Genomic DNA, 72,089 nt, shown 5'->3' with positions numbered 1-72,089 from the left:
AGAGGTCCTTCGAGGTACACCCTGTCCTCCGGTAACTCTTGGAACTGGGTCAGCCACTGTGATGTTCCTGATGCCAGGTCAGTGGTGACCGGTTCTTGTCATGCCAAAATCACCTGAGGAGAAGCCAGTTCAGGGCCTATGGATGGACAGTAGAGACCAAGAAGGCATCCCAACCAGTCTCTGACATCAGGATCTGTAGATGTTGCTTGCATGGACTGTGGGCCATCCATCTCCAGGTCTGGTTAAATCGTCAAGGGAGAGGCCACTGAGAAAACCATGCTCAAGACATGGATGGATTACAGTGTTCTAGATTGAAGGAAATCATGTGAGGTCTTGCTGCAGAAAACCTTGAAATGTCAATGCCATTCCTTTTGTGAGCTTCTGTCGTAGTCTGTTTTATATCTGCCAAGACTGTGTATAAAACATCTAAGAAAGAAAAAGACAAAACAAAACAAACAACCATAAGCTCTCCCAAAACAAACAAACAAACACACCAAGTACTACCTCATTAATAATGATAGGCTAAACATTCTGTAGAAGTAGACCAGGTCTTGTTGAAATGGACTGTCGCATCTTGGTATTAGGCCTGCTGAACATTAAGTTCAAAATTGTCAATCAGTTACAAAGACATGAAGTTTTTCATGGCACGATGAGAAGGCTTACTAGCAATCTGATGAATACTCACTGTGATGACAGAATGATTATTGCCATTGCAACCACAAACCATCACTTTCTGGCACTACAAGCCTGTGAGCACTGCCACCAAATACCACAACATCCTGACCACAAACCAGAGATCACTACCACCACCACGACCAACACAAATGAGTAATCATAGCCACCACAAGTCATTAATCACCGTTGCCACAAGTGAGCATTCTGTGCAACAGAACACAAGCTATCACTGTCACCACAAACCAGAGATCGTCGGCATCCATTCATCTTGAGAGACGGTGGTTAAACACTATGCAAGAAGTTTGCATCACCTTGAGTGGCTGAACAGTCCCACTCTTGAATGACAATCTCTGGAGCACATGAAGCTGAGGCTGTCCTTGCCTTCCTCCTGGCTCTCTTATCAGCCTGCTGTTCGTTTCTTGCCGCTTCAGCCCTCCTGATGCCCTCCCTGACAGTGACTCTCCACAGCTGACGATTGTCAGCTGCACCTTCCCAGGTGTTGGTGTCGGTCTAAATTATCTTCATGTTGCGTTTGCACATGTCCTTGAAGCGAAGATGTGGTCTTCCTATGGGGTGAGACACCTCGCATAGCTCTCCATATAGCATGTCCTTCGGGATGCGACCTGGCTCCATTTGACGCACATGACTTCTCTCGAACTAGGTGACACAAAACTTATTTTTTATACCCCCACCCACACATAGTGTGTAGGGGGGGTATATAGGAATCACTCTGAGGTCGGGTGGCCGATCGGTCGGTCGGTCGGTCGGTCCGTTGCAAAATCTTGTGGGTCGAACTCCTCTCTCATTTTTTGAGCAATTGACCCCAAATTTGGCATGTGTGACCGCTATCAAAGGTAGATGTGCAAGACACCTTTTTCGGTAGTATCGCATAATGCGTTGCCATGGAAACGGCATATTTTCATAAAAACTTGTGGATCCGAACTACTCTCTCATTTTTTGAGCAATTGACCCCAAATTTAGCATGTGTGACTGCTATCAAAGGGAGATGTGCAAGACACCTTTTTCATTAGTATTGCATAATGAGTTGCCATGGCAACGGCAAATTTTAAAAAAATCTAGCAAAATGTTGTGGATCGAACTCCTCTCTCATTTTTTGAGCAATTGACCCCAAATTTGGCATGTGTGACTGCTATCAAAGGTAGATGTGCAAGACACCTTTTTCATTATTATTGCATAATGCGTTGCCATGGCAACGGCATATTTTCATAAAAACTTGTGGATTGAACAACTTTCTCATTTTTTGAGCAATAAACTTCAAATTTTGCATGTGTGACCACTATCACAGGCAGATGTGCAAGAGACCTTTTTCATGAGTATTTCATAATGCGTTGCCATGGCAACGGAAGATTTTCATATAAATCTTACAAAATGTTGTGGATTGCTCTAATCTCTTAGTTTTGTAGCAATTCAGTTTGAAGTTGGGATATGCGATCAATGTAATATATATTTGTGCAAAACACATTTTGATGTGTGTGGTGATGAATCTGTTGCCATGGCAACAGAATTTTTTTTTTACCAATCATACAAAAATGTGTGGATTAGCCTAACTCCTTCACTTTTCAAGCATTTGGCTTAAAAATTGGCACATGTGACCACTATTGTATGTAGATGTGCATACTTACTCTTTCGTCTTTTTTTTTCTATGTGTTGCCATGGTAACAGCATAGTTTGAATGAAAGTCATACGAAAATATTGTGGATTCAGTTAACTCCCTCAGTCTTAGAGCATTTGACTTGAAATTTGGCACACATGACCACTATAGTATATAGATGTGCAAACTTAATCTTTCGTCAGTGATGAACAATGCGTTGCCATGGTAACAGCTTTTTTTAACCAAAAAACATACAAAAATATTGTGGATTCAGCTAACTTTCTATAGTCTTCAAGCGTTTAGCTAGAAATTTGGCACACATTACCACTGTGGTACGTAGATGTGCAAAGGTAATCTTTCGTCAGTGGTGATCAATACGTTGCCATGGTAACGGCATATTTTGAATGAAAATCATAAAAAATATTGTGGATTCAGTTAAATCCCTCACTTTTTGAGCATTTGGCTTGAAATTTGGCACATGCAACCACTATAGCATATAGATGTGCAAACTTAATCTTTCGTCAGTGGTGAACAATGGGTTGCCATGGTAACAGCAGCTTTTCACTAAAATGCATACAAAAATATTGTGAATTCAGGTAACTACCTCAGTCTTTGAGCATTAAGCTTGAAATTTGGCACATGTGACCACTATAGTACGTAGATGAGCATACATAGTCTTTGGTCATTGTTGATCAATGTGTTGCCATGGTAACAGTATATTTTGAATGAAAACCATGCAAAAATATTTTGGATTCAGTTAACTCCCTCAGTCTTTGAGCATTTGGCTTGAAATTTGGCACAGATGACCACTATAGCATATAGATGTTCAAACTTAATCTGTCATTATTGTTGAACAATGCGTTGCCATGGTAACAACATTTTTTCACCAAAAAGCATGTGGATTCCGCCAACTCCCTCAGTCTTTGAGCATTTAGCTTGAAATTTGGCACACCTGACCACTATGGTATGTAGATGTGCAAACTTAACCTTTCGTCATTGTTGATCATTGCGTTGCCATGGTAATGGCATATTTTGAATGAAAATCATAAAAAAATATTGTGGATTTAGTTAAATCCCTCACTTTTTGAGCATTTGGCTTGAAATTTGGCACATGCAACCATTGTAGTACAGAGATATGCAAACTTTGTATTTCATCATTGTTGAACAATGTGTTGCCATGGTAACAGTGCATTTTGAATGAAAATCATACAAACATTTCGATTAGATCCTACTTTAACTTTCTATGTTTACAGCATTTTGGCTTCATATTTGGCACATGTTACCTCTACATTACCTAGATGTGCAAAAACTCTTTTGTCAGTGTTGAAAATGTGTTGCCATGGTAACAGTATATTTTGAATGAAAATGATACACTGATATTGTGAATTCAACTAAGCCCCTCATCCTGTTAGCATTTGGCTTGAAATTTGGCACATGTGATGGCTATGATTAGTTGTGCAAAACTTCATTTTTTTGTTAATATCCAACGTTGTGTTGTGCCATGGTTATACAATTTTTAATAAAAACCATAGAAATCGTCAGTTTATTTATCTTGCTCACTCAGTTTTTGAGCACTAGACTTGAGATGTGGGACATTTGACTAACAGTGAGCAATACATTTATTTACTGTTGGACAGTGCATTGCCTTGGTAATTTTTTTTTTTTCATTAAAAAGTAAAAATAAAATCCTGGTTGAGCTAATTTCCTCAATTGTGGGTGGGGGTATATTAATCACAATGAGTGATAGTTCTAGTTGTTCTTGTTTTTGTTGTAAATAGCTGTCCCTACAACTTAAACAATATAAATCGGTATATACTCATGGCATTTGTTATCCCAAAGACCACACATAGGCCTACATGAAAACAATTTGTCTTTTTAGTGAGTACTGTAAGTGTACTATCAAAATACACTAATAGGAAAATATCTTTAAAATCTCCCGAATACAAAATGTATTATCTGGTGTAAACACATCAATTACTTCGGCAATCCATCTTTCATTTGCTCGAAATCCCATTCTGTGGCAAACTGACGGAAAAGGGCCGATGTGAACTGGGGGCCATTGTCGGTAATGACTTGGCATGGGCTGCCATACCGCGTGAAGTGGCCTTTCAATTTGTGGATAACCGTTGCACTGCTTGTATCCTTCAAGTGGTCAACTTCAAAGAAGTTGCTGTGGTAACCTACCGTAACGAGGTATTCCTTTCCGTTCCATGTGAACAGATCTGCTGCGACTCTTTCCCACGGTCTCGTGGGCAACTCGTGGCTCATAAGCGATTCTTTTTGCTGGCACACATCATAATTGCGACACACATCACATGTGGCTATGAACTGCTTTATTTCGCTACTCATTCCAGGCCAAAACAAAGATTCACATGCGCGTCGGAGGCATCCCTCAATGCCCAGATGAGAAGAGTGTATCCTCTCTTTCATTTCTCTGCGAAGACTTATCGGGATGATCACCCGCTCTCCTTTAAAGATCAAACCATCTTGCACTGCGAGCTCATCCCTATAGCTATAATAAGGCGTCAACAACTCATGTACTTTGTCTCGCTCACTAGGCCATCCTTGAATAATGATGCGTTTCAGCATCTGCAGTGTGTCATCTGTTTCCATCTCCTCGCGAATTCGTTGGAGGCGCTCATCGCGGATAGGAAGTCGCGACACCGAGTTGATCTCCTCGAAGGCATGAACGCTACTTGTCGCCTTGCTGATGGCTCGAGATAATGTGTCAGCGAGATACATCAGCTTCCCTTGCTGGTAGCTGATATCGAAATCGTAGCTCTGCAGACATAGAAGCATTCCCTGTAAACACTTTGGCGCTTTCACTAGAGGCTTTTTCACTATCATTTCTAGTGGCTTGTGGTCACTAACAACATTGGTGAACCGACCAAACGTGTACTGGTGGAACTGCTCCATTGAAAACACTACAGCTAGCATTTCCTTTTCAATTGAAGCATAACGCGTTTCCGTGTCAGTGAGGGCTCTACTCACGTATGCGATTGGATGGCCATTTTGGAGCAGTGCTGCTCCTAAGCCCTTGTTGCTTGCATCACACTGAATTGTGAGCTCCTCCTTGGGATCGTAAAATGCCAACAGTGGTGCTTCCGAGACCATCTGTTTGATCTGCAAAGCGTCAGCTTGCTCAGATGACCACTCCCAAGCTATTTCTGGCTTCATCAACTGTCTGATGGGCTCAAGGATGTCTGATAGGCTGGGTAGAAATTTGTTCAGGTAGTTGACGAATCCTACCAGTCTCTGTACCCCTTGGACGTCTGAAGGTGCTGGCATATTGATGACATTGGCAACCTTTTTGGGGTCAGGCTGCAACCCCTTGCTCGTGATGACATGACCTAGGAATGGTATGTCGGTTGCCCTGAAGACTGACTTGTCTTTATTGAGCTTTATGTTGTGCTCAACACACCGCTGTAGCAACTGCTCAAGTTTTGCATCATTGTCAGCCACAGCTTCTTCGTTGGTCTCTCCTCCCCCGTACACCAGAATGTCGTCTGCTACACAGATAACGCCAGGCAGTCCTTCAAGCGCCTGGTGCAGTCTCCGCTGGAAGATCTCCAAAGATACACTTGTGCCGAAAGGCAGTCGGCACCAGCGATAGCGACCAAAGGGCATGTTGAACGTGGTCAGGTTGCTCGAAGACTGGTCAAGCTTGATCTGCCAGAAGGCTGAACTCATGTCCAGCTTACTGAAAATTTTGGCTTGATTCAGGTCTGGCAGGATGTCCTCTATTACCGGGAGTGGATAGTGCTCCCGTTTCAATGCTCTGTTGAGTGGATGCGGGTCTATGCCGATATGGAGGTCTCCATTCTTCTTCTCTGCGACTACCAGTTGGCTGACCCAGCTGGTAGGATGGTGGGCAACTGCGATGATTCCTTGCTCCACCATGTGGTCAAGTTCGGCTCTAAACTTCTGTTTGGTTGCATGAGGTAAGCGTGAAAATGGTAAAACAGTTGGTTGCATGTCTTTGTCTACCTCTAGGTGTGCTTCCCCGGGCAGCTCGCCAAGCTCCCCATTGAACACTGTGTTGAAACGTTCCTCAGGCTTGGCACTCCTCGTGGTTGTTGCCGCATTTACACGATGGAAGCTCTCATTGTTGACTGTGATCAAGTTCATTCGCTGACTGGCCTTGCTACCAAGTAGTGGAGTGAAATCAGCATCTTCCACAATGAACTCTACTGAGTACTTGCAATTTGTCTTGGATTTAGCACCCTCAGACCGCAGATTCCCTCCGCATTAGTGGCAGATTCATTCCACATCTTCAATTTTTTTCGTGTTGGCTGGAGAGTGCAGTCTGTACCCTGCAAGTGCTTCTTGAGCAGGACGTTCATACTTGCCCCGCTATCCACCTGGAAGACCACAGGTGAATCGTTGATCAGCATCTGTGCATATACTTCATCTTTGGGCTGCACTGAATTGATCACAATAGTGCCGTTGTCAATGTATCCAGTGCTAGTGTCACTGTCTGCTTGCTCGTCTACCTTGTGGACTCTTTTCTTGTTGCATACTTTTGCAAAATGGTTGCTACCCCCGCAGGATTTGCATGTTTGTCCATAGGCAGGGCACTGCTGCTTATCTCTGGAGTGCTCCTTTCCACAATACTTGCAGCTCTTAGCTTCCCTGGTGGCATTCTTTTGACCACTCTTTGGCTTAGGAACGTGCACCAGTACCGCTTTGCTTTTGCGATTGATGCTTATTGCGTTTGCTGCCATACTGCTTGATTCTGTGGACTGTAGCAGCTGACTTGCCATTTCCACTGTCGCTGAGGGCTCGGAGATGGGACTCTGCTGTCTCAGCACTCTTACAAATGTCAATGCAACTACTAAGAGTGAGTTTCCTCTCTTGTAGGAGATGCTTTCTGGTTTGCGAGTCATTTATCCCTAAGACTCTTGTCTCTCAGTAGGGAATCAGCCATGCATTGGCAAAAATTACATGACTTTGCTAACGATCTCAAACTGGCAAGGAATGTTTCAAAGTTCTCACCTTGTTCCTGGCGTCTCTTGTTGAAGAGGTATCGTTCATATGTCTCATTTTTCTCTCCGATAACGTAGTCTTCAAAGGCAGCTATAATTGTTGTAAGTTTATTGCTCTGTTCCTCGCTAGCAAATACAAAGCTGTTGTAAATCTCAAGTCCAGCCGGCCCGATAGTGTGCACAAATAGCGCTGTTCGATACTCTGATGTCTGCTTATCCAACTGAGCTACGACACTGTAGTTCTGCCACATCTGCTTCCAGGTCTGCCACCCATCAATCACCCCTCGGTTGCCAGTGAGAGGGGCTGGCGGACGAATCCCACCCACTGGAGGTGGTGTGGCTGTTGCCCGATGCGCAGCGGCATGCTGTGGCACTGGAGAGGGCTGGCTTCCCGGGCCTCCCTGCTCGGCATCGCCGTCAGTTTGCTGATGAGCGGTTTCAGTCTCATCTGGCGTCGGCATGGCTAGGTTTAATACAACTGTCCGAAACGTGAATTTCTCTCACTGTTTACGTTTTTCCATAGTTGAAACTAACGCTATTGCTCTGCTGGGGCCTGATTCACCAAGGACTCGCTGGTTATGGTGTAAAAATGTGAAAATTCAGGCCCCACCGCTGCCGCCATGTAACAAGACTCGATTTTCAGGTATAACGAACACACGCACTTGTGTGCACTTTATTGGCTCCACTGTTATCACAGGTCATGGGTCAGGTCACGATACATATGCATGTCATTTACATATCATAACATTCATGGTATAAATGCTGAATTTCAGTTTGCAGAAATTTTCGCGGGCATGAAACTTGCGCAAATTTCGGGAGGAGCTATATTCGCAAAAGCAAAATGCGCGCAGTTCTAAACAATGCGTTTAATGCCAGTGGCAATTCGCGGAATTTTCGTGCTGCTCCACTTCGCGAAAATTTTATGTCGTGAAGATAACACTGTATTTCTGCATCTGAGGAAGTAAAGTAACAAACAAGAGGTTTAGATTTGTTGTATTTTTCTGATTTTTCATGGAACTAGAAAACATGAACCCAATCTTGAATTCCGTGATCAACAAAGTATTTGAAACATGGAGGTGGTTGAATTTATTACTGATTTATGAAGAGAAAATGCTGTTGAGGTGTCAGTGTGATGTAGGTCCCTACTACGATAGTATTCCCAGTTTAATCACATATAATAAAGTATCAAAGGGGCTTGGAACGTTTTCTAATGTCAAGGGGGGGGGGGGGATCACTGACCCTTGAACACCCCCCTCAACGGTTCACAGCTCACCTCCCCCCTCCCTCCCCCAACATTAGAAAACGTTTTGCAGCCCCTTTAATATCGGGTCTATGTTTTATGTACATGTACATAACTCTGAACTGGCAATAGTACATCACACTGTGACACCTCAACAGCATTTTCTATTCATAAATCGGTAATTAATTCAACCACCTCCATGTTTCAAATACTTTGTTGATCATGGAATTCAAGATTAGGGTCATGTTTTTTAGTTCCATAAAAAAATATAAAAAGTACATCAAATCTAAACCTCTTTTTTTGTTACTTTACTTCCTCAGATACAGAAATACCGTGTTATCTTTGCGACATAAAATTTTTGCGTAGTGGAGCCGACGATCTTTTTCACAGCATGAAAATTCCCCGAATTGCCACTGGCATTAAATGCATTGTTAAGAATCGAGCGCATTTTGCTTTCGCGAATATAAGCTCCTCGCAAAATTTGCGAAAGTTTCATGCCCGCGAAATTTTCTGCAAAATGAAATTCAGCATTTATACCATGAAAAAAAAAATTAAAGAGGGCTCCTACTCAAATATCAATTAGTAGGTCCTGAGGGGTCATCTCTCCAAATTAGGTGCTTTATATCCGCCGTGTAACGGTAATCTCAATAATTTGACGTTAAGCGACCCGACTATAGAAGCCAGTGATTCCTTTAACCCAAACTGCCAACCACCTTCATTTAAAAACAGTATTTATGGCCACTGTATATGAACTAGTATTGTTGCAAGAATATAGTGATTCCTACCACAGTAAGCCAAAGATTATAGCACCACAAACCATCAGTAACTCTGTCCACATGACAGCAGTTGCAACAAAGACAAACCAGTAATCACTTCCATTGAATGTTGCAACTGCAGACCAGTGAGCATTGCTACCACAAACCCATCAATCACAACCACCATAAACCAGTGTGCAACCACAACCAGCTCACATACCACCGTCAACCTAAACAAGTGCTTACTGCCATTGCAAAACAGCTGTTGCTGCCACCAGAAATATGTGATCCCACTTCTTACTACAAACCAGCAGTCATCCCATCATGATCAGTAGTCCCTCACCTCTCTGAAATCTCATTTGATTTCACTACCACCATAAAGCCACTGGTCACTCTTTCCACAAGTCTATGTAGATTTCAACCTATGGAAAACCTGGATTCATCATTGGATGCTCTACCTGTATGTCAGAGGCTTACTGATAATCGTAAAAACCTGAAATACTACTACATGTTGTGACTTATTTGAACTGCTCCTTCAGCAGTTGATGGCAGGAATTACATATGACAACTCCCTTCTTGAATCAACTGCAATCATAAAGTGTACCATCTATGTATATACCCTTGTATGTACCACTTTGGCTTACTTCATAATGCATTCATTGGCGCAGATGTATAAATGTTATTGTACTGGACAAATTATCGAAGAGAAAAATACTGTGGCTGAAAATGGACAACCCAATTTGCTGGCAAGTTGGTATGAATCACATTCCCACAGAAAGTCAGTGTCTGCTGTGTGTAACTGGTTAAATGTGTGTCATAGTTATCATGTGACTGCTTTGTATGGCTTTTCTTCCTCATTGGAGGAGATATAAGAATATTTGATCATTTGCAGACACCACAAAATCTGATATTTGCTGGATATGATAACAATGAATGTTTTACTGAAGCATTGTGATAGATACAGATACTATGAATGACAAAGTGAGCAAATCTCTGTGAGTTGTATACCAAATGTGGATGTCACTTGATGGATATGAGGTCAGTATGCATGTTGGAACCATAGACAAGATGCCATTTCATTGGTAGACATTTTAAGTGTCACGTTGCTAACTGAGTATAAGATAGAATAGAGTACATAAGTAATCGGGACTAGTGCTCTCAATCCAGAAAATGTATAATAACAGGTCATCATGGGGTATATATTCACACAAGAAGGATTTTAGGTTTTTATTTTTCATTTTTTATTTTTTATTTTTTTATTTTTGATAAGACATTAAACCTCAGAAAAAGTGGAGTAGTATAACTCCCAGGAGTCAAAATGCGGTGTACTCTTAAAGGCTGGACCTGCAGGCTGTTTGAAAAGCATGTGCACTTCTCAAACTGAGTGGAGATATATAACATTAACTTTTAAGATCATTGACACAATGAAATGATTTGTTGTTGTTGTCTTTTTTTGTTAAGGGCCTTTGTTTAAATGCATTATTAAATTTCTTTCTCAATGGATCTTGTCTGAACTGACTTTCTTAAGTTCCATTTCTGTCAAGCAATGTCTGTCATATCTTCTCACATTCATTTACTGTGACCAAATAATATAGAAGTATGAATTATGAAATGATATGTGTCTATATATAGTACTTCATCTTGTCATCATGAAATAAATAGTTCTGTGACTGTTGACCCAGTCATCACATTATTCAGTGCGCAGTATAATGTTTCTTACATATCTCATGCTTTTGTCATGTCAAAGCCATCTACAGATTAAGTTTTCTTTTTATGGAAAGATCTATCCATAAATCACAAAAGACAGTCACATAAAATGATATATGGTATATTATGATGAAAAGAAAATTGTGTAAAAGCAGGTGATGAATGCTGAAGAAAAATTGTGATGCTACTGAAAACATTCACGGTGAGAAAAGAACACAAATTTGATGTGTATGTGTGTGTGTGCGTGTGCGTGTTTGTAAGTGTGTGATTTTGGGTTTGCAAAATCTTGTAAAAAATAGCAGAAGTACCTGATATGTTTTTCAATTCAATTTTCAATTTCAATTTCAATTTATTTGTTCAATTCCTCCAAGAATAACAAATTACAAAATTGTAATATTGGGCGAAAAGACAAAAATCAATGATTTGACAATCATGACTGATAGCTGAAGAGACTTAATATATTTATACATCAGGTGGAAAAAATAGGAGACCTAGCCTGCTGAGAAGCAATGCTTGTAAATTGCAGAAACTCCTATTCACAAATACAAACTGATAATGGGTTCTGGCGGCTTTTGACGCAATTCCACCACCATTCCTCTTTTATTTCTGAAAAGAAAGAAAGAATAAAAACAAACAAACATGAAGTAAGAAAAAGGAGAAAGGAAGAAAGAGAAGAAGAAAGGGGAGAAGAACAAGGACAAGAGGATTAGGAGGAGTTGTAGGAGAAATGAAAATCAATGAGAAGGATGAAAAGAAAGCAAGGAAAATGACAATGGTACAAATCGATTATCTTAACACTGGTAAAAAAAAGCACAGAGTTGTATTTCTCTGTTCATAGTTTTCTTTGTGTGTGTGTGTGATTTGTTTAATTGTTGTGTTGTTTCTGTGTTGGGGTGGAGATCATTATGCAGAGTCGCCAAGGCAAGTTATGTAATATAATATTATCATGATTACATTTCTCTTTTATGTCCAAGAGCAGTGATTTTGGAGTCTGATCTGTGAAAACCCTCAAAAGTCACAAGTTTTCTTGTGTGTGTGTGTTTGATGTTTGTGCGTGTGTGTGTTTGTTTGTTTGTTTTTATGGGTTTTTAGGCCAAAAACATGTGTGTGTGTGTGTGTGGGGGGGGGGGGGGGGCTCCACCTATTTTCACTGTCAACGTAGGTCCATGATGTAATGTGCTGTGGATCTGGTACACCAAATATGGTCTGGGACTGAGACTACGACAAATCGGACGATACCCGGTGATCCCCCATCGCGGCCCTCGGCCGAATCGGATGATTGCAGCCCCTTCGATCCTTTTTGCCGGGCCCTACCCGCACACGACCCTGCTACCTGCCTGTTGCATGCTGGCACTGTCGACTGCGAGTGCAAGAGCATCAACTAGCGGGGCTGCGACGTGAATGTAAGGTGACAGAAGCCGTGAATTAGAAAGCAAGTATTGTCTGCTTTTGTCATATTTAATTATACGACACGATGTTTAATAACTCAAGTCTATTCCACCTATTCATGCTATGATGACCCTTAAAACGCTGGAGATAATTTTCTCATGTTGTCTAGCTTTCACTGTAGAAATCCATACATAATGTCCATTGTGAGCTGTGTGTAGTGATATGGAATGCTTCTGGTAACTCTCCAAGACACTGGCTAGATCTTCTAGTAAAGTATAGAAGTTAGAACTCCCATCTTTTACCACCAAGTAGCACCTCACAGTAGTAGAGTCTCTCGAAATTTTCAAACATGGGTTGCAACAAGAAGTTTACAAAGCTTCGTTACGCCTCTCCTGTCTTTTTAGCAGCACAGTCTCGACTAGCCCCGGAGACCGCGCCGCCAGGCGACAGCCGCCGTGGCGGCTGTCGCAGTTAAGTCTCGACAAGAATTTGTTGATCTTTTTACTTGCTATTGCACTTTGCATCTGGGTACTTGACAAGCAGAAGTACAATATAACGCCGATCTGTACTTAATTGGAACAAGAAGCAGAAGAATTCAAACATTTTTATTTCTTTTGTTTTGGTAAAAAATAAAGGGGGGATGCACTCCCCCCCCCCCCCCCTGATCCGCCACTGAATACTATCCTGTTGTAGGCTAAGGCCTAACCTTAACCAACCTAGCTAAATACACAGAATTGTATTTATACCAGGTGGGTCGGTGCATGCTGGTAATAAGATAGCGGAAAAATTAGCCAAAATTGATAGGTGATGGCTTGGCCTAGTACTAGATACTCATTTGGAAATGGATGAATGTGGGAGTTGTTGTTCTTGTTTTTCTTTTTTTTTTCTTTGCCTTTTCCTTTTTTCTTTCTCTTTTGCTGTCACTCCCCTGTATGTAACCCTAGGGCGCTCCTTGTGTACAGTATATAACTGTTTGACGTTCGGGCTGTGTTTCGCAGTTACCCTGTATGATACCTTTCAAGTTTAAAATTGAAATTTCAAGCCGACATTTATTTTATTTAACTCTTTTGTTTTGTTTTCATTCATTGTTCTCTGCCTTAATTGACATTTAGCCATGTCTCAACTTCTGCCCCTCCCTATTAATGCATAGCTGATTAATTTCATACCCCCCTTTCACTCTATTTATTCATTTGTTCAACATATTCTAACAGGGATATTCCATTCAGTTACTGCTGATATCCAGCAGACCTGCTTTTCAAGGAAGCCCTGTAGACAGTATACATAGACTTTCAAATTAAAACGAACAATTCAAAAATAAAAAACAGCAAAATATATACAGTATTTACGAATCATTCTTTACAACTACACTGCAAAGGTCACTAAATGGATACCAGTGTAGTAGTAAACAAATCTACTCGATACAGAATCAGATAAACGAAAAAAAAAAAATTTCCATCATGCTTGGCAAACTAAGATCATAAGGTATGCAGTTATGGTCGACAGTGCTTCTTAATAGAAAGGGGCAATGAGTTCAGCGTCTGGGCGGGAAGGTGTAACATATTAAAGAGCGTTGGACCATATTAAGAAAAACTATGTTTTTTGTACTCGATGTTAACCTGAGGAACAAACAGTTGACTGTTGGTAGCACACCGTGTTGCGTAGTAAACAGGTTGCTGTGTGATCAGGCGATTCAGGTGAGGCAGTGCAAACCTGTTCAAGATTAGACCATGTGACAATGCTGACCAGTATTTTATCCTGTCTTCGATATTTTGCCAATTTAGTGTTGGAATATATTGTGATACAGATTCTTGTTGCTTTATATAAAAAATCATACAAATATATTTATTTTGCATCATTTGTTATTTCTTAATGTGTAATTTGGAATATGAGCCCCAGCTAACAGTAATCTATGTGGGGTAAAACTAATGAGTAATACAGATTGAGTATTTTTCTCTTTTTTTGTGAGAGTTCCCTTTGTGACTTCATTCTGTGCAATCTTATCAACTGTTATAATCGTGAGTTATTGTGGGAATGAAAAAAAAAAGATCCAGACATCTTCATGCAAAACCTCACAAGATAATGCCTCAGCTTTATATCATTTGTGCAAAAAACAAAACGAAACAAAACAAAAAACTATGATACCGGTACTGCATATTTCCAAAACAATTGCCAAACATGATGTGCTCTATCTTCACTAACAGCCAGCATTCTCTTTTGTTTTGTTATAATGTTTTTTCATTTAGTCATTCTTCAACTCGAGTCTAGTGTGATGCTCGAATGAGGGACTTCAGGATGGAAAACCTTTCAGCTGAACATGGCGAAAAAACATTTCATTATGATGATGACCTGCCCCCTCTTCCAGTGCCACCTCTACAACAGACGCTTCACAAGTACCTGGAATCCGGTAAAGTGTGCTTTTATATCCCTGGTTTGTTGTAGTTTCTGCTATCTACCTCTTTTCTTCTCCTTTTTCTTATGAGATTACAGATAAGGGATTTAATTTTGATGGCTGATAACAATTTCATGGTAATCTATCTACAGACCCCCCAAAAATGAAGGTAAAAGGAAAAGAAGAAAATATATTTTTGGATACCCTTATCCAGACAAATGCACCTTTCTGGATACCACCATAACTATATATTTTGAACTTTGCAAAAAATGATATTAATTGTGAATATTATCAGTCTGATAAGATGTTGTTATCTATTGCTTTTTTATCTTGTCAGAATCCGTATGTAGATAACTTGATTTGAATCGATGAAAGCACATGCAACTTTCGGAGTGGTAAATCTGTTGTCTTCCTTTAAGTTTGACCCATCTCTTACACTTGTGTCTATGCATAATGAGTATTATAAGTATGGAAGCTAGAGCACTATTTTCAATTTCTCCTTTACAGTGAAACCATTCCTGTCTGAGGAGGACTTTCAGGAAACACAAAGAATTGTTGGAAGTTTTGGACAAGGACTAGGCAGAACTCTCCATGCTAAACTTGTTGAGAAATCCAAGACGGTGAAAAATTGGGTAAATGCAAAGAAAAACACAGAATGCTTGTGATGTTGTTTGTGTTACAATATGATATTGAGCAGTAAAGTTATTGTGATAATTGTATCCTCTGCACTGTACCACTCCGTAGGATAATGATGATGATGTATACTAATTGAGAGATATTCATCATCAATAAAGTCAATCTAAAACAAGCGAACCTTTTTGTAGTTATTGTAATAATCATAATTATTATTTTTTATTAATCATTGTCATCGTTATCATTTTGACTGCTGTGGGTAGTACCATTTTGGGTAAAGTATACTTCAGCCAAATAACAGGAATTCTATTTGCAAACCATCGTGAGTTATCTCTTTATTCTTCCAACAGAAAAACATAGTACCTTTATCACATATGGTGCAGAAACATCATGCAAATTGTGTTTCTGCAAACTTTTTGCAAAGGTTCTATATCATGCACTCAGTAGAATTCTATCAAATAGTGTTCTATAGAAATAGACTTGTTTGCATAAATAAGGATGTGATCATTAGAGAGTGGTGCAGGGATCTTAGGTGAAGGGCCAATTCTAAAATCTATCATTTATGTGGTATTACCTACAGAGACATAATGATTGGAAATTGTGCTGCCACTTGTTCAAGTGTTCTTTCTGAATCTTCATGTCTTATTTTTTTTAATACATTTCCTATTGAGCCCCCATGACAATGGCTTATGTAATGTGTGTGTATTTGTGTGCCTGTTTTGTTCTGTTTTGTTTTTTTCAGGATAAATGCAGGGCAGAAGCAGCAGAAAATGATTTATAAATCATATACATTTGTATTATTCCATTTTTTAATCCTTGCAAAGGGCATTAGTGGGGGTTTCTAGGCTGTCGAGTGTTTAGATTGTCAAAGAGATCAAATACCTTATTAAAGTGAATACAAAGTGCAAATGCACGCATTTGTCTAGTATAGCCATTGTAACCCTGAACTGCCCAGTATTTACTCACTGAGCACACACACAAAACTCGCCATGCTGTGGTGATAGTACATCATTGTATGTGGCCATTGTTAGGTTCTAGACACCACTCTATAGTAATGGAAGCTCTGGTTTGTTGTTTGAGCACAAAGTCTACAAAGTCAAGAATAAGAGGGGGTACTCATAGTCATAGACACCAAGGTGACTTTCCTTGATTGATATGTACAGTAAATCATTAATTTTGTGATGTTTGCAAACGTACCGAGATTGCTTAATTTGAAACAATTTTGTAATGAAGCAAACTCCAATCAAGTTTGTAATTAAGCAAATTTGCTATGTCAATTCACATGTGAATATATACTGGAATAGCAGAGGGTGATTTGAAACTTACAATTAAGTTTCAAATCTCGATCCAGAGATGTTTTTCAATCATGTTTTGCCAGAATTAACCCTAACTAGGCCGGGGGGGGGGGGGGGGGGGGGGGGGGGGGGGCCTCGGCCCCCCTCCCCGCCGATGTTCCGCGCGATGTATCACTGTCGTGAAAAGCTATCACCACGATGTTTCATGGCTTTCTTCTTTCGAGTCTCCCGCATCTTTTGACACCAAATATGCGATGCCCGGGCGCGTGGTTGCGAAGTTGTGCATGAATTTGTACGTGCATGTCAGACCAAAAATTGCTCAAAAACGTGAATTTGTGTACAATTTCAATGCAAACTGTGCTTACAGGCAAATTACATAAAAGCATGATTATTTGAGGGTTTCATTGATTAAAATCAATTAATAACACAGTTTGTGGTTAAGAACAATGTTGCGGACAAATTTCATCAAAAAAACAATGAAAAACAAAGTTTAAAAAACAAAGAAATACGTAAGAAATTAAAAAATACAATTCTTCAAGAATTTTTCTTGATCACACATTTTTTTCTCTTACGTTTGCTAAGGACACTAAAATGAATATTTGAACAAAAAATGTGTCTTTTTTGAACTTTACGTAGAGATTTATACCAAATTGTCTGATTTCATGCATCATTATGCATAAATTAGCATAATTTAGCATAAATTATAACTTTTTGAAAAATTAACTTCATGGTACTGTAGATTACGTCATAGGCAATTTGTGTGCCAATTTTCATTGCGATCGCGCGGTCGACGGCCGAGATCTGAAGGGTGGGGTTGGGGTGGGCTTGGTAGCCTTGTAATTTGGGAGTATTGTAATTCATATTTGTTTGTACATTCTTTTCTTTACAAATTATAAGATTTAATATGAAAATTGATTTTTTTGGTGTGCTCTGTGTCTCTTCTTCCATGCAGCTTGAGCAGTGGTGGGAGGAGAATGCCTATCTAGCAACCCGTCTACCCCTGGGGGTGTTACAAAACCCCTCTGGACCAGTCCCCAGCCAAGAGTCTGTTTGGCCTCCCAGAGAGGGCTCACAGCTGGAGAGGGCTGCCATCGCACTCTGGCATGTAATGTCGTATCACGAAATAGTCAGGAAGTAAGTTATTTATTGGAATTACCCCCCTTTTTGGAGTTTTGTTATGCACTTCTTGACATAGTACCAGAGTTACAGCTTTTTCAATGACAAATGCAATTTAGTGATGTTCAGTAAAAGTAGTGTATATTGTGATAGTGACAATGATGATCATAGTTATAATAGTTGTAATATGGATGAAAAATAGTAGCAGTGATGAATATGATGATAATGATAGCAGCAGTGATTGTGACCATAACCAGTATATTATCTGTATAATGCTGTCTTGACTGCATATCTGTTATTCATTCATTAAAGAATTTTCATGGTCCTTTTTAGGACCACTCTCAATTCAAGAAAGAATACATGGTGCACCATGAAACCACCTTCTTCCAGATGTTCCACAACCATGGCAGCCTCAAAAGAATACATACTTCAACAAAGTAATCAAAGAAAACTGAGACAGAGTACAAATCATTGTTTGCACTGTTTTGATGAAGAGAACAGTATCCAGTGGAGAAGAATCGTGCAGGGACACGTATCTTCTCTATGAACCAGCTGAAGGGAATGTTTCACACTTGCCGGGAGCCTGGCATAGAACGAGATACACTTCACAGATACTTCAAGACAGGTATGGACATATCTGCATACTTGTCATCTTCATTTATAGTGTCATGGTCTGAGACTGATAATCATTACTAGCATTCATAGACACCATAGAAGTAGACAAAGTCTTTTCTTAGCCATACAAAGTTTTGCCGCAATTTCACATTGTGTTTCAAATTAGCTTGAACTTGTTGAAGACGAGCAGATCTTCTTATCACCCACCTACCAATAGACAATAGACAATGGTCCAGGTAATAGTATGCTTGGGACTGATATTAAACAAATTGAAATCAGAAGAGCAGAATGGTAGGGATTTCATCAAAATCAGATCTACATGAGAAAGTTGTTGAATTCTATAGTTTCATGTAATTTTTTTTTTTTTTTAATAAAAACAATGATTTTAATTACATTTTACACACAGAAATTAACAGAGGTGATTGTCGTCCCTTCACTTTGTTTCCCATTGACCTGAACACATCTTTTACGAAGTTTCTTTTTTTTTTAACCTGAAATTAAAAGGAATAAGTTCTTTCCCACAAAAAGAAAAAATCTATTCTTGCTTTAATCCTCAAATGATGATTTTTCAGTGTCAAGGGGTTTTATTTTCAGTAATTTTTTGTTTTGTTTTGACCAGTGGAAGAGTTGTAAAGTGATGGCAACGTTGCGTTTTCATATCTGCCTTTGTGGTTGTGACTGATATCATTCGGTGAAAATATGTGAAACTTCAAATTCAGTTGCTTTCTTGTTTCATGTCTAAGTTTAATGAAACTGCTACCAATCCGTTTGCCTGACTATACCATATTCATATTTATTCAACTTAAACCCGTTGAAGACAAGTCCCTAGTATATTTTGGGGCAGGTGTCTATGAGAAATGCGTATTATTACTATTTAACAAAATCAGCTTATCCTCAATGGGTTGTGCATGGTGTTACATTTTCATTTCATTAAAAAAAGGGGGATGAAGGAGGAGTAAGAAAAAAAAAATGATAGGGTGAGACTATACAGATAAAGAAAAAGAGGGTAAAAAGAGGAATAAAGGGAGAACGGGATTGTCAACAAAATGTAGGCTGAAAGAGGGAAGACGAGATAAAGAGGATGGTGAGAAAATACTGAGAAGTGGGGAAAAGAAAAAATACTTAGATATAGCTTACATAACAGTAACCATTTTTCACTCCACATGATATTGTGTTGTATTTCAACTCTCTTGTTGTTTGGTTATGCACCATGTTTACATTTGTGTTTCATTAATTGACATCTCCAGTTTCAAAGAACTTTTGACAAACAGTAAGAGTCACAATTATATTCTTTGTTATCAAGATATATATTTATGCAGGGTATCCTGAATTACAAAAGCGTGTGTCAATGCCTGTTTTTTGTCTTGTATTCCCTAATTGTAATGTTTTAATCATTGTTTTGTGATGAATTACTGAAAAATTTTACGTATTTCTTCCTTGCAGAGCAAGAGGGACCATGCCCAAGGCACATACATGTCATGTGTAATGGTCACATTTTTAAGATGTATCCATTTGACAACAAGGGAGATTTGAACTCAGCACCAGAATTGTTCAGGTAGATCATACACATTTTTAGAATAGTCAGATTGCAGCCTTCTTTGTTTCGTATGCTAAACAAAATTTCCATTTATACTAGTTCGATTCTTTAAAAAAAAAAAGATTGAAGTACGGTCAATATTGCCTATTAAGTCAAATACAAAGAGACTGGAGAATGTCTTTAGAATTACATGAATATTATCTTACACATAAGAAGTAAGACATGTTTACTGTATACTGTATATGCCATATATTTCGCGAGTCTAAATTTTCGCGAATAGGGAATTCCCGACGATTTCGCGAGTGGTTAAATTCGCAATCGTTGAGTCCTGCACTGAACGAAGAAATGTACGCGCATATGTCACATCCACATCGGGATCAGAGTCAATATTTTCGCGTGTTTTTAATTTTGCGAATAGCACCCGACTCGCGAAATTCGCGGAAATAAAAACCTCACAAAATATTCGGCACATACAGTATGCCGTGTAGTGAGTCTAATGTTTCGCAAATGAGGACTTCGTGACGTTTTAGCGAGTGGTTGAATTTGCGATCATGGAGTACAGTGATGAATGAAGAAATATGTGCATGCACATCACATTCATGTCGGGATCAGAGTTCATATTTTGGCATGGTGTTAAATACGCAAATAGCACCTGACTTGGAAAAATGGCATACTGTATACAGTATGTGTATAGCCAGACTTTTGACTTGTGCAGGGTTGACTTTGGATGAGGACAACTGTAGTTTCAAGTCAGTTGTGTAAATTGGAGATTGTAAATTCAGGATATCGTCACCTTGCTTATTTGGATATGATTTATTTTGTGACCAATATCTTTATTAGTGGAAAATGATTGACTGTTAGACTTCCCCAAATATCTTTACTTTGTGTGTGATTTTGATAAAAATTTGTACCATTCACTTTATAGCTGCTATCAACTGATTTACTGAAGTCGACTTGAATGGGTAGTGTGCATTCTGAAGGATAGTTGATCTGAAAATGAAATTAAGTTCATAATACTGAAGGTCCAATCGTTATTCTGCAAACACACAAATTCCATACATAGATAGATGTTCATTCATGCAAAAAGGAAACAGGGTATGATAATCCAAACATTCATGGTGTTATACTGAAGTTTATTATTCCACTCATGCTCTCCTTCAGGAATGATATTTTTGCATATTGTGAAATTGGTCAAAATGAAAACTTCACAAAATATTATGGTGTATACATTAATTACTATGATTAAATTGTTCTGTAGACAGCTGACGTACATCAAGGAAATGAGTCAAGAGAGAGGTCAGTGCATAGGAGCTCTTACAGGAGATGACCGGACCACCTCTGCAAAAGTAAGTCGGTTGCCCACTGTCGGCAACAGTTTATAGACTCGGTCCTGTGAACTGAAACCTAGAGTGTTCACTGCTGTTGCTATGTTTCTGTCACACGTGTGGTATCTGTTCCACCTGTGTAATGAGCATGATGTTATTGTCAGAACTTGTAGCAATGTATGTTTATGTGCTCTGAAAGACAAAGCTGTGCTTTCCTGCTCTTTTTTTTTTTTGTTTTGTTTTTTTGGCCGTGATATTGTTTTCTGTGTTCAACACCAATAAAATGAAACTTTTTGGCTGTAATTCTCCCCTCCTCCTCCTCCCAAATTTGTGATTGCTCTTAGAACACATCTGGGGGGCGTTTCATCAACGAGTTCGTCGGAGGCTTTCACCGACGAATTTGCTATCAGCCAATCAGACGCAAGGATTTACACTGACAACTGTTAAAAGCTAATGAAATCCTTGGTCTGATTGGCTGATAGCAAATTCGTCGGTGAAAACTCCGACGAACTCGTTGATGAAACGCCCCCCAGATGATAAAGATATTCGAAAACAAGATGTTTTAATAATTACAATTTTGGCTAGTGTGACACTCCATGAAGTGGTGACACTGTCACCTTCTAACGCTAGAAGTCTTATTATTTTCTCACACAGCGTGGCCAAGAAGTTTCCTTTGTGATGAAGTTCTATAATGTGAATATAAATGAATAGTAATGTGGTTGGGCAACAAAGCTTGGGTCCTGGAGTAACCCTCAGCATCTCATAGCATATGCTGAACATATGCTGGGATGTTAAAAGTAATAGCATTAGCAATCATTTTCAGAACTTACTGTACTGATATATATATATTTTTTTTCTGGGGGGGGGGGAGGGGGAGGGAGAGACTCCTTGTCACTCGTAAAGATGGCACTACAGGTATTGATATGACTCAATCTCTTTGTCGCAGAATTACAGGAACATCAAACTGAATATGAAGCCATCTTCAGGTATCTAGCAGATGCTTCTTGCTTTCATAGACAATGAAATGAAACCAGAGTTTCTTTAATATCTAAGAATCCATTAATGGTTTATAGAGAGCTGTCAGAGGAGATTGACAGGTGTAATTCTATTAAAGAAGAGGACTTACCAAAAAGAAACAAAATACAAAACAAAACAAAACAAACACAACAAGAGCTTTTATCTTTTCAATACTCGGTAGCGGACCCAGAGGGGGGCTTACCGTTGGCGCGGCCCCTCTTTATTTTTGTTAAAACAAAAGAAATAAAAAGAAAAAGGATGGGGGAGGGATGCATGCGCCCCCCTTTAATTTTGTAAAGGCGCCTCCCCTTTACGGAATTCCTGGATCCGCCCCTGATACTGGTCAATCAATCTCTGACAATACTTCACTTTTGATGTATGTATGTATCCATTGTAACATTTACCCAGGCCTTTAAACACCTGTGTTCTCTGGACCCAGCCAACCACGCCCACATTGAGACAATCAAGAGCAGCATCATAGGCTTCATCTTGGACGATGGACACCCACAAAGCCTTGCCGAGGTAATGCAAAGACTGAAACGCTACTCCACATTCTAGTTGACTTTAAAGACCCATGCCCTGTTGCCTTGTTCATAAAGTGACACATGATTTTGCGAATGACTAGAATATGAAGTGCAAATACATGTGCCCATTTTTTTCCCCTTACGTTTTACAAAGTACGACTGTATGTCAATACCTTTATCTACATTGAGGCAAAAATACTTGAGTACACTTTCAACTAAAAACGTGTGTTAGCATGTACAAGTAATCATTATCATTTCTAAATTTTAACTTTAGCTATTGAAATTAACAATGATTAGGACACCCACTTGACTTGCCATATTCCAGTAATTTGTAAAGTGGCACATAACTTTACGAACAGCTTTATAACATAGGGCTTTGGTAGCATGGGGATACCATGGAGTGAGAAGACCAGCCAGGTTTGGGTATATACAAGAGTGCCTGTAATGAATTGTATACAGCTTTGTCTCTGTCTCTATGTGAGTACATACACAGCCAAAGAATCTCAACTGGAGTCATCTGTTACCCATGAGCATCTGCTTTGATGTACATATTCACTGACCAGTGCTGTTTGTGGTTTTCAAATGTATCCCAGTGGGCAGCGAATGAATTGAGCCACCATGAATCCCAACATTGCTGGGTCTTTAATGAAGGACAAAGCTAACGTAGAGAACACTGAAAGATGTTTGTTAAACTACAGATCAGCAGTTGCAATCTTGCAAATTTCATTTGTAGAGGGAAACAAATTGGAGAAAATTCACACCTCAACCTTCACCCCTCTGACTGATATTCTCTTGCTTTCACTGAAAGATCTGTTAAAACTGGAAGTAAGGAAGTTGAGAAATTTGTAAGTTTCACATGGTTTGCTGAAATAGAAATAGCAGTCGCTTCAAAACTTGCAAAGTGGATGAGGTAATGAGCTGCTTTAACTCACCAAGCTTTTTTGATATTAAAGTAGTATTGGTACTTATTTTATGTATTTAAGTGATCATATACTCCTGTTTCTTAATAATTTCAATTCTGGAATATTTTGATGTGAAGGATATACATGTAATATCTTTTTCTTTTCAAATTCAAAAAGAGAATTCAGGAATTGTTTTTTTACCTAGGACATAATGACTGCTTCTCCTCATTTACTTTGCATTTGATTGTGATCATTATTATTCACTTGAAATAACATGTTTAACTATGGGTTATCTAGTAATAAGCTTTCATTTGGCTTTCTTATATCTGATTGGAATGGCGCTTGAAATGTTCATCTCAGAATAGGACTGAGGTTTTATCAAGATGGAGGCCTTACAAGAACAATTGGAAATAGTCAGCAAAAGTGTTAACACTTTGTAATACTCTTGACGAGTAATTTGATGAGTACTGGTCTGCCAATTTTATGATAATCTAAAGCTGTATATGCCATATATTTAGTGAGTCTAAATTTTCGCCAATAGGGACTTTCTGATGTTTTTGCGAGAGGATAAATTTGCGATCATGGAGTACAGTACTGATTGGAGAAAAAATAAGTGCACATCGCATTCATGTAATTAACAGAGGCGATATTTTTGTGTGTTACTCTTTAAATTCACGAATAGCACCTGATTTGCAAAATTGGCAAAAAATAAAAAGCTTTCAAAATATTTGGCATATACAGTTATCCCTTGATTGCAGTAGAGCTTTAAAATCTCTTTATGACTATGTGGGCACTTCAGAGAGATAAAATTGGTGCACGTCAACAGACCCTGAACTTAAAGCCCTTTAACTCTAATCAAAGTACGAGCGTGGTTTTCTGCCTTGGTTAGAAACTTATAATTTTGATAAACTGTGCATCACTTTAGAGCTGATGATCCCTTCTTTTGAAATCTGACACGCTTGCACACCAACAGAAAAAAAAGAAAAGAAATATCTCTTATGAGGACTTTTTTTTTTTTTTTTGCTATTTGATACAAGGTCAGTAGAAGCTATTTTGTGTGTCAGTGAATTTAGTGAATCACTTAGCCATATGTGTGCTGTATGCTCTTATCCTCAGTGCCTCATAGTTTGACTTTATGGTGTGTATTGATTTTCCAGACCAGTCAGCATGGCATAGCTGGGCCGTCTCCACATAACAGGTGGTTTGATAAATCATACAGCATGATTGTGACTGCCAATGGAGTTCTCTGCTCAAGCATAGATGTGAGTTTTGCTCTCCAGGATTCTATTAAAGTAGAAGTAGTAGTAGTAGTACAGTTAGTAGTACCATATTAGTAATGATAACCCTGACAATAATGATAATGATAATTATAATAAAAATAATAATAATGATAATGATAATAGTGATAATGGTGATAATAATAATAATAATAACAGTAATAATAGTAATAATAACAACAATAATAATGATAATAATAATAATAATGATAATAATAATAATAATGATAATAATAATAAATATAGATTATTATTATTATTGTTACCATTATTATTATTATTATTATTATTATTATTATTATTATTATTATTATTATTATTATTATTATTATTATTCCTACTATTACTACTACTACTACTACTATTGCATTTATATGGCACTTTATACAGGTGTTTCAAAGTGCACTGGTGCTATTTATACAAGGATATTGATAAGCACAATAACATAATTACAATGCAAAACCAAAATAGTAGAAATAAAAAGAAAAGAAAATACATATATGTGATATAATAACCAATGAATAAGTGTGTGTGCAAAAAAAAAAAATACAACTGATTAAAAAGACAAATTTTGAGAAGAATTTTGAATGATTCATTAGCTGAGGCATTGTGAATATGAAGAGGGAGTTTATTCCAAAGGGTGGGGGCAATGGACAAGAGAAATCTAAGTAGAGCTGCTATGCAAATTTTATGCTGCCTTTTAACACCAGACTTTCTGTCAAACATTGGTAGGGTAGAGTATTAAATTTGAGTAATATCCTTGAAGATTGACTAGTGTTAAAATATGAATTTCTTCTGAAATGAACTCAAGTGATTGTTTGTTTCATTCAGAACTTTGGTAATGATAGTAGAGTACCTACACATTTTAAAATTAATCGGACAGAAGTTAATGTAAAAACATCTTTGATTGAAAAAAAGAAGAAATCTGCATTATGTGAATCTATTTATGCCTTTAGTTATAAAATTGTATTCTATGTAAATTTCACTTTCTCAGTAACAAAACCCACCTGCCATTTTTGGAAGGTATCTTGGAATATTTGTTTCCAACCCAGTCCACAACCTTACTGTACAATTCTGTAAAACACAATATTTTCACAGCATGAAATTTGCGCGAATTAGAGCCAACGGCCGTTTTCGCGCCATGAATTTTTACGAGTTGCCTTTAACATTCATGATACATATAGTGTAGACAAGAACTTTCGCGTGCAATTAAATTTCGCGAATCTTGGTTCTCACAAAGTTCACGAAATTAAAATGCACGCGAACATTCCTCGTTTTACAGTATGTGTGTAAGCGTGCTACTAGTATAACCAATTTGAGGAAAGATTGATAAAAACCTCATTTCTTCCCATGATACTGAAAGACAAATATTACCTTTCTCTCCAGCATGCACCATTTGATGGGATGGCAGTGGTGGTCCTGTCACTCTACTTATACCAACAGCTGGTGAAAAATGGCGGGGACTGGCCAGTGAGTTGAATAAAGGAACCATGTAATGCAGAATCATGTGTGCTTGTATTGATTTATAACACACTGATCATCACCATTGTTGCTAAAATATATCCTATATTTTATAATGATTTTCTCCTGTTTTTGTTCAGATTAGTTGGATACACTTACAAATATACAAAAATAAACTTTTCAAATGCAAGATTCTGTCCATGACATCATCTGTCAATCACTGCTAAGGTACTGATACTAACAACAACAAAAAAAAACCATTGGAGTGCACCTTCCCGTAGTCTGAGCATAATTTGCATGTTTTCTTATAGTGCTATTTTTTAATCATTAAGTAACAAAAAGCTATATTTATGCTCATTGTAGAGATATGTGCATTTCAGTGTATTTTGTTACTCATGTTTGTACTTTAGCAGTGATTGACAGGTTATGTAACTGTTTTTGTTGGTATATCCAATGGTATGAAGAAATAGTAAAAAAAAAGTTATAAAATAGAGAGCATTTATTTAGGTATTCATCTGGCCACACACATGAAAGTGATGCTGATGGTATCATGAACCAACAAAAATCAATGTGTATTTGCCAAAGCTGCACACAAAGGCACAGGTCCAATTGTCCCTGACCATTAAAAATTGCTATCGGACCTGTAACTTTTTTAGGAATGGACCAGTAAAAAAATGGAAAAACTGGGTACCTACCAGTCCAACTGAAAGGTTGGACGAGTAGAAAAAAATAGGTTAGTGTGCAGCCCTGTATTTTGCCTAGCTTATAGGTCCCTCAACAGAATTACCAACTCCTATGTGTGTGTGTGTTTTGTTGGAACAAAATCTATTTCATATTTCATGAAGTGATTTGCTGTAGGTCGTAATTACTGTTCAAGAAAACAGCTGCTTTTGTTCGTGGATACATTGTATGTAAAACTATGAGATCTGCTCTGCTCGCACTGCCAAAGGAGGCAAAACAAACAAAAATGATGACAAATAAGACACTATCTTTGATGGTGGTCGAGTGGATGATGTATTTCTGACTGCTGTTTTTCATCATTCAATGAGTTCATTTGACATTGAAATTGCTGTGATCTGATTGTTTAGCGCAATGATGTATCTGGGGAGGTATTGTCAAAGAAGAGGATTTATTCAGGTCTAAGTTCCTTCAGTTTATCTCCCTGTATAGATTCGATTGTTAAGATCGCAACTGCTGATCTGTAAATTAACAAATATAATTTGTAGAGGGAGACAAATTGAACAAACTTATACCTGAACCTTCACCCCTCCGAATAATATCTTTCTTTCAAGAGGATATATTCTTTGAACAGTTTGGACTTGCAGTGAAGTGGTATAAAAGTCAATGCGGAATGTCTTTCAATGAGATAAACAAAAAATCATGGCAAATATACATTTTTGAAAATTGTCTTCAGACATTTGATAATGTGGCCTAGTTCATATGTTCTTGTAATGAAAGTTTCATCAGACTTACATATTGTAGTTCTGAAGAAATCAGGTATGACAATATCCCTACAGGCCTCGAATTAACCGACGGCCACCGACGGCCATGGCCGTCGGTGCCCCTCTCGTTGGCCGCAATGCCCTTTGTTTTTTTATCAAAGTTACGGCCAAAAAAAAATGTGCCCTTTTTCTTGGGACCGTGGTGCCCTTTTACGGGGAATGAAAGTTATTATTTATGACGTATAATATGCCCTTTCTGAAAGTCTACACTTTAATAAGCTTGAACAGCTTTCCTGATCTCAAATATCATACCTTCAGTTCACTGGCGTCCCAATATATCTGATTCAAACTCAAAGTATCTTTCTGAGATCTATACGAGACGACGTGTACGTACATGTATGCCCTACCGGCTTTTACTGTCCCGACTGCCTCCGCAGTGCAGCGGCCATAGAGTTACTAGCTAGGCAGCGCGTATTCAGATAGAGAAGTAAAGAGTGAACACCAACTTCACCAAGAAAAAAGGAAAATCGGGATCCAACGATGCCAAGGTGCCAGACTGGGGAATGGGGAGGGGTGGAGAGAGAGAGACCAATCAACAGAAGAAACCGCGCGTACTGGCGCATTCTTGGAGGTTATGAACTGTCTGGGGTGTTGGAGATGAACAGGGAAAGAATGTTTAATTACTGAGTAAAGATATAGCTCAAGTTGAAGCCCCAGGGCGAAGACCCAGGATTACAAACGTAATGATTCTTTATTTCTTATCAATCTCCTGCGATTTTGAGGTGTTAGTAGAGTGTCAAATTTTTCGTGAAAACACAAATTTGACTACCAGTGACAATGAAAGAATTGTATTTCTTTGTGCAGATTTTTTTTTTTTGTCTTTATCCTGACTAATATTCAAGTTCATATGAAATTTCTGACGTCTTTACTGCTGCATCAACAGCCTAAAATAAATTACTGGAAGATTTTTAATGCATTTGAAATGTCAAATTTTGAGGATGCAAATATGTGGATAATCATCGGATGTCGATGATCATCATCCACATTGATTTGTACCCTCTAAATTTGCCATTTTAAATGAATATAGGAGGCAATGTGTCAGAAAAATTCTGAAGCTTTGTGAATATGAAATTTTTGGCAACCTTCCATTTGAACCTCAGGCATGATAAGCTCCTATGATTCAGCAAAAATAACTCAGCAGATCAGAGATAAACTTCCTTCGAATTGAGAACTAGCACGCAGATTTGCTGGGCATGAGACCACAAGAAGCTTCAGCTTTGTTTTGAGATTGTCACAATCGTGTTGTCACTGAGTATCGGGAAGTTCTCACAAACTCCTGGATCACCCCTCCCTGCCAACTCCAACTCGTTGCTCCCCAATGTGCATGGTGAATGCATGGTGTCTCGATGTCACCGTCTGTAGATACCCGAGGCTGCTTTGTTTTTGTCTTGGAATATTTATTCATTTCGTGTCATGACATGAGTGTAGTGATCTTTTTGCATGGCGATATACAAACTCGTGATACTCAACTCGTCTTTTTGATATTTTTCTTTGAGGCCAAAAGGAAGACAAAATAGTATCATGACGTTTGCAGTTGTTCAAAAGGTCTGCTTTTGATAGCTCACAGACTAATCACCCATGCTCCCAGGCCCTCCATCCAGCAATTAACACGTGCATGCAAATTCCTTTGCCATGTGGTTTTGCCAGCCAGCTGTCGGAATGTGCTCTGAAGTTACATGGCAGCCTGGCCTGGCTGGCCTGAAAGGGTGTCGAGTTTCAATCAATATCTACTGTTGTTTTATTCCTGTTTTTAAAAAATGTCGTTTCACCTGATAGAAACGCGGAAATCGGGAATGTGTTACAGCTGTAGGGAAGAGGTTTTTGTTGTGTGTTGCACTTTGTGTGTGTGTGTGTGTGTGTGTGTTTGTTTGTTTTTCTTGGTTAGTTTTTCTTCTTTCTTTTTTCATAAACACCCAACATGCCCTTTCCAATGTGGCCTTGGTGCCCCTCTGACTGACCTAAGTGCCCTGGCCTCTTGGAAAAAGTGCCCTTTTCTAAATGGCCTTGCCCCTCCAAAATCCTATTTCGAGGCCTGTCCCTAGTTAAGTAAATGCCAAAAGAAAAAAAGTCAATTTTTGCTTTACATGATGAATATTTCGTTTTGCTTACCAGTTAAGAATACATTTCAAATTGCATGTATTATTAAAACATAATGCTAAATCACTGCATTCAATTGTAATACAATGAAAAAGAAAGTCGCAAATTATTCATTGGTCAAACATAACAGTCTTTGATGTAATTGATCAATGAATGTGAAATGTTTGGTCAGTAACTTTTTGATGAATGTGACTCACTAGAAATAATGTTTCCCTAACTGCAGGGACCAAGAACGGTACGGCCAGATGTCCCAATGCCCACAGAGCTCATTTTTACCATCGATGAGAGAGTGAAGCAGGACATTAAGCATGCCACTGACGTCTACCTCAAACTTGTAAGTTATGTAACCCTAGTATCATTATATTTTGTCATTGAAGAAAACGCATCTTTCATTTGTTTTGAAGGATGCCATGGTAACAACATCTTTTTGTAAAACATTGTGGATTGAGGTAATATTCTCAGATGTGGGCAGGGGTGTTGATCACAAGCATGGACAGTTTTAGTTTTGTCAATTATGCATGTATTTGTTTTTGTTTTTTTACTTTTTAGCTTTACTATGAAAGTTAGAATTGTTTGTTGGTATCATATCTTTATATCATTGTCGATTCAGAGTACTGCAATAATCTGTTTTTATGATTGTAAACATGTGCAATTCAGCCTTTGCCTGCCAGACATGATTTTGACAAAACCTGTTCAATCAATAAGAACACTACTGAAAAGATGCATTCCTTCTGCCACTCATCAAAGAGGATGTAGAGTAGTTATCTAGTAAGAACACCAGGTATATTGAATATGTATGTTTAATTAATTATGTGAGTATGTCTGCATATTCTCCATATCAATATGTGAAGTCATAAAACGAGCTGTACAAATTTTACACAGCTTTAGTTTTGCTGTGGTATGTCTTATTGATATGGGAAATATTGTAATCTGACAAAGCAGAATATTCATCTGTAGCTAAAAATAGGGACTATTCAAACGATGGATATTTAGATGCGCTGTTACCAAGGAAGCTTAGATTTCAACCCTGTTCTCGTGAAAAATAAGGCAGAAAGTGTGCATGCTGTATCCATGGTAATATTCACATCAAAGAGGGTGGATGCCGAAGTAGTTGTTTGCAGCTTTTATTTATTATCTGTAAAGTGAGAAAGTGTTCATGTCGTTTCCGTGGTGATTGTCGTTGCAGGCGGATACCTATGAAGTTGTGTGCAGCACCTATTCTCTCTATGGCAAAGACTTTCTAAAGAAGCACAAGCTGCATCCAGATGCAGTTATCCAGCTTGCCATGCAGTTGGCATACTACACTGCATTTAAAAGGTATATGCCTGCACTCCCGTTATAACGATCACGGTTATAACGAAATTCCGGTCACAACGAAATAAAAAGTGAGGCCGCAACATTATCCTCTTTATGCTTTTTTTTTAATTGTTTGTCTCTTCGGTTACCAAGAAATTTCATTGTAACAAAAGAAAACTGCCAGTCACGAGTACTTCGTTATAATGGGAGTCTACTGTACACTATACAATGAGACTAGTTGCTTCCTCTTACACACAGAGTTTGTTAACTGTCACCCTTTGATCATTCAGCTTCAGTCGAACACTTTGGATGACTAGAAATACTAAAGACCTGGTAGCATGGGGATTGTAATTCAATCTTTATTCGTTACCAACTGGGGTACATTAAAAAACCACAATTAATGAAGCCCATCAGCAAATATTTATGTCAAAGCATACACTAATCTGTAACAGTGGACTCAAGTCGAAATTCTTTGGCTTTGTGTATACTTACGTAGAGATTACCAGTTACTAGTATAACTCTTCACAATTCGTTAGGGATTCTCAAATTTTTGCACGCTGGGCAAGCCTTCCCACTCCCTAGTATCCCCATGCTACCTAGTCTTATAAGTGCAGTTAAACCAAACTCAAGATATTCTGCCCTTGTATGCTTCAGAACAAGTTATGGTCATATACCCATATAATCTGGATGATTTGCATTGATGATGTGTATGCAAATGTTATGAATTCTAATTTTTATATGGTTATTATTTTTGACATGTAGGACACCATTTTTACAAAGACAATGTGTGCTGTGCCTGGAATATCTCACATGTCATTATACATTGTGCCAGCCAGAGTGAACCAGGACAATAAGATTCTATATTTATCGAAATGTTGTGATTCCCACCTTGCCAATGAAATACATTGCATAAATGCAATAAGATCCACTGTTTTGGTACATTATGTTATAAATTTCAGGAATATTAGTTGACTTTTGAATAAATGAATGGATGAATGAATGAATGAATGAAGAATGTACTGGATGAATGGGTAGTTGTATGAGAAAGTCACTGAGGGAATGAATGAATCGATTAAGTGAATATAGTATTGAATAAATGAGAAGAAAATGAGTAAATGGATGGATGAATGAAAAATTAAATGAGAGAGTAACCAAGTGAATGAATGAATGAATATATAAGTGAATGTAGTACACAATGTAGTATTGAATAAATTAGAAGCAATGAATGAATTAGCAATGAATAATGACCAGTTGAATGAGAAACTGAATAATGGGATGAATAAAAGAGAGGGATAATGATAATCACTGAATTTGTCTGTTTTTGTTTCAAAGGGCTGGCGCTGCTTACGAGACAGCTACAACTCGGCAGTTCTATCGTGGTCGCACTGAGACTCATCGCTCCTGTACTATGGAGGCCATAGACTGGTGTAAAGCTATGCAGGACACAGCAGTGGATGTGAGCAAAACTCACATTACTTGAATTATAAGTGCAAACCATCTATTAAAGGTGTAATTGCATTATTATGTTTAGTCTGTTTTACTCACCCTCCAACATACATGTATGATGCTATTTTTATTTCATACTCTTGTTTTCATGGCCATGTGCTAATGTGAAGAACTTGCCAACATACATTTGTATCATTACAGTTCTAAGACAACTACCCTCCTGGACATTTACCACATACCCCTCCCTTGACCTTTGCCCTAATCCACATACCCATCATTAGATCGCACTATGCATGGTGACTTCTTTAGATTAGATTTTGATGCAAGATGTCTTGGCTCTCTGGATACAGAAAGATTTGAATCATTTTGTGATGCTGTCCTTGTTTATCATTGTGAAGGGTGTGATTTTTTTTTAAATATTGCAGAATTTGAAGAAAAGGAAAGTACTTCAGGGGGAGCCAATGGAAAAGTTGTGTACATATGTCTACAAGCAGAATGCCACAGACTTAATACATTAAGAGGCAGGATAACCATCAATCATAAGAGCTTACCCCATACTATAAACTATGACAAGCATCCCCATGATGCCTAGCCTTTAACCTGTTGAGGAGGGTTTGATTTTGCTGCAACACACATTTCCCATAGATGCTTGCCCAAGTATACTCTGGACTCGTCCTCAATGGGTTAAGATTAAACCACAGAACAAGAGTCCCACTTGAGTAAACCACAGAGTCGGAAGAAAACATACACACATTAACAATTAAGTTGATAATGTGCAGATACATTGTGTATTACATGCCCTGGAAAGTTTACCAGAAAGCTAAGGGTAAATTGAGTTCAGGAAGAGACCATATAACATAACATTCACAATCTGTCCTCTCTAAGTGAGTTTAAGAGCTCACTTAAAACTTGGTTATTTAGACAAGCTTTTTTGAAAACATTTCCTTTATTCCTTTTCTCATACCTCCTTTTCACTGTTTTTTTTTTTCTCTCTGCCTCTCTTTCTTGCACCATGAACATCTTTTCATGATGGATACCGGCGCATTACAAGTGTTCATATTATTATATTAACATTCAAGTTTGTCGATTATCATGTCCACAAGACTAGAAATTTTAAATGCGAACCGCTTGTGGATAGAGTGTTAATTATGAGAAATTTCATGATATATGAACAGAATCCCACAAAATTACATTCTTAATGGAAAGCACTCATTCCCTCCACCCGTCACTGACATAAAGGGTAATAATTCTTTATTATTCCCTCTGTTTTCTGAGAGAGGGAAGACAAGTGCTCTCTCATTGTGCTAGAAAAGTGAAAATATGTTGAATTTTCTATGTATTTTTTATATTGTTTTCCATATGTGATATCACAAAGTGCTGTAGTCTTCTCATCCATGAGTGGCTGCACCAAATCTTTAAAAATGCATAAGTTTGGAACAGATTATCTGATTTACCTCAAACTTTGCTTAAATACGTTCAGCTGCTGTTGCTGCATTCCCTCAGTACAGATTATGTATTTGAGTTTCATTGATTTCTCCTTTCACTTTTTTTTTTTCTAAATCTTTTTCAGGAGCATTTGAGTAATCTCTCCAAACTTGACGTTTTAATACATGTAGTTGTAAAGTTGGCAATCCCACTTGCCAGTAAGTGTAGCAATGTAGCTCAGTCCAACGGGAAGTCTGAGGGGACATGATAGGGATTAGGGGATTAGGTAAAGGGAGCTTTTAAGCAGGGCAGGATGGAGTGTTTAGCAGTACTGTCTCATCTCTTACTACTTTCACACAAACAGAGGCATTAGCTGTGAAAGAAAAACAAGTGTTAAGACCTGTTCCCCTCCATTGTTTTGCATTAGATTTGCATCTGTGCATAGTATTTGTACAAATGAATTGAGATGGAGCAATTGTGACAGTTCTGGTGAACATGTGTAGGACTGCTAACCGTATGTTACCTTGCGATCTGATACAGCGATGAACAAAGTTTAATGTCAGAATTCCCAATGAAGGTTTGAAATCATTAAATGTTTGTTTCTTCTAGTCATAGACCTCTTACTTTGGTTCCAGATTTAAAAAATGTGAGAGATATGACTCATAGCAAAGTTACAAGAATGGGTATGCTCCACAACTAAAGATTCTTTTCTTTTTTTTTTCGATATTGTAATGACCCCTAAAAAGAATTATTTTTTTTTCTGATTTTATTTTTGCTTTTTGTGATGACATCAATATTAAGCCAGCTGGAATATCTATATTACCTTGACTTGTGCCCAAACTGGCAATATCAAGACTGGTGTCAGAGAAGTAAAGCTCAGATAGTGTGATCAAATGATTGTCTTTGCAGCATGGAAAATTGTTTTCTGTGATTTAAGAGAATGGCAAGAAATGGCAAGTTCATTTATTTTTGCACAAGCTTCTGATTGCACAAAATTAATGAAAATTTCCACACCACAGAAATTTCTTTTTTCACAGGAACTCAATGATTTTATTGTAATAGTGTGAAATAGGTTATGCACAGTTTGCATTTTTTTTTTCCTGCTTTCAAATGTATTAGCATAACAGTGACTTGTTGCAATTCTGTCTGAAAAAGATTGTTATATTAGAACAAACAATAAATTGAATCTTGATGATGGTGATATAGCTTTTATATGATATAGCAAGACAGATGGAGGCAAAATTCCCTTGCAAAACTTATCCCAACAACATGACTGCAAGCAGAATAGTCATATATTGCCAGATGTTGGGATATTATTTCACAATGGTACAGAAGATGCCTTTGACCAAATATAGGCAAGCTATGGCTCAGTGAGCTTACCCTTTACCATATTAGGGCACAACATCTAGAGGAGCAGAATGACTCAGAATCACATGGATAAATTTTGTAATTTTGTATGAAATGTTTAGTGAAAGGGATATTGCACAACATTTTGTACTTCCCCGGTGTAACTCCGCCATTTTCACCCAGTCAGTTGCCATGTAGGCCACTGGCTATTTTTCCTTAACATGATATGATTTATGTGTCTCGTTAGCTTCCTGCCAAACCACACAAAGTCTCATCTTGTTATTGATTCGAGGGAAGTGAAAGGGTGTGTGGAAAGCATCCAGAAAAAAAACAAAATAACCTTTAGATTGGAATCTAAAGTTGTAGTAGTTGAATGATGTAAAACTAGTAGAAAGAGAACTCAAGAATACTTTCATTTTTGTAAATCTTTTTTTAATTGTATTATTATTATTATTTTTTTTAGCATGCTCTTCCCTTACTTTGTGGCTGACATGTGAAGAGGGTGGCATTATTCACCCTGTCCTGTAAGGGACAGAGTCAACTGCTCTTTCATCATGCTAGAAGAATAAGAATAAATAGAGTTCTCGTGGTATTTTCTTCATTTCCCTCCACCGCTACGACATCAATAATTGTCTTGTCCAGAGCTGACATCACATGGGTTTATCCAAAACTTTAAATATTGACCACTTTTTAGCCATAATTTTCCATTCATATATCTTGTTTTGTTTTTTAGTGGGTTTCTTTTGCCCACCCATGCCATTTGAGATGTAATATCATTATGATTGAAATTGAACCCTTGTAGTATATCTTCTTATTGATAGCTTCCTCAAAGTTAACATTTTCCTTTAAATGAGTAGTGTCTCTGATGCGATTTGAAAAAGAGCACATTAGGGTTATGGCAGTGAGTTGGTTAGCAGTGTTAGCCATAACAGTGTGTAGCAGTGGGGATTTCCACTGACGATCATGACTTGCCATTGTGTAATCCATGAAGTCTTCAGGGGAATTTCCCTGTAGGAGTTATCTTGAAATCATTGAATGATAAGCCCACTAAAGTTTCACTGCGTATCTTGTATTAGAGAAATATCAGATAGAACTGGTTTGATTCAATTACAATGTGCATGAAGTCAGGCCAATATCTCCAAACATCAGACAATTTCTAGAGAGGATAGGAACTCTAAAGTTACAACTTTAAGTCTTAAATTTAAGAATCTGATATAGATTTAGCTTGAAAAAAAAAGAAAGAAAGTTCTGCACCCAGAACAAGCAATTAAGGTACAATAAAAGAGCTCAAGTTAAAAGAATGTATACTTTACCTGATGAACACTAGCAATGAATATGTAGAAATTATGATATCATGATATAGAGAAGATTTTTGTTTTGAATGCCTTTGGGGCAGAAGATTAAAGCTAAATTGGTTAAAAGCTATCAAGATTCAAAGAAATTTCCCCATTAACATGTCTAGGATTTCATCATCAATTTCCACTCTTCATGTCAACTGTAGAAAACCAGCCAGCTTGCCTTGTTGAAACGAGCACACGATCGACACCTTGCACTGATGGCAGAAGCTTCCAGTGGTCAGGGGATTGACCGGCACCTCCTTGGTCTTTACCTCATCTCTCAGGAGATGGGCCTACCGGTCCCAGAGCTCTTCACGGACAAGGCCTACACTCTCAGGTCAGTGACCCCAAAAGTCCTTGACTGCAATGTCATTGACCTCATCACTCACCAATGCATACGTGTAAAGTTGTACACACTGCACTAGGCACATGCAGTTTGGTGGCACCAGTCGCCATTATGTTTAGAGATATCTGCACACCCAGAACCTTGGCTGTCGTTTCCATCTTTACAATGCACAACAGCATTTAGAAATGGTTGCCTGCCCGGCAGAAGGGCCCTAAGGCTTGCAGGATGTAAACTTCCTAGGGCCCTTAGCTTCTGCCATACATTTTGTATTTTTAACAGACAATAAAGTTCCTTGTACAAGCGACGAAATGCTAATAAGGATTGTACGTGTTGTCTTTTTAGTTTTGTTTGAATGAAGGCATGGTCACATCAGGTCCGTACGAACAACAGGGCAAAATCCTCTCTGATATAGATAATATTTGTATCTTGTCTCAATGTGTATGATGGTATCCAGGATGTTCTATGATTATTTCAGAGTGTTTGTCTTGATGGTAGAAAGGTTTGAAAAGCTATGTTAAACAGGTAATTTGGATATATGTAGCTAGAGGAGTAAAGAGATTCTTGAAATGGGTTTTTCACCTTTCAGTGGAGGTGGAGGTAACTTCCCTCTCTCTACCAGCACCCTTGGGTACACCCCTATCCTGGGAGCCATAGCCCCTATGAGGCAGGATGGATATATGTGCTGCTACAGGATCGGCAGCAATGAGTGAGTTATGAATTTCTTTTTTTCTTCCTTGTTCTTTTGCTGTTGTTGTTGTCTTTATGCTCACCTGTTCATCCTCAACATGTTTCATTCGTTTATACAGTCACCTTCCCTGTTTTTGTGATGCACATTGTTGTCCCTGAGTGGGCCTGCTAATTAAGTCAAGTCTACCTGTTGTAGACTTGTCCCAAGTATTCTCGCTCTCGAGTAAATAGGAAGTGTGTGTTGCAGGAAAATCAGTCCATATTCAATAGGTTAGCAGTAATTATCTACAATGCTGCAGAAAAAGCAGGCAAGCTACATCAAAGTGGCTTTGAATAGCACATAAAGGGGTAATTAACCCCTTCAGCACCTTTTTCAAAATGCCATCTAGACATTTTTTGTATATATTGGTTACTGCTAGTCATGACAGGGTAAAGCAGATTCAGTTGCAAAGTGCAGGTTTTGTGTGCTTGTCACAAATTTTGAAGCGTTCATCATAATTACACGGACTTTGCCACAAGCCTCTGCAGCATATGTCTGTAATACCACCCTCTGCAGGTTCCAGTTCACGGTCAGTGCCTTCAAGAACTGCTCGGAAACAGATGCCAACCGCTTCTTCCACCAAATCACGCTCTCCCTCAATCGGATATGGAATCTCCTACAGTGTGCCAAACTTTAATCCCGGCCATCAGATGGTGGTTGATTTGCTATTCAGATGGAATATACCTTAGGCATATAGTGAACTTAGAAAATGCAGAGCAATTGAAGAGGACATATCAGAGAAAATTTTAGGATATTTTGAGTCATTGGTCAAAAGTTATGAATTTTGAAAAAGAAAATGTTAAAACCATTATGTGCTGAAAATCCTGGGTGGGAAGATTAACAATACATAATGTTACAATAGTACAGCAATATAAAGAATTTTAAAGGAATGCTACAAAATTCTCTTTGTTTTTAAAAACTTGTTAAGTACTTTCATGAAAAGTACATGTTCTGTCAACTTACTACAAATATATGTTAATACTCTCCTTCCATTCTGAAGGAGGCATGTCAAGTGCTTTTTCATTATGTTGGACAAAATGAAATATGGAACCCTTTCTATTTTTTCTAATATTGCTGTACTATTGTGACTGTCACATCACAAATTGTTGAACCCTTCTTATCAATGAAGGCACTTGGGATTTGAATAAAGCATTGAAAATTCATGACTTTTTGAATGGAATATCAAACTTCACTGAATTGTTTTGCTGATATTTCTGCATTCACTGACTTTGCAGTATTAGGGGTAAACTCACCTTTCGTGACACGTTGTTAGTGTCATAATACATAACTGACTAAATAGCAACCATGCATTGGGTGGGGTGTGATTGTTTTTACTTTGTGCAAACTTAAACATTGTTTCTGATGTCTATGCTGCAAAAACTGCCACTGCTGTCTTGAAAGTATTAAATAATTGTAATATAGTGTTGAGATCACAACAGTAGTATAAATGATGCAGCTGTTTTTGTCTTCATAATTGTGTGTACTGTGTTACTATTATGATTTAACAGGGTTGTTTAGTCTCTTTCTTTCGAATTGTACGAGTCAGGAAACAAAAATTCTGAAGCAAGCAGCACGTCATACAATGAAGAAAATTATGTGTGTTCTGATAAGCATGGTATTGGTCTGATTAGCATGGTCTTTTGAAGACTGGAGTGTCTTTTTATCCAAGGAATTGTTGAAGTCGTTGTATCAATGCTTTTTGTATAAGTTTTTAGGTTGTAAATACATGTAAACATCTTTAAGGGTAGTAAAATCTACAAAGAAGTAAGAAACACATCATTGCCAAGTTCAAGACCAAAGTACAAGTTTTGGGTAATTTCATGCTAAGTGTAGAAGCTTCAAGAAATTCCATAATCGAAGTCATATCAGTGATTTTTCTGTATAATTTTCTCATTGTCAAAATGTAATAATATACTTTTTTTTTATGTTGCAGATACTAGAATTATATAATGTCAAGATTCTTCACTCTACCCTCATTCAAAAATGTATTTCAGTGATAGTGTATGCCAAATGATTAATATGTACAGTTGTATGTACTTCTTTTTTTTCCTGTGATAAAAATATGTGCAAACAAACAAAGGTTATTGCAGCAAGGTACGTATTATTGCCCTTTGTACTTGTTTGTATTTTGTAGTATTGCATGCTCATAGAAAGCACAACAGTTCGCTGTCAAAGTGCTGAATGAAAGGAAAAATCATGTTTCTTGATTATATTGCATATTCATGAGGATATGGAGGGGTCTGTGTAATAAATTTGAATGTTACGCTTTGATAAATTTGACTTGAACGACTATGGAGTAATCAGCTGAAGAAAGCAATGAAAGTTGTAATAGATTCAGATATGCAATAGACCAGACGTAGAATAGTGAAATGTCACATGTTTTCATGAGACGGTGATATCAGTAGCAATTGCACATGCAAATTAGATACAAATTAGATGAGGAGGTGATGTTAGCTTATTAAAGCTCTTGAAGTAATTTGTACAGTCCTCTCTCCTTTAAATGTCCTCGTGAAATTGTTACAACTGTACAGCCATTTGATGTGGATAGGCCTTATAGTTGGTTTTGATTTCGTATCAAAGACGAGAATGTAGTGAATGTGGTTGAGCAGGTTGATTGTAAACTTGTGAGTTCATTACATCACCATTTTATCTAGCTCTGTTTACATGCAATTGCAACTAATATCACCATTTTCTGATAATATGTCAATTATATAATATTTGTTTGACTTTAAATAACCATCTGCAGTTGGAAAAAAAAAGAAGAATATTGTATTTATTTAATAACTTGAACACGAAATAGCATTGCACTTTAAAAGAGGTGCTGAATTCCTTTTGTGTGTCATGCACCACGATGTATGCCTTGGAGTCTAGTAAAAAGAGCATCAAAGAACCAGTAATAACATTATTAGCCTGGGACAGGCTGCAATAGCCTATTGTACTACACATATCTACTTTGCTGCCAAAGTAGTGGGACAGTGAGCTGTTTTGATTAGCTGCTATTCTCATCCAATGAGAACTGTATGTGTGTTTCCAGTAACTGCAATGCTGCCCTGGTCTTTTCTCAAGCAGTAAAGGACATGAATTATATGACCATGTTATTATTCTGATCAGTACTATTTAGCAAGTGATCATCAGGTCACAATTTCTTATTTTTTGTGATTTTGTGAGATTATGTCACTCCAAAAATGTATGTCATTGTTAAGTTGTCTTCTTTGTTGTATGTTGAATATTGATAAAATTGAATGAAGAAATATAATTTTATGTAACATAATATATTACAGTAGTTTCTGCATACAGTATTCATGTATTGTACCCACTAGTAGGATGAGAATAACTCCGTATCATGTGTATGTTTGATAGGCAATTGGAAACTAGTACAAAGGAAAATTCATTGCTGGTAATTCAATGAGTTTTGATTAAGTTGTAAATCTGTGTTATAAAGCAGTATGATGTACTTATGTTGAAGGAGAATTTTCTCATCCAGTGAAAAAGAGAAATTGAGATTTATGTCTCTTTCCTCTCCCCAACATCATCCCCTGTCCCCATCCCCTTCTTTGCCTCAATGTAAGGAAGCATATTATGTCAATCAATTCTTTTCCATATAAAAATACCTTACCTAGTCTACCTCAATATTGTATCTCCGTATTTATGGGCACATGGACATCTCCGTAATATGATTGATTGATCAACTTCATGCCATGTTATGTTGGTGTGCAAGTAAAGTTGTGTGAAGAGCATATCTCAAAGCCAGATGTAGAAGTACTGGAAATCACCCTCATCTCTCACACATTCTTGCCAGCAGTGTGGTGTCACAGATAGGGCTCTAGGCTTTGCCAAACGTCGTAAGATGCGATCCTGGGTTTTAGGCCTGTCTGACGTGTACAGCCATGGACAAGATGTTTTATTCAGTATGCCAATCCTCACTGAGGTGTTCTTACCCACATGTTCCTAGAAACCACATTTTAGGGCGTGGATGCTGAGTCTTTTTGTTTTTTTGTTTTTTTGTTTGTTTAAGTTTTCAGCATTTCGTCAGGTGACAACCAGAAGGGGGCTATCACGATATAAGAATTGAGCAAAAACAGAAATGAAACAATCAAATAAAAAGTTTATTTAATCAAAAGTGGGTAGATTTGTAAGCATTGTTCCAAATGTATAGGGTAAAATAGCACCCCGATGGTTTTAATTTGTCAACATTTGACTGAAAATGAAAGTAATTTTAGATTTTATCTCAAACAATGTTTTTTTTTTTTTTAAGTTTGTGCAGATTGCATGAATGGCATTAAACCAGCCACATGTAATCTTTCTACAGTATATGGTATTCAGATGGGCCAGGTTGATGAAGACAAGATTATTATTTTTGCCTCAATTACCCCAGAACTTGAATGTTTCATTGTTTACATGGCAATTCTGGTTGACAGGGCCCACTGGGAGATCAGTGCCCATGTTAAAGAGACTTCCATTGGTAGATGAGACCGTATTATAATGTCACCGTGATCAAGTTACACGCGGTCATAAGTTTATGTGTATAATAAGGAAGGTTTCGAACTAGTGAGAGGTTAAACTCTTTCAGCCAGGGAGTTCACTGTAGTGAATTCTTGGAATAGCCTTTGTGCGATGCAGAAACTGTCAAAGCAACATCAGTTCACAGCTTCAAGTCTAAGCTCAATGATGACTGGAAATAGAAGCATAGTAAATCTAATCCAGATTGCATAAAGTGACCACCACGTGGATACATATCGCATGGAACTCTTCAGGTTCAGGATTGGATCCTTTGAATGGCCCTCTACAAGTCTTTGATTTACTGTGTGTCATCAACCTTGGAAACTAATGAATGAAAATGAGAATTGATATTTTAATTTAATCATTGATCTCACATGTGCTATAGGTTGATATTCAATTAATCAGTGCAGTAAAAAGAAATTTGATAATCATTCACTAGGCATAGCATTCAGCAATGACAAAACCAATAATTTTCTATTAGTAACCATGTGCAACTTACCCAAACTTCATCAGTTTTGTTTCTTTTTGTTTTTTGTTATTTTCTGTGATTGTCAGAAATGTCATAATGCAGATTTCAGACTTTATTGAAATAAATTTCAAATCCGTGAGCAAATTAGAATATATGTGTGTACTTTATTTACACAGGTCAAGACAACAGGTACCTGTATACACACCTTGACTGCACTAAACTGGGCTGCCTTGTTTTTGTTTGTGTGTTGGTTGGTTGGTTGGTTGGTTTGTTTGTTTGTGTTTGTTTGTTGGGATTGATGGATGTGTGTGTGTGTGTGTGTGTGTGTGTGTGTGTGTGTGTGTGCGTGTGTTTAAGGATGAGTGTAAGGACTGAGAGTGTTAATTGCTTTCCAGTCTCGTCATGTTGCTACCAATTCATAGACAAAAGTTTAAAGGACAGTGCTGAAGTAGCATAACTTGAAGGCTCCCAATTAAGAGCCTGTTTAAATTTGAGACGTGAAATGAGATTAGTACAGGCGACTTCAGGTATAACGGGATCCTCGGAACCGTTAGTGTTCTTTATACATGTTACAGGCAAACAATTTAGTAGGCCCCTATTGATGACTTATTAGAGGATCTAATACAGTCCAACCTGTCTATAGCGGCCACCTGCCGTATGCGACCACTGAACACTATTCCCCCCAAGAGAAAAGTGATGTCAATAACCTTGTCTATAGCAACCACTTGTCTACAACGGCCACTTTTTTCGTCTCCCGTGGGTGGCCGCTATAGACAGGTCTGACTGTTTTTACTTGGTTGTAAGTGAAACCACTTCCTGCAGTGACATTCTGTGGGAACTCCGGTCTGCGTCCTGTACATGTACACGTAATGACACTGTTTGCCTTCTGTACAAGCCACTAGCAGTGGAATTTAATTGGCGGATTAAGCATGAATGTGATGAATTAAAGACTTGCGTAATTAATTGTGTTGATTTATAATTTCGTGATCAATGCCTATGTTGCGTAAAGAATATCTAAATGCATTGTACGTGCCATATATTGATTTCTTTTTTCTGATTTTGTATTTCAGAATGCCCCTTCCTCAAAACCGACCATACCTGTTTCCATATTACAAATATGATTTTATTAAACAAACGACATTATCATCGACAGAATCTTTGTTGGATTTTTTTCCTTTTTTTGGGGGGGGGGGGGCATATCCAAGTAACCTGAAGGAAAGTAACACAAGTTTATTCTTCTTTTAATACATAACATAATATTCAAACATATTTCGTGCATATAAGCGATGCTCATGGTATAAAACAACACAAATCTGTCTGCTTTGCATGACATATAAGTAGGTCCTTTAAACTTGCACGTATCACAACCAAAGGCTAGAGTGGTAGCGGGATTAGAAAGTATTCCCCAAGCATTGTCTTTTACTCCTGCCTTGAATGTGTATTATTGCCGCTTGCCAGTACAGGAAACGTGATGTAGTTCAGGTATCTGATATCGCAGGTTGAAACACTAGGCCTACATCCGTAACATCATGATCACAAGTCGAATCATCGAGTGTGATGTTATCGACGATGTGAAATTTTCATGGCGAACCGTGTCCCAAGGATACTTCATGAATACAATGTACATTGTATTCTTGAATACTTCTACAGTATTAAGTAAAATGTCGATCTACACAAAGAGACGCGATTTAATTATTGCTGTCACTGTCATGATGGCCTACTGAGTACATTTATTGTGAGTTTTAAGGAATGGGCGGTAGGCGTAATTTAGCTAGATTTCAACAATTCATTATAGCAATTATTTATCTGTCAGTTTAATTACCTTTTTGGAGGCTGCATTGACGATCAGAATGAATCCTTAATTTATTACATCATGGCGTAGGTCTATGTTTACAGCAACTTTCTTCCTAATACGATTGGATTACGGGTAGGATCACAATGTAGGCCTTCTCTTTACACGCCCTTCTCTTTCTTTCTCTCTCTTTCTCTCTCCCTCTCTCTCTCCCTCTCTCTCATATTATAGTATCTCAGCGTTTCGTTTTAATATTCTGTTGAACACATGCTACTCCATAAATTGTGTAAGAATATAGGCCTATACTGATTCTACATAATACAATGTAAACATCGAAGTGCTATTTCAGGTAAACCAATATTAATGTGGGTCTAAAATGAAAGAAGATATTGGGTTGCTAACAGATCATACTGCTAACAAATGAATCGTCATTAGTAGGGGAGAAAAGCTACCATGGTTTCCGCATAGCAACTGCTTTGTTCAAGTTGTCTGCTGAAGTTTCAGTTTGCTGCAGGTATACCATTTGCTATCAACATGACATACATATCACTGGACCCCCCCCCCCCCAAAAAAAAAAAAAAAAAAAAAAAAAAAAACAACAACAACAACAACAACAACAACAAAACTAAACCAGACAAAACAAAACAAAACAAGACTACAAAATTATCATATCACAACATAAAACATTAAAAAAAACATGTATATTGCTACAAAACTAAATGCAATGATATCAGGAGAGTCGACAATCTGACAATACAGGGCTATCTAGAATATGTGAATGACGGAATCAAGACATTTTGTCTGTCACAAACGATGTAAAATATGAAGGAACCAACTAAAAGCAATGCTTGTAAAAGTGGTAGTTGGTTCCTAATGTGGAACGCGTTTCATGTTCACAATGGAAGACAATATCAGCGAAGGAAATAATGATGCTGAATCTTTTTTTTTTTTCTTAATTCTTCTGGTCTTCGGGACCTGCGGTCAGGTAAGAAGCTCTCTAAAACGTCGATTATACCTTCACAGGCTGTAAGAACAATATGTCTCATGAAGATGTTATGTTAAAGTGAATCTGTTACACAGCTGTGATACGTCCCCCCCCCCCCCCCCAACTTTCATCGTCTCTCAATATACGGCAGAGCCGCCCAGATCTTTCGGGAAGCAGACGCGAACCTTCATGCAAAAGTTATGACAAGCAGGCATGGCTATATATATATATATATATATATATATATATATATATATATATATATATATAGTCGAGACAATGTAATGATGACAAAAGATGCCGCATGAAGCCGGCTGGTGGGAAGCTTTCCACCTTGGTCTTCTTCAGCTTTATTATCTGCTAAGCAGACGTGTGAGTTACTTGGGTGTCTTTTGGCTGTCTTGTGGCGGGATGAGAGTGATCATGCATATATATATATATATATATATATATATATATATATATATATGTATATATATGTATATATGTATATATATATATATATGTATATATATATGTATATATGTATATACATATATATATATATATATATATATATATATATATACATACATATATCATAATTATGACTCTATCCTAAGGTCGCTATCCTTCCTCAAGGTATAAGGTCCATTCAGAGTCATTCATCGAGACAAGATCTTTCATCTCGAATCGACCAAGTTGATGATGGGTCGAAGAATTTGGGTATCACACACCCAAACGACTTCACTCGATCTTGCTGTCGTGTGCCATTATGTCATGAAGTCTAAAGTTCAACGGTTATCATTCACAAAACTTAATCCATTAGTTCTCCCCGTCAGGGATCGGATAATACTTAACGTATTACATAGATACACAGTTGATAAGAAATCATGGGACACAGCTAAGTTCAACGACTATCAGTTCCGATTAATTATGAATTCTTAGACTGTTGAAAAGCAGTCGTGCACTTCGCGTGGTATTTTTTGAGTTGAAGTATACTGGTTTTTGAGGAGGAAGAAGAAAAAAAGGTATGATTTTGGCTTCTTCGTTCCTTCAGTGTACAGAATATCAGGAGGACATACTTTTCCAATTGCCATGTGTTAGTGTTTACACGTTTGTTTATCTCTTTTGATGATAATTATAAGTGAGTACGTTTGTGTAGTGTATGTTTATATTACTGTGTATATGATATAGTGCATCCATGTGTGTTTGTGAATTGGTAGTCGACACATTGTCAAGAATTGTTATCATACCTGTATACATTCATTGTTGTTGTAATCACGATCAGGAACCCGACTTTGCAATGAGTCTTTTTTCCCCCATCTTTTCACTTTAGAGCGCAGTTTGATATCTTTGAGGTATATCACTAATCACTATAACCAGTGACATTGATGATGGAAGTTTCATCCAGAGAGCGAACATTTCAATACGATGACGAGCTGCCTCCTTTACCGGTGCCACCCCTCGAGCAAACATTGAAGAAGTACGTCGACTCGGGTAAGATAATACTTCCAATGCATTTACAATTATAAAAATCACACATCTGAGGAAATAAGAACCACCTCTAATGAAAGTAACGATAGCTGAAACTATATATCGATAATAGAGTAGGTATCAACAAAATGACACGATGACCGCGACACATATTATGTCCCTAAGCACACCCATTTTTCTGTATCACTTTCTTCTGCTTAATAGTAAAACCCTTCTTGTCTGAGGAGGACTTCCGGGAGACGCAAAGAATTGTGGGACGTTTCGGCCAAGGAACGGGTAAAACACTTCACAACGAGCTTCTCAAGAAGTCTGAGGCTTCAAAAAATTGGGTAAATGATCATTCTTCAATTAATTTTGTGTTCTTCAATATGTATAAGATTTGAGAAGTATTCAGACCGACAGCATTTACTTATATTTCCTTAACGGTTAGTAGGATGTGTTCTCATTTGGACTATATTCCATTTCAATGCAGTAAAATATTCTGATAATTATTATCGTCAGAGGGAATGGTCATTTGGAAGTGAATTCCCCTCTTCAGCTGAATTTACTGGCACTATAAAAAGAATCGTGTATTTCATAACTATCAGGTAATGACTTGTTAATGAATAGTGAACACGAGTTTGGCAATTAACTAATTTGAAAACACACCAAAAAACCCGCAAATATTGACTCCATATAATCTTTTTAACACAATAATTGTGCCTTGGGTCTATTGAAGAGAATATGCCATCAAATAGACATATGAGAATGATATCAGAGCACTCTTTGCCACCTTTGAACTCTATACTATAATATATCGATACAAAACAAAACTAAGGTATTGATAAGCTCAGGCGGAAGGCACATTTAGAGTGTAACATTGTCATCAGGCATGATAAGATATAAAAATAGACACACTTGCTTCACATTGAGATAACATTAGCTCACACTCAGACACAGTTAAGCAAACATAACCCATATATGAGAACAGATAAAGCAGGGACCTTCAGAATTTATCAATAGCCTATTTGTTGTTGTTGTTGTTTCTGCTTAAATACATTCTTCTTGTTATTAGATATATTCTCCTTTTTGTTCTTTCTGCCAGATTTGTGAGACAATTGAAAAAAAAGAAGACGGATTTTTAATTTTCATGGGAAGAGATAATGTGAACGCCCAGATCAAAACCCACAGAAAGTAAAGGCCAATATGAATTTCCACTTTTTTCATACATGGTACAAAAGGGTATAAGCTAAAAAGCTTGAAAGTCATACACATAACTCATTCAAAAAGTGACTGAAATGTAAAGGCAGAAGTTAATACATTTATAAGGAGGTGCGCAGTTTCATAGAAAGAGGAGTAAAAATTATCAAAAAATCGATTTAAAAATTATAGGACCACAAGGCGTGCTGTGCCAAAGCATTACTCGAAATACATCCTATTTCCCACTGTAACACCTGTCCGGAAAAAAAAAAATGGTCCAGAAAACCTGCTAATATCTCGATTTGGGTTTCGTTTTAAGCCGCAAAATCTTGACAGGTATATATCTAGTTAGAGAAAATATTACTCTCCTAGGTAAGACAATGTAAAGTTACAAGATTTGAGACGGTCAACTCATATGACATATTTTGGTCCATTACAGAGAATCCTAATCTGAGATTGTTTGTGGGTTTTGAGCCAGAGGAGATCACTTGCGCATCATTTCCGCTTTAATATTCTGTGTAGTTGGAACAATGGTGGGAAGAAATAGCATATCTGTCATCTCGACGTCCTCTTGGAGTTTTCCAAAACCCTTCCGGGTCGTTCCCAGCCCAAGACACCATGTGGCCCCCGATGAAAGGCAGTCAGCTTGAACGAGGGGCCATCGCTCTCTGGCATGTACTCACTTTCTACACACTTGTCAGAAAGTAAGGTTTGAAAACAACTTAGCTTTTCTTCTGATATAAAAGATTGTATCATAACAAACGTTATGAACTTTGTGTATTGTTTGGTTCCATGACATTTGCTCCTACGTCAATAAATTGCTCCCATGAAAATGAAATATCTGCACTCTAAGCCAAACATAAATTCTACCCATAAACAATTTTATAACCCTCTGTCAGCTCTTGGCCCTGAGTAGTCTGGCTGACGATAGATTAAGTCCTGTTACAGTGGTATAATGAACTACAAAGAAAGGCGGCGTTGCACAAATGTATTCCGTGAAATAAATTGTTTATTAGTGACGAAGCTCGGTGCTTTCCGGCTCGTCAAACTGAAATAAAAATCAAGTAGTACAAAAAATGAACAATTCAAAGGGTTACATAAACGAACAGTATTGCTGCAAAAATTACTATCCTACCAAATCACATTGTGGCAGACATACACACAATCACGGGATTTAAATAGTTAAATAGCACCTGGAAAAGGGGGGGGGGGGTGTTCGGATCGAGCTACCGAGTCCTTCAGTTCACTCGCGTGACGTTCACAAGGTTGGAGTGTCCAAGGGTCTTACACGCGGGAGAGCGGACGACGGGCAGGTGCGTCACACTGGAGGACGAAGACGGTGAGTAGGTCCGAAGGCGGGGCTCCGAGACGAACGACGCCGACAGATGCCGAATGTCGACGAGTGTTTGGCGAGTGGCGTGATGCCGAGTGCCGGGGATGCTGCGTGCTGAATAGCAGCTCGGGATCGATGAGTGCAGGATGTCGCGTTATATAGCGATGGGGGCTAGACGTTTGTCGTGAGCTTTGTCGTGAGCTCAGCTCATAAGCCCAGCTCATCCCTGAAATAATTAAAATATCGGGTTAAGCAAATAAGGGGTAATTCTATCATTCATACCTTTAAACTTCCCTCTGCCATGTGTCTGCCACTTGTCTGCCACATTCTTTTTAACAACAAAAGGTTTATGCCTGTATATATATATATATATATATATATATATAATCGATTCAATTACATACTTAGCTATTACGACGGATCACCATCTCAATCGTACATATTATGACTTCTATATACTGCAACTTCAGAAACAAATTATTACTTTGTTAAATTAATAATTTCCTCACATTCACACCGCTCTTACTTTAATTATTCTTGCTCAGAACTGATACATATATACTCCTCAAAATTATTACGTACAATTATCATGCTTCTCAAAACATCAGAGTAATTACGTGTAAACAAAATCAATGGTGGTAGCTCACCATAATATGCATTCCTTTTGCCTCACTATAACTTGAAACAAAACCTTATCAGTAATTGGGATGCAATAAGCGACGCACATCTTTCTCCTATTACAACAGTTATCTTCTTTACATTATAAATATCTTCCTTCTTGGAATTCAGTTTCTATACCAAATATATATGAAAATTAATTACACTTCTGCCTTCTGGATATTACAATTCTTCAGACTTTCCAGGAGCAAAAAATTACTTTTACTCAAATAATGCAGGCAATTAAAATTTTCCTCCACTTTGAGTTGGAGATACAAAAATACTTAACAAAATGCAATTAATATAACTACTTACAGTTCATGAAAGGGGTGAGTCGAGCTGGGGGAAGTTGGGGGCTTCTCCTGGCCTGTGCTGCCAAAAGTTGCGCTGAAATGGCCTCCTCCTGGCCTGTGCTACCAGAAGTCACGCTGTCTGCAAATCTGTGGTTTTGCCAGCCATGCTAAAACCACCTTGCAAATTATAGGGCGTGCCGCAGCCTCAGTGCCTTCCCAATTCCCTATAGCTACACACACATAGGAGCCTGGGTTGCAGCTCCTCAGCTCTTCATCCTTCTGCAAGGAGCTCTTGGTATCTTCTGTCTACTCTCACACACTCTCTCTCATAACTGGGCACTCTCATACTCACTTGCATACACAAACACAAAAGATTTTGCATCCTACCCAATTAAACCCACCTGTCTGAACTATGCTAAAACCCTGGGCTATGTGTTATTGACCCGCTAGTCAGACTGGTACCTTATCCTATTCCTTATGATAGTCCCTATCTAATGTGTTCAAAATAAAGCTAAGATGTGAGCAGGCATGATCCTAATGCAAATGAGAGGAGGAGGGGGGGGGGGGTAAACTGGTCGCATTGTGACACCCTCACCTTAATCCTAATCCTCACATCAGACTAAACCTAAAACCTATATATCACAACCCTAACCCTAACCCTATAAGCAGAAAAATAAGACCGGAGCAATTGTCGCAGGAGCAAATGTCATGTCACCGTATTGTTCTGCTGTCGCTTCTTTTCACCAATCATCTTGAAGAAATAAGAATATGAAAGCCATTCATAAAATGAGCCGCTGGTTTTTGTTGGGTTGTACGAAACTTGGAATTGCTTGTAAACAAAGTTTGCATATTGCAAAGAAAATAATCCGAAATGACAAAAGAGACAGCTCTTCATGAGCCGTGTATCAAACGACGAAACATTGAGCACCGTTTCCGTCTGCAGGAAAACAACTGTTTGTTTACTTTTTGCTTTTACTTTTGTTTTGTTTTTTCTGTATATGCGAGCGGCGCTATTTGTAGACTATTTACTTATATGGAAAGAAAGCCATTTCAAAGTAGACCTATATTGCTTTAAGAGTTGTATACGTTCTACATTTTGGTATATGTGATACAGGGAGCAGATCCCCGTGGACAAGAACAGGGCCGGAACACATATCTTCTCGATGGACCAGCAGCGGGGTCTGTTCCACACCTGTCGCGAACCTGGACTAGAGCGGGACGTTCTCTTCAGATTCTTCAAGACTGGTCTAGACTCCTTTTCTATTTCGTTCTAGTATTTTACACAAAGGCCCGAATTCACGAAGGTGGTACAAATGAAACCATAGTTTAAACCATGGACAAAAACCATGGAGCGCCAAATGTGGCATGGAATATTTCGTTACGAAATCAGTCATTTCGTCGATGAAATGGTTATTTTGTAACGAAATGACAACATTTTGTAACTAAATGAACACTTCGTCCACGAAATGATAATTTCGTTAACGGAACGGTCATTTTGTCGACGAAATGACCAATTTCGTAACGAAATGTTCCGTGCGACACTTGGCGCTCCATGGTTTTTGTCCATGGTTTAAACCATGGTTTCATTTGTACCACCTTCGTGAATTTGGGCCACGTGTTTAAATCGTGGCAGTTCTTGCTATGCCGACCTTCACATGCTCTTCAATCTTACGCATTAGTAGTAATGATGATAATAATTACGATGAAAGCAATGACTTAAATAACGATAACAATCGTCAATGAATCACCATTATTTTTCCTCCAGTGAGGTCATCATCTTCATTATTTTTATCTTCACAAATACAACGACAATAAAGCTACAAAGAGGTCTCATCCAAAAGCACTTTGGATTTGAAAATACCGTATTCATATCTGAAGAAAACTGGTTAAAGTCATACTCAAGAAAACACGGAAAGTAGCCGCATTTATTTCCAACTTGAAACTCAATCAATTTCAGTCAAACATCTAAAGGTGACATTGTCTTTGCTGAAAGTGTATAGAAAGATACTGCCTGATTGAGTGTTTACGTGCAGAATTGTATTTCCTTTCAGAAAGCGAGGGCCAATGTCCGAGGCATATTCATGTTATCTGCAACGGGCACATATTCAAGATGCTGCCCTTTGATGGTGAGGGTAATCTAAACACAACATCGGAGATATTCAGGTAAACAGAGGGATTATCATAATCGTAAAAAATATCAAACAAACGAAGTGAAAGAGATTCAGTGTCTATAACTCGTCGAGGGATGTAGGGAATGAAGTTGACTTCATCATAACCGGTTAAGTCATAGTTGGAAGTTATCCAAATAAGTGTCATCTTTCGTCAAAAGATATCCAATGACATCAACAAGCGAGGGTAGGTTGCGTTGTGCAGGAGCTGGGAAATGTGTTCGCTCTAAATGGAATCATGTCATCTCAGTATGGATCACGACTCTCGTGATTGTAATGCTATACACCAACAACAAAATGTAATCTTTAGTGATAATCATTATTATGGCGTGTCTAGGAACCTATCGAATACCAGTTAGAACGCGTCTGAACGTAATCAAAAAAAAAAAAAAAAAACAGCCAACGACAATTAATAATGGATAATGAATAATGAATAAAGCACATTATATACGCTGCAAAAAGTCCGGTGTTAAATATGAAACACCGAGCTGGTGTTAAATTTCTGGTGCTCATTTGTGGTTTTAGATGAGCACCTCCGGGTGTCACTTCAAAATATATCATTGTTTTTAGAATAGTTTCATATAGTTACTGTTCTTCTTGTTGATTTTGAACTTCAGCAAAACGATCAAGAATTTTCCGATAAAATACTTGATTTTTTTAAACAAGGTGTGAACACATTTACACCACAGTTAATACCAGTTGGTGTGGTCTCCTATTGAAGCTAGGCGGTTGCTATACCATTGACATTAACACCAGCAATATCAAATCAACACCATGCGGTGTCATTGGTGAATCAACACGAGCGCAGTGTCAATCACCAGCTACAGTGTCAAATTAACACCACGAAGTGGCAGGTGAACACTTTTCAACACCATCACAGCATACTTTCTACACCTGTGGGTGTGGTCCTCTATTGACACTTGATCGGTGTTAAATCTAACACCGATGTTTTTGCAGTGTACATAAGTAAAACGTCGACATGTCATTTGGGGTATATAAACGTAACACTACATTTGAAATGTTATAGAGATGCCAACGAGAAGAGTCAAAGAGGCCATGTTTTGTTTTGAGCAGTCGTTGGATATGATAATACTTCTAATAGAGATAGATGATCTATTGGTTTTCTGTAGTGACCATTTATTATCAAACGTATGAAACAGTAGTTAGTGTCATGAATCATAAAAAGTTTTTATCTGCAAAAAATCCCCAGGACTGAACAGTTTTTCTGCACAATATTCAATTAAATAGGCAACTGACTTACATCAAAGAGATGAGCAGAGAGAGGGGTCAGTGTATAGGAGCTCTCTCCGCAGACGATCGAGTGACTTACGCCAAGGTACATCATTGCTTTGCATGGTCCTTATATTTTTGCTTCTTTTATGTGGATTTTTTTTTTTTCCGGGGAAGGGAGCTTGTGGTATGGTAAGGTGATGATCACAATCAATCGTTCGTTAAGAGGTAGAAAGGTGTTAAAACACTGCACAAAATTCAAAGGAGACTATTTTTTTTTTTCGTCATCATCTACGATGTTGAAAGCTTCTGATTTAATAAACAAAGTTCCTAGGTAAGAAAGTGAGCTTTTCTTGAACTCTTTCCTGGTATTTTAGGAAAGCAGAATACTGTAGAAAAAAACACAACATATAAATTGTTTCTTTTTTAAAGTAAACTTGCATGAAACGCACATACAAAAATAAAATACGAACAAAATGTAAGAGACATGTGTGTATGTGTAGTATCAATTTTTTTTTTTGTTATCTATCTTCAATGGTTACTTTGGGTGTAAAGAGGAAGAGGAACAGAGATCAGAAAATGTTCACTTAGAGGCGGTATGGCGGTGTCCCTTTAACCCTTTGTGTGTCACATTTATAACCTGTCCATAGGTTTATATGTGAAATTTGTGCCCTGTTGACTCATTGGCATAGAAAGGGTTAATGTATATCTTCACCGCTTAGATGCATTGTACGCACACTGTTTGAAAACAAACAAACAAGCAAAATATATATTTCGATATATTTACACGTATGGGTTTGCTTGGCTGTCTTTGCATGCTTGGCACGAAGAGAACTTGAAAACATCAACACATGAAAATACAGTGCATTAGTAGTAGTAGTAGTAGTAGAAGTAGTAGTAGTAGTAGTAGTAGTAGTAGTAGTAGAAGTACAGCACGCAGTTTTTACGATAGTTCTGGTATAACATATTAATTAAATCGCTCGTTATACAATAATTATTGTGTATGTATTAACATTATATGATACATTATTTATGCACAATCATGTTTGGCCATTGTACTTGCATTTCGTTGCTTCTCTTTAGGCCTTTGATCACCTGTGTTCTCTGGATCCAGCCAACCGCAAGCACATAGAGACCATCAAAACCAGTATCATGGGCTTCATTCTAGACGACGGAAACCCGAAGACATATGCGGAAGTATATGATGATGGCGAAGTGGAATGTTTTTCCTCAGGGCTTCTAGAATTACAAGTCTTGTGATCATGATAGGATTAACGTTATATTTCCGAGTAGATGTTGTTTTATTTCATTTCATTGTTGTGATAATGAGAGGTCACGAAAGTATGTTCAATTTTCCTTGGTTTCTTTAACATTAAGTTCCTATTATTCCACTACTAGTAGCCATGCGTCGTCACATGACTTTTCGTTGCTATAGAAACGACGAATAAATATCATATAAAAATCATATGACCTTATTTGCCCATGTATGATAGTCTCTTCCGTGTTAACACAGCTCCCTCCAAAGTTGGCCCTTGGCCTTGTTTCATAAAGTTGTTCGTCAAGTTACGCATAACTTTACGAACGCCTGGAATATGGCAAGCCAAGTGAGTTTCCTAATCATTGTTAATTTCAATAGCTAAAGTTGAAATTTGCAGATGATAATGATTATTCTTGTATTTTGACACACGTTTTAGTTGAAAGTGTATTTTTGCCCCAATGTAGATAAAAAGATATTGACATTCAGTCGTATTTGTTAAAATGTAAAGAAAAAAACGGGCACACATATTGGCACTTCATATTCCAGGCGTTCGTAAAGTCATGCGTAACTTTACGAACAGCTTTATGAAACAATGCCCAGCCATCATTATTCATCACACATTACCACATGCAGTATCCATAGACCAAGATCGAGGGACACAGTGCATTGTGAAACATCTTGACCAAGAATGTCTATAATGCTCCTCTTGAAGGCTTTCGAAATCGTCAGGTCCTGTTTACGGGCCTAAAAGATCCTTAAGGCATAAGGAATAAGACATAACACAAGATATCAGGCAATAGTTTCAATGTTTAAAGCACGGGCATATATATCGAAAGTCACGAATTATTTTGTGCTTCTTTGAATTTTTTTCTGTTGTTTTTGTCATATCACTTCTGGCATTGTTACATCAGGTATTTTTATCTCTAATATATTTCTTCTTCTACTTTCACCATTAAGGTAACTTTAACTTATATAATATATTATATCTTTTAACCTCTCAACAATTTAATCTTTCGAATTTCAACGACTTGAAAATTTATGTCTGGCATTTTTACCTAACAGTTTTGCCTAGGACATTTCTGCCTTTTCTACACGTTTAGCTTCTACCACTTTTACATCTGATGTCGTTTTTTCTAATACTTTTGCTTGGGATTTTATTCAATATACCTGTAGCATTTAACATCTCATATTTTTACCCTCTAGCTGGTTAACCTTTGACATTCTAACCGGCGCGAAAAACAATTCTTAAGACAAGATAGTGAACCTGAAACGGATGTTGGAAAAGTTTCCTCGGAAAAAAAAAGAAAATAAAAAGAAATCTTCTCGTGACCATAATGGCAGTTAAGGTATAAGATTAAACCAAAGGACTGTACTCAGAGAGCTTCTAACTAAAATATAGTAGAAAAAAAGAAAACTACGATTTGTTTTCATCAGATTTATCAAGTTGGGGAAAAAGTCAGACGATAAGTTTATGTAATCAGAGATGAGATGTATTAGTATGCAGACTTTAGGAAGAAAAGACCTAGACCTAGACTCTTATACTTTGAACGGTAGTCTGAAAAGTTTCGATTCCCATAGTAATTTTGGCACAGGACTGTAGGCCTATAGCGAGAAACTTAACCCTGTAGGCCAACAGGCTAGAGTTAAAGAGGTAATCCTATACGCTCTTTATAAGACGTAACCAATCAAAACTCAAAAAGTGTTCCATGTTATACCAAGTGAGGTATCGCATCAAAGATTTGGTTTCCTTAATTGTTTCAGATGGCGGTCTCACTTTAAAATGTTTACATTTGGCGCTTAACCCGCTTTAGGACCAAATTCTTCATAATATGTTTGTATAACTTTTTCATTGTCTTTAGACCTGTCATCACGGTATAGCTGGAGCCTTCCCTCACAACAGATGGTTCGACAAATCATACAGCTTGATCGTCACTTCGAATGGGGTTTTGTGTACGAACATTGACGTAAGTGGTTGAAGTCAAATTGAGTGTCCGCCACAATGTGAATCTTTTGATTTCAATTTCGCGCTCCTCAATTTGGCAATTTTGTACTTGTTTGTGATGGATAAAAGATTGTTTTAAAGGGATGGTATAGTTTTGGAGGAGATTGGAATTCATGTGTTTTTTTGTGTGAAATAATTAGAAACCACTTGTATGAAATGTTAAAGAGCATCTGATCCTTCGATGAATTAAAAGTTTATCTGATGAAAATCGACTTAGAATGGCTGAGATATCCAAAAAAGAAAGAGGTCCCAATAAAAAGTGGGTCCCACCATTTATAAGGATCACTTTATTCATTTTTGGATATCCATTTCAAAACCATTTTTCATCAAATAAACTTAATTTCTCATAGAATTGTATGCTCTTTAATACTTCATATAAGTGATTTTCTTTTATATTTATCTAGCAAAAAACTAAAACTTGAATTCCCATCTCCACCCAAACCATACCATCCCTCTTTTATCTATCACGAATTTTATCAGCAAATTTGAAGAGCGCGAAGTTAAAGTTGCATGTTTGTTTGTTCTTTAAAGATAGTTAGCATGGTCGCCGTAATACAGTGTACTAATAGTCCGTCTTTTCCACCAGCATGCACCATTTGACGGAATGGCATTCATACCACTATCACAGTACCTCTACCAGCAATTGCAGACAAGTGGTGGAGAATGGCCGGTAAGTTCTTGTTATATCTCATAAATGAGCAAAATAAACACGAGATGAATTACGCACACAGAGCTATCCGTCGTCATATACATGGTGATGCTTGAGAATATAAAAACTATAGTCATACTATATACATCTTGAAATGCATGATTATTAAATCGACAAGGAAACAGACATAACTATCTTTCAAGTAAAAAAAAAAAATAAAACTTTCCAATCTCATCTAACAAAGTGATATTACTCTATGAATATCGATAAAGCCCGTGCAAATATAGTATTTAGAAAAAAATATTCAAATAAATATATTGTTGTGTATGTATCATACATGTCATAAGTGCGGCATTACAGGATTGTAATTATGCATCAAAATGTCTTGTCATTTCTCAAGTTTGATCTGAATTATGATGGAAAGAAAAACATAAATTATCTTGAACATATTTTACTACGCAGCATCAACCTGTAACTGACAGACCGAACTGTCAAACACCAGGCGAGCTCATATTTGTCACGGATGACAGAGTGAGAAAGGACATTAAACACGCCATTGACGTGTACAACAGAAATGTAAGTTGGCTGCTCGCTCAGTTCATATCAACCAGACGTAACAATCTCCATTGTTTTGAGCCAGCGGGAAAAAAAGGCCAGGAAGCAGATATTGGGCTAGTATTCAGGTCAACCATTTGACGAAATGATTAGTGGAAGAGGACGCTTACAATATACAATATGCCCTTTAATATCATTAAGCGCAAATGAAGATTCAAAATGCATGGAGGACGTTCGGCACGGGAACTGGAATTCATTATGTAGATGAGTTTTAACACGGAACATTTTACAAACTTATTTTCCCTGTCAATATGCTCTCGCCTTTTTATCGAATGGGGGTCTTAAATTCAAGGAGGACTAAACGTGGGAACTTTTGTTACAGGCAAATGTTGTCATGCTGTGTAAACAAAGTGGAATGCATACGTATTGAGTTGTCACACGGATCATTTCACAAACTTAATTTCCATTAATATATGCTTATACCATTAAATAATTGCGTAAAACATTGCAGCTACCAGCCAGGCTAGTAAACTTCAGGCGTGATGGCATAGCCATGGAATTTCAACATGTTTTTCCATTTCAACATATATCATATAAAAAAAAATTAACTCTTGCCTTTGGTCTTACTCTAGAAATCACAAATGAAGGTAATGATGATAGCGTATATCGAAAGAGAATTAATAGTAACGCGCAAGAGGAAAACAAAAGATTATATCATGAAAATTACAATGAAAGTGTAATGACGTCAACAATACCATAGTACACTTTATATGACGATATTAGTATGAATAATCTTTTCATTGGCATCACAACAAAACTATGATTGTTATGTGGATTCAATGAATGCGGCGATATCAAAAGTAGAACACATCAGTGATGTCCATGGAATTCTTTTTGAAAGTTATAAATTTTAAATTTTGATGGGGCCATCGCATTCGTAATAGCGATATTGTATTCATATTTTCTTTATATCGTTCCCCTGCTGCGACGTCACGAACTCCAATATCCTTTTTATTCAACAATCCAAACTTTTGAACGGATTAGCCAATTTTCTTTAAACGAGAAACTAGCCTAGTTTACCTTTTAGGCCGACATCTTATAATGCATGACCGACTAGTGTAGTCCTGTCTTCAAATTTGATACTGTATAACAATCATGTGCGATGCTGAAGATGGAAATGCCAGAGGCAATTCTCGGCGATATTTTCATCTCCAACAGGCGGCTAATTTTGAATTAGTCTGCAGCTCTTACTACGTGTTCGGCAAAGACTTCGTGAAGAAACACGGCTTGCACCCGGATGGTGTCATCCAGCTTGCATTACAACTCGCCTACTACACCTCATTTGGCAGGTACTTGGTTGTTGTTATTATTACTATTGCTGCTGTTGTTGTTGTTGCTGTTGTGTGGTTTGCTTTAAGTTATAAAAAAAAATGTCGCATGTCCCTGTGCTGGAAATGGATGTAGTTGCAATATAGTTATATAATAATATACACATTTCCCCCCGTATATAAGGATCATCATTTGCTAAAAATTGTATAGCAACGTTACAAATTGACGGGAAGAAAGGATACAATCTAAGTTTTTTAAGTTAGATCAGGGAGGTGGCCTCCTTGGTTAGATCTAGAGAAGATTTGTACGTATAGTTCAGTGATGGAATTGTGAGGTCATGACTTCAGCGTGTCATCTTATTTGCCTAAATGGTTGCTGAAAATATTTTCCAGATCTCCATACCTTCCTCATCTTAGTTCCAATATTTATAAAAAACTCTTCCATGTTGTTGGTCTGAATTGATTTTATTAATTCAATCCAACTTCATGATATCATGATGTGTAATGGCACTTCAAATCCATGTGATAGAAAAAAGTAAATGCTATGGTGAAATGACTGACCAAGGAACAGACTAAACTGGCAGACTGCGTAGGAATTTGAAATGTTCGTTGCGACAATATTGACTTCAGCTTAATTGCGTTTATTTCAACTTTGTTATTTTCTTTTTCAAAAGACAAACACAACCAAATGAACAAAAGAATGCAAATGAAATGCGAAACTTTGGTATTTAGCATAGAATAGCATCAGAGGTTACAGATTTTGAGAGCAAGTTCTGCTCAATATTTTCTACAACAATTATCATGCATTGATATATAAAGAGGAAACTAGATCATAACATAATTAAAACATATTCTAAATAAAGGCCTGTATAACCAGTTTATGTACCCATAGAATACAAACGTGAGCTTTTCTTTTCGGTTCGTTTTGTTTCGTTTCGTTTTTACTTCTGCCTAGACCTGGCGCTGCTTATGAGACAGCTACAACTCGGCAGTTTTACCACGGTCGCACTGAGACTCACCGCTCCTGCACTATGGAGGCCATAGACTGGTGTAAAGCTATGCAGGACACAGCAGTCGATGTAAGCTACAGAGTCAAGTGTCTTGTATAAAGTATAGACAAATAGACGAAAGAGAAGTGCCACCCTATAAGCATCAGACACAATTTTGACTCTAAGATGATGGAAAAAATTTAAAGAGGAATGTACTGGCTAATTCAAAGAGAGAGGGAGCACTCTTAAAACATCCGAGTCAGAACTGACCCGGAACTGGGTCCGTTGGGGTCAGACACCGCTCCGGGTCAGAAATGACCAGGAATGGAGTCAGATATGACCCATTCAGAGTCATGAATTGGGTCAGGGTGACCCCATTCGGGGTCTTCATGACCAAATTCCAAGTTACCCGGAACGGTGTGTGACCCCAACGGAGCCAGTTCTGGGTCACTTCTGACTCGCATGTTTTAAGAGTGAGAGAAAGAAAGAAAGAAAAAAGAAAGAGGAGAGGGAGAGAGAATGACTGGGGTCTTTGGATGTATCGTGCTGAAGAGGATGAGGAAACCAAGGAAATCATTGATGAGAAAACCAAGGAAATCATTGCTATATGTTGCGCTTTGTTCGGTGGTCTGTAGGATGGTTGTCCACCAATGCAACTGCTTGAAGAGGCAACAGTCTGATATAAGTTTAACACAGTGTCAGGAGTAAATGTATGTTTTCACAGATGCGAAAGACGCTACTAATTTGTGCGCTTCTGTATCTGTTCTTCAATGGCCAGACCGTATTTTTGTATACTTATCCCTGTAGCCATTATTTCAAGCTATATACAGTCGTCGTTTCATGCAACTTGAAGGTATCAGTAATACAGTACATATCAGTTATTCTTTAGGGCAGTGCTTTTCATATACACATTGTACTTTCTTCTTTTTCAGTCCTTTCGGCCAGGCCTTCAGAATATATATATATATTTTTTTTGTTGATCATGACAATTATGATGAAGGTGGTTTATGATGATTAGTAAAAATAAAGAAATTGAATATGACTATAATGGCATCTGCGCTTAAAGAATATAGTGACAAACGATACCAAAGGAGATATGATGTGAAATGTATTAATGCAAAATGGAAGGAATCGACGATACCAATACATTTTATAAGGAAAGCTATGAGACATCCTTTTTGGAATACACCTGTACAATGATACAACCACTATAAGACCGGTTGGGAGACCTCTGTATCTTTAACGGCTAGGCCTACTACAATGTATTTATATATGAGATATGAAGGAGTGACGTAACTGACATGACTGAACTCAAGTTATAATCATTATGTTCACACTGATGTTTCGAAGAGTCTAATGTTGAACCGAAGCGAAATGATACACTTAACTATCGATGGACGCCGGAAGCATTACTAACTTTGTGTCAAACTGTCTTAGGCATCTACAAAACTGGCTCTGCTCAGGACAGCACACGACCGACACATAGCCCTGATGATAGAAGCGGCCACTGGTCAAGGGACTGACCGACACCTCCTTGGTCTTTACCTCATCTCTCAGGAGATGGGCCTGCCGGTGCCAGAACTTTTCATGGACAAGGCCTACACTCTCAGGTCAGTGACCTATATAGATAAATACCCAACATTGCCTGTCATAACAGGGGCGGATCCAGAAATTCGGTAAAGGGGAGGCGCCTTTACAAAATTAAAGGGGGCGCACGCCCGGTGCTCCCCTCTCTGGATCCGCCACTGATAACATTAACCTGATGAAGGTTTGAAATGTAGGGTCCACCACGATTTACGAACTACATTGTAACCTTATGGGGATTGCACCTTCTATGAGCATTTCATCTCAAGGAACAGGCTAATTATCTCCGTTCCAAAGATTTTCACGAAGGTTCTCGATATCACCAGTCTCACCTCGACTTCACTGGTAGATTAAATCCTTTTTCTTTTGTGAACGTATGATAGATTCAGTTGTTTACTTAACCGATTTAATGCGAAAATTTGGTAAAACAATAAGACACAAGCTGGAACAGCAGACAGACAGAGAACAAGAACATTGTTTCTACAAAACCCTGTCTCTGACAGAAATTTGACTATAACCCCTCTGCTTATTGTATGCAAAAGCCAGTCGCCCAAAAATATCATTCGTATGATTACTTTGTGTGGCGTCGCCAAAAGTTATCTTTCAAGAGGATTAGCGCCAATGATCATCTCAGGCAATGCTTTGTGAAGAATCTTATATGAAACAGGAAGCACAAACTTTTAAAAGGAGACTTTCTATCTTTACCTTGCCTTTCCTCTAAGTTCAGCCATTTATCATATTTTCAAATGATAATTCATATTTACGAGGTCACCTGTCGTCTATTGTACTAAATAGTATCTATGATTATGAGGATAAATCCTTTGGTCATATCGTTCTTTAAAAAAAGAGCTTTTACTTATTTTCTTTCATGATATCCCTTGTAATATACACACAGAGAAATTAGGGTTCTATTAGGGTTCATATTTTCACCCTACGAGCAAATCTAACTAAAAGGCACCTTATAGGGTTCGGGATGGGTGTAGGGGTGCAAATCCGAACCCTAAAGGGAGCCAAGTCTTAAGGGTTCGAATTTGGAACCATTCCATAGTCTTTCCCGAAAGCTGACATGTGGGTGTTGAATGGTGTTTGCTTGAAATGCCACACTATGTTTGGATATTATCGTATATTTTTATTTGAAAATATAACTACACGTTGTTAAAGAGTAACAGTGTCATCAGTAATACTGTACTAAAAAAATTACTACTTGAATTAAACATTTGTTTTTTCTTCTCGCACCGGGATCAAGAATATCATTTCAATGACGTTATCATAGAGTACACGTATTATGGGTGCACGCGTGGACCGTTCAGCACTTGGTCAATGGCAAAGCTAAAATCGCATGCGCACGCCACGCCGTTGGTCGCGCGGTATACGTACGTACGTGCATACTACTGACGTTCCTCGTTTGAAATGGACAGACGACCGTGAGGTTGGGATGATGAATTAATCTTTTTGATGAGCCAAACGTTGTGAGTAGATAGTTGTACTAAAGTTCCGTTGAAAATATTTCACAGTAATCGATGATGATATGTGTGAATTATGCTAATCGAATGCTGAGTGGTGAAAACTGATGCGAAAGAGTTGTATCGAGGTACATGTGTACTAACATGTCAGAAGTGCGATCATACATATCAGGTACATACAGTAAAGCATAGCGAATAAGTCAATGAAAGTGCACGGTAATACGGAAAGCCTTAACCAAGGTACTAACTACGACCAACAGCCCCATACGCATAGCCATAGCGTAATTACGCTATGCGTATGGGGCTGCTGGACGCAGTTACCAAGGTACGTACGTAAATAGGTGACCGGATATAGTCGCATCATATTCGTTAATAGGAATTATTACGTTTGAGCCGAGTTGAGGCTCAGTTGGATATTGGTTTCTGTGAAGTTGACACGAAGAACGATGTAGGCATGTATGATGTGCCTAATGAAGAAAAATAGCGTTCCTGGTTCATTTAGGAGAATTTAAGACATGTATGAAGATTGAAGTCAGAAAATTTAGGTTGGCCTTGACTCCTTGTTGTCTATCAATGAAAATAGAATGTGTGTTATAAATTAGCAATGCCATAGTCACAGAGCATAAGCAATGATACACGATATGTGAATTTAGATAATATCTACTGGAGAAGTTGCATGTGGTAGACATGACATAAAATAAGTCACACAAACAAGGTATGTAAACGGTAAATCACTTCAGAAGTACAACTACTTGATCCCATACTTTAGCAGGTAGATATTCCAATATTGATTGTATGTTGAACTTTGTTTTATTCAATTACAGGTTGAGCCTTGCTGATCCATGCTGATGCATGGTGTTAGCTTGGTCTCATACTGGGCCAAAGGGACCTGTGATTATTCATCATCGAGTTCACTATGCATCAAGTTCAATAATGGTCTTCAGGATGAGTGATGCAGGTCAACCTCGAGAGACTGGTGAGCCATATAGGATGCCAGAGCTGGAGATGGAAGATGTTCAGGATGTCAATCCTGGTTCCTCGTTGAGTCAGTGTGGAAGCCATGCCAGTCCTTCTGAGAGTGATGGCCAGAAGGGCATACTATTTGGCAGCTGAAGCAGGTGCTATAGAAACGCATCAAAAACTAGAGCTCGAGGAGTTTCGACTTATGCAGCGTAAGATGAGATTAGCTATGAAGACCAAGCTGCAGGTTGCTGAAGCAGAGGATCAGATATACCTTCACTACGAGAACAAGAAGTTGGGAGTCGGCTTTCCTGTGAAAGCAGAGGATGAAACCTTGCTGTACCCAACTGAATGCGCCAACCAACCAGTACACACGAGTACACCGATTTCCCTGACTAGAGAAGTAGCAAAAACGTTATTTTCAAATTTTCTTTGACTTTTAGCAGATATAGTCCAAAAGCCAATAAGATCATCAGCATCATGTAGTATCCCTGAACCAGGTTTGATGAAAGCCCATCAATTTTTCCGTAGATACATCCGCACAGACCGGGAGACAGACAGGCAACCTGAAAACATATGCCTCCGGCACCATTCAGGGCAGAGGCATAATAATGAGACTCCTATGTCATAGGCTATGTCATGTATGTTTAAACCATATAAAATTTGAGACGGGTCACATTGAATCCCCCCCCCCCCCCCCCCCCATTAGAATTGCTAAACACCACGGCTGTAGAAACATCTTTCCATTTTAATCCAGAAAGTAATCACCTCCCTGTTTTTAGCCGAGGGTGAGCATGAAGCCACTCCATGAAATGAAGATTAGCATTTTTTTTTTTGCAAAATGTATGTGAAAATGTCTAATTTCATAGATAACGATAACTATTTATTCTGTCTTCTAAACTGTTGTCAGGTTATTCCCTTTCTTAGAATGCACTGGGCTTGAATATTTACAAGAATACTCTAAAGAAATATATAATAGAAAAATACAAGAGAACGAACTGGCAAATTACAAATTTAAACACAACCTAAAGAGAACTTGACTTCTATTCACTTTTATCTTTTTTTTTTTTTTTTTTTTGGGGGGGGGGGGTGGATTATGGATGAAAATATGAATCTGCTAATGGATATGAAATACTCAAATTATGCTTTCCATTATATTTCATACTAGATGGGGTTAGCTTGTATTGTTCATATATTAGATATTTCTTCACCATCGATAGCCTCAGTGCTTCAATAACACATGCACACTTTGAATTGATTGTTTAAGTAGGGAACAAAAAAAAAAAAATAAGTCGCCTGCTGTTTTTTTGTAGTAGACAGCCACACAATGTATGTCAATTTTGGGCAATCTCTGGCAATGCAATGTCATAAGTGGAGTAGCTTTGTGACACTTGACAGAAGCATGATTTTCTGACAAACCCTTTATGTATATAAGGATTGAAAAATAGAGTTTGTTCCAAAACCTGAGAAAACTCAACATATCATATCTACTTTTTTGCATATAAAAGAACACTGGACTTCACTCTTTAAGAAGGCAGAAACTACATGTATTATCATTGCCCTTACATACGTCAGTGACTTGTCGAGGAAATGTGCATGTTTTACCTAAAAGAAAAAAAAAGTGAAATTCTCTTTAGGTTTTCCTTGAATTGTTCTACGCAGGTGACATCATAAACTCTTCTCACTCTGCTGCGACTGCACAAATGATTTAAAGATTATTAACTTTTGAACTGAATGTCCGCTTTTCACTTTTTTACTGATGTGTTCTTATACAAATGACGCACAGGTCTGAGTGCGTCAGTCGGAATTGTGTGCATAAGGTAACTATGGAATGCTTAACCCACGAGGCAAAGCCGAGTGGGTTTAGGCTAAATTCCATAGTTACCGCATGCACACTATATTCCGACTGACGCACGAAAAGACATGTGCGTCATTTGATTTATAGAATGGGTAATTTTCTTGTCAAAAACCCAGTTTTCTATCGTGTTACCCGATGACAAAATTACTGGATGCATTTCGTTTTGGCTTTCCGTAAAGGGTATGCATACCCGTACTTACCGTTTTTACTGGATGCATGGCCAGCCATGCATAAGTTTTTACTGGATGCATGGCCAAGCTGAGTGCGCGAACGCTTGCTTTAGTGCGCGAACCTTTGTTACAAGTACGCGTACTCTTGCTAAGTGCGCGATAACATGTTTACCACTGTGACTCAGCGTGCGGCCAGTAAAAATGAACACATAGCTCTCGACCAATCAGATCGCAGGATTCTCGCTACCCATTCTATAAAATAGTATAAGCCAGTTCAGGGTACCAGTTTGAGCATGTGCGGAAAAAGGTTATTTGTACCGAGAGACAGGTTGGTTTTTTAATTTCACTGAGATAAGCATCTGTAATGCTAGGATTATTCATGGAATCCTTATAAATATTGCCTGCCAGTACATCCACTTGACAGCAAGCCTGGTATTTGGCAATGTTAAAGGGGACCTCCGGATGATTTTCAGACTTTTACATTTGAACAGCTATAAATTAGTTAAACGGAGTACAGAGTTTCAGAATTTATAGTGAATGGGATGAGGAATGAGAATGTTTTGAAAATTTATAACAAATTGCAATGAACAAGGATGATGACATGGCAGCCTCACCATAAGAATGTATGACTTGGGGCTCAAGGAAGCAGAACAAAAGAAGAAGGCATGCATAGATTTTTCACAGGTGAACTTGTTGAGCAAGTGGTATTGTAATGGAATTACACTGCTACATTTCTGAAATATATGAGGCTCTGATGTCATCAACACTGTTCAGTGTAATTTGATTAAGATTTTAAATTCATTGGTTTCTCTGCTCAAGGACCACAATAAATTCCACGAATCTATACATGGAGCTGTCCATTTTTGTACTGCATGATGTGAAATTATGAAAATCGTCCGGAATGCCCCTTTAACACACAAAAAAAGTTTGTTAACATATTCAAAACAGCACTTAATAAAATAGATGATTCCCTAAGTGTTGATTGACGAACCATACTGGTCACTTCATCTACACTGGTTAGGTTCATTCTTTGTTTGAATATGAGTTCCATAAATGGCTATGGTGGGCGAGCTGCTGCATTATGTCACTTTGAATTGAGTGAAGTGCCTAACCAACTGAGAAAAATGAAAGGTCAGTTGTACCTATGTGCACATGAGCTATCTCCGGACTGGCTTATTGCTGCGCATTCACTCAATCCACATGTAGGTCTATATGAAGGTGGACTTGCCCTCTAACTCTGATTATAATTTTAAGCTTTCTTTAAGTAGGTTGTATAAAGTGCTGATATATTTGTGTAAGGTTTGGTGAAAATTAAGTGTTAAAATGATTGGAAGAGTTGTGAGACTGTAACATCAACACTTGAGGTATTTCTCATGCATGATCATAAATATCTGTAAAATATTGATGGTAATACATGTAGTAATAATGATAATGATAATAATAATAATAATAATAGTAATAATAATGATGATGATAGTAATAATAATATATTTTGCTTCTGATCATTATGCTTGTGATGGTGCCAATACCAATACCTGCTTTATGAATGTGAAAAATCGACTGCTCTTTACAATATTTTGAATGTTGGGGCTAAACTGCATACATTGTGTAATTATATTTATGGTCTACTGAGTACAATGTGCTTCTTGTTTCCATCGCTTGAAAAAACAACAACAATGTATCAAAAAAAATTGTTTTTAAACTTGTCTCACAAGACATATTCCTTCCTCTTTATGTCCAGTTTGTCATGCCACTGATTGGTTAACTTTATTTTCCCTTTCTGAGGTTACATTTTCTGTGGAATTGTTAATGTTAATTTGATGTAATGAAAAGTGTTTTCAGATGTGCTATTCTGCCCAAGATTTATAACTGGGACATATCTTTAGCTGTGTGCATAAAAAAGTAACCAAATTTAGATGTGCATTCTTCATTTTTTGATTCTTTTTTTCACCTTTCTTATCATTGGTGTAATTGTATATGAAAAACAAAATGTGAAGTATACTAATTGTATAATGGCGCACATTCGCTAGCTCTCAAGTTTGGAATTAGATGGAATATGTCAGTACAAGTAGTGAGTTTCAAATATATATGACAGAACTTTGCCATACCCTTCATTGTTTTGGCAATAACTTGTGTACGAGAAATCAGAGTTGACGTATCGCTGTTAATGTCTAAGAGCGTCATAAAGGTGCTTTTGATTACACATAAAGGTGCTTAAGATGTACCGGTAAATTCAAGGTACATATATTATCTATGATCCATTCTAGAAGTAGAAGGACAATGTGAAAGATATTTGTCACATAGTTTACTATTACTCTGCACAAGCTTCAGGGATTTTTTGAATAAAAAGAATTTGTCAATGTGGTAACTTCCTTTAAAAGAAGAAAAAGTAATCATTTGATGGAAAGAACAAATATTTTTTTTCTTTTTCAATGTACTGACCAAATTTCATACATTTTTTATTTACATTGCCCTTTTTATGACAAAATATGCATCTCGTATTAGAATTTGTAGAAATACAATGTATATTTGATGTTCACTTTAAAGTAAACCATGAAAAAGAAAATCGCTGTTAACTTGTCCCTCTTCCATTAGACATATATTAAAATGTTAATAATTTATATGTAAGTATGCACTGTATTCATCATGTTTATGTTCTATTTGTTGTTGAATTGAAGTCTCTGACTTCATTTTTCGAAAGATTGTGGATTTAATTGACTGAGAAACTGTGTGTAAATCTATGCATGCTATTTTGCGTCATGTCTGGAGTGTTGCCTTAGGTAATTGTTTGTGAAGTCAGTGAAGGCATCCAGTAGACATTAGGTAATTGTTTGTGAAGTCAGTGAAGGCATCCAGTATATAATTATTTTGGTTTTAAAAAAAGGTTATAATTTTCACCATATGGGGTGCAGAAAGGTAACCCTATATAGAGACGTGTGCAAATTGTATTGCATCCTATATTGCGGTGACTTTATCACCCCATAGGGTGCAAAATTACAACAATAACAATATGAACCATAATGGGTGCAGGTATGAGGTGCAGAAAGGGAACCCTGTATAGAGGTCCATATTTGCACCTTATAGGGTGTTGAATATAGGGTGCTAAATAAGAACCCCCCAAAATAGAACCCTAAATGGAGCCGCTGGTGTTACAACGATATGAACCAGAAAGGGAGCAAATTTGCACCTGAATTTTTGTTCACCATATGGGGTGCAGAAAGGGAACCCAATGTAGGGGTGCAAATATGCACCAGATATGGTGTTGAATATAGGGTGCTAAATAAGCACCCCCAAAAATAGAACCCTAAATGGAGCCGCTGGTGTTACAACGATATGAACCCTATTGGGTGCAGAAAGGGAACCCAATGGAGGGGTGCAAATATGCACCATATATGGTGTTAAATATAGGGTGCTAAATAAGCACCCCCAAAAATAGAACCCTAAATGGAGCCGCTGGTGTTACAACGATATGCACCCTGTAGGGTGCAAATTAGAACCGTAATTTCTCTGTGTGTACTGGTTAGATCGAGTTTTGTTTTAAGATTTTTTTTTCTGTTTAATGCAAGTGAATATATAGATTCATCTTTTTTTTCAACTGATGCAATGTGAGGATATAATAAAACAATATGATATATTGACCTTTGATTTCGATAGTTCCTTGACGACATCCATTATGACGTAATATGATCAGAGTTTGCAACTGATTGACAAATTGCCCTACATCGACGTAAAACAAAAGAGGTCGTAGGTTCGAATCCTGCCAGAGTATGTATGCTCATGATTTCCTTTATCATGGCTACTACTAAACACTGATTACTTCAGTGTTCGTTTAAGTCGATCTTGGGCAATTTGTCAATCAGTTGCAATACAAGAGGAACAAAAACAAAAACAAAAAACCCCAACAACTTAAAGGTAGAATTTTATCATTTTGGTCGGAGTTTGTTTCAAGTCTGTCTCTTTCCTCAATATTTACGAGGGATTGACAATTCAGTTTATTTAAATGAGTGATATTTGATCTGACAACAAAGGATGTTCTCTAATACAAAACATTACAACCCATCCCCCAATTTTTACCTTTAGTGGAGGTGGAGGCAATTTCCCCCTGTCTACGAGCACCCTTGGGTACACCAAGGGCCTGGGAGCCATAGCCCCTATGAGGGAGGATGGGTATATGTGCTGCTACAGGATCGGCAGCGATGAGTGAGTTGCGCCTGCCTTTTATTGATATCATATCTTGGAGTATTACTCCATACCACGTATGTCAGTATAGTAGTAGTGAAACTGCTTATCCTTTGTAGCCTCGCATCAAGACGTCCTTCGCGTGTTTTCTTCCTTGTTCGTTTTAATTATACGTAACATGGGGAGGAGTACTAGTATAAAAAAAGGAAAAAAAATCCTGACATCAAGTTTGTAAGGTACTAGTGTATGATATACTAGTTAGCAGACGAGTCTGTATAATGCAAATACCTTCTGTACTCTATCCCTGCTTTACTTCATCCACTTTCCTTCGTTCCCTTCTCCGTCTCAATCCTACTTCATTTAGATCCACTTCCCTTATTGCATTGTATAATTCGAGGAGAATTTACGTGAGATGCCATATAGGTCCTACATATATCTTTCACCGTTATACTTATTCGATTATTCCATTTTCTAATTGAACCCCCCCCCCCCCTCCGAATTCAGCGCAGTTATGATCTGATGATAACATGTTCGTAACGGAATACTTTCAGGCATTTGATATATTGTATGTGTAAGTGAAGGTGTGTGCACGAATGATTTGGAAGTAAAGACTGAATAAAGAAGAACATCACGCCACGTCACGTTGCCATGTTACGCTCTTTGCAGACTCCAGTTCACTGTCAGTGCCTTCAAGAACTGCTCGGAGACGGATGCCAACCGCTTCTTCCGCCAAATCACTCTAGCTCTCAATCGCATCTGGACTCTGCTGCATTCAGCAAAACTTTGAGGGAAAAACATGTCTTTTTGTCTATCCTCTCTCTTTCTCTTTCTTTCTTTCTTTCTTTCTTTGTCTCTTTCTTTCTTATTCACTCATTTTAATTTCATCAAACATTGTCCCCTGAACTCTGAGTATACTTGAAGGGGTTTGAACTGACGGCAATTTACTATTGATGTCATGTTAACAATACTAGATACAACGATTCTTAAATGCAAAATTTGACGGCCAGGCTACATCACTAATAAATTTGCTACCCT

The 72,089-nt window shown here is 37.8% G+C and overlaps 2 protein-coding genes across 2 annotated transcripts; both read left to right on the top strand.

Moving 5' to 3' along the window:
- The first annotated feature begins 12,287 nt into the window (after nt 1–12,287).
- On the top strand, nt 12,288–38,711 carry LOC139737467 (peroxisomal carnitine O-octanoyltransferase-like). The gene is made up of 16 exons (XM_071648143.1): nt 12,288–12,406; nt 14,607–14,767; nt 15,260–15,384; nt 17,633–17,814; nt 18,291–18,421; nt 19,855–19,966; nt 21,207–21,294; nt 22,699–22,812; nt 24,874–24,978; nt 26,380–26,463; nt 30,277–30,387; nt 31,240–31,370; nt 32,682–32,805; nt 37,069–37,241; nt 37,837–37,956; nt 38,494–38,711. The coding sequence occupies exons 2-16, from the start codon at nt 14,641–14,643 to the stop codon at nt 38,612–38,614; spliced, it is 1,848 nt and encodes a 615-aa protein (XP_071504244.1). The 5' UTR covers nt 12,288–12,406; nt 14,607–14,640; the 3' UTR covers nt 38,615–38,711.
- An 8,388-nt stretch (nt 38,712–47,099) lies between these two features.
- LOC139737443 (peroxisomal carnitine O-octanoyltransferase-like) lies at nt 47,100–71,841 on the top strand. Its single transcript, XM_071648118.1, has 15 exons — nt 47,100–47,202; nt 47,404–47,528; nt 48,901–49,082; nt 51,776–51,906; nt 52,713–52,824; nt 54,078–54,165; nt 55,143–55,256; nt 57,177–57,281; nt 57,906–57,989; nt 58,431–58,544; nt 59,742–59,872; nt 60,807–60,930; nt 62,278–62,450; nt 70,956–71,075; nt 71,721–71,841. The coding sequence occupies exons 1-15, from the start codon at nt 47,100–47,102 to the stop codon at nt 71,839–71,841; spliced, it is 1,827 nt and encodes a 608-aa protein (XP_071504219.1).
- The last annotated feature ends 248 nt before the right edge of the window (nt 71,842–72,089 follow it).

This window comes from Diadema antillarum, unplaced genomic scaffold, assembly GCF_040938485.1.
Source record: "Diadema antillarum isolate AM-2024a unplaced genomic scaffold, OU_Dant_1.0 seq00000693_RagTag, whole genome shotgun sequence".
Lineage (NCBI taxonomy): Eukaryota > Metazoa > Echinodermata > Echinoidea > Diadematoida > Diadematidae > Diadema > Diadema antillarum.
Note: the sequence above shows the minus strand (reverse complement) of the source record. Positions and strands in the feature narration are given on the sequence as shown.

Bases quoted from the DNA above. Each gene is read 5' to 3' on its own strand.
- LOC139737443 (XM_071648118.1), top strand. From the start codon at position 47,100: ATGGAAGTTTCATCCAGAGAGCGAACATTTCAATACGATGACGAGCTG. The intron at 57,990-58,430 runs GTAAGTTCTTGT...TTTACTACGCAG, and splicing joins CAAGTGGTGGAGAATGGCCG to CATCAACCTGTAACTGACAG. The intron at 59,873-60,806 runs GTACTTGGTTGT...ACTTCTGCCTAG, and splicing joins TACTACACCTCATTTGGCAG to ACCTGGCGCTGCTTATGAGA.
- LOC139737467 (XM_071648143.1), top strand. From the start codon at position 14,641: ATGAGGGACTTCAGGATGGAAAACCTTTCAGCTGAACATGGCGAAAAA. The intron at 18,422-19,854 runs GTATGGACATAT...TCTTCCTTGCAG, and splicing joins TCACAGATACTTCAAGACAG to AGCAAGAGGGACCATGCCCA. The intron at 30,388-31,239 runs GTAAGTTATGTA...TTGTCGTTGCAG, and splicing joins CTGACGTCTACCTCAAACTT to GCGGATACCTATGAAGTTGT.